The sequence below is a fragment of the Hemiscyllium ocellatum genome, chromosome 32 (assembly GCF_020745735.1).
Source record: "Hemiscyllium ocellatum isolate sHemOce1 chromosome 32, sHemOce1.pat.X.cur, whole genome shotgun sequence".
Classification (NCBI taxonomy): domain Eukaryota; kingdom Metazoa; phylum Chordata; class Chondrichthyes; order Orectolobiformes; family Hemiscylliidae; genus Hemiscyllium; species Hemiscyllium ocellatum.
The window spans coordinates 30,895,682-30,947,515 of record NC_083432.1 but is presented as its reverse complement, the minus strand read 5'-3'; the positions used below and the strand labels follow the sequence as shown (position 1 = coordinate 30,947,515).

The 51,834-nt window shown below is 39.6% G+C and overlaps 2 protein-coding genes across 2 annotated transcripts; both read right to left on the bottom strand.

Moving 5' to 3' along the window:
- Positions 1-3,464: 3,464 nt before the first annotated feature.
- On the bottom strand, positions 3,465-14,888 carry tmem101 (transmembrane protein 101). The gene is made up of 4 exons (XM_060848890.1): positions 14,746-14,888; positions 12,389-12,569; positions 5,904-6,050; positions 3,465-5,417 (listed from the first exon to the last, which is right to left on the bottom strand). Exons 1-4 carry the CDS (start codon positions 14,874-14,876, stop codon positions 5,109-5,111), a joined length of 768 nt encoding a protein of 255 aa, XP_060704873.1. The 5' UTR covers positions 14,877-14,888; the 3' UTR covers positions 3,465-5,108.
- Positions 14,889-29,546: 14,658 nt separating this feature from the next.
- LOC132830760 (slit homolog 2 protein) lies at positions 29,547-30,614 on the bottom strand. Its single transcript, XM_060848598.1, has one exon. The coding sequence runs from the start codon at positions 30,612-30,614 to the stop codon at positions 29,547-29,549; it is 1,068 nt and encodes a 355-aa protein (XP_060704581.1).
- Positions 30,615-51,834: the final 21,220 nt, after the last annotated feature.

Below are 51,834 nucleotides of genomic sequence, written 5' to 3'. Positions count from 1 at the left end.
ATCCTGTGGTGGAAATGTAAATAGTTTTTTTTTACATATAATAACAGATTATGCAAGCTTATTTACCATAGGATTCCTTTACTGTATGTAGAGTCAAAAATTATGAGTGAAGACCCTTGGCAATGAATTGGAGATTGGGCATGCACAGAAGTATATTTCTGACGTAACTACAAAATACTATGACATTAACAAAGATGCTTATCCAGGTTGTGCAAACAGTGTACACAAAAAAACTTTACATTTACTGGCTCCAGTTTAAATTAGCAAATGTTAATCATAAATTAGATTAATCAAAAAGGAACATTAACCCATTTATAATTAATGAATTTTAATAAAAAACAAGCCTCACTGTTCTTGAGTCATTATCTTTGACAAATATGGTTTTTCACAACTATTATGGACAAAATTTACATCAGATTTAAACTTCTGGGTTTGCCTTATACACAACATAATTTGCTTAAAATCACCCAGTTTGTGAAATCAAACCAAAATGGATTCTTTAACCGGTCAGTGGAACACCGTAATTTTAAAAAGTCAGTTCTACAACTAAAAGTTGTGAATCTATCTTTTATGAAATCAACAAGCTAATAATGTGTTGCATTTGTATTGCACCCAACCCCACACTAACCCTCTTGAGTTTACAGTATTAGCTGTTCAGGCAGGAAGATGGTGGGAACTGGAAATTACCTCAACATGGGTCACCACACATTGCCAGGAGAGCACTGGCACAACCCTTCACTCCTAACAGTCCTGAATGTTAAAAAAGTGGACAGAATGAATGGAAAGATACATTTTAAATATTCATATAGTTTGAGAGGTGTGGAGAGAGAAATATACTCTAAATTGTCCATCTAATAGGATTTCTGTATAACGACAGACACGCATCCAGATATGGAAGGCACATAACAATTTAATAAAGCCAATCTTCCTGAGGAAGACCTACAAATGGAACAGATGCAGCTAAATACAAAGATTTAAAATTGGAACAGGATAGCTAAAACACACAGTAATAGTGAAACATTTTAAATTGGCTTGAAATTTCCCATTCCAGTACATACTAAAGCTTCATATGTGAAGTGGAATATTTGCAATGAGTGGAATGCATCTTATTGAATTTGACAAAGTGAAAACAGAACATGATTCATGAAATTCTAATTTACTTTTAAAGCTTTAAACTGTTTTGGTCTTGGAAGCATACTTACTTAATTGACTGCCACAAAAATCAAAGCATTGAAAAAGATTGATACATTACTGTACTAGAATAGTTATTAATTTCATAATGGAAAATCCTAGGATGAGTACTTCCTGCATGAGATATCCTCTACTCAGAATTGCTTTCAATTAAAAATTAAGCTTTTCTGCCTGTTTGAGGCATGCATTCTACCCTGTTACTTTACTTCTGTTTACTCATATGTGGAGCATTATTAATCAAAGAAACGTATCTTAAAACATTTGCAAAGTGTCTGATCTACACAGAGGAAATGTGAACGAGAAGAACATATTTCAACTAATATCCTTTCAATTTAATAAAATGATTTCATACTGAAGGGCGGTCCAATAGCCACTTACCTAAATTAAGACATTAGTGATAATCACAGTCATTCACATTTTCTATTTTAAACCAACTTTGTTTAAAGAGTGTAAATATATATAAATTACACGAGAGAGAGAGAGAGAGAGAGAGAATGTGTGCGTGTCAGATAGCGCAGAATTAAAATGTTAAAAAACTCCCAATTCTACAACTGGTACTCCCATTTTTGAAAGTTTACAGTGGAGTGCAGCATTCTACAAATTTGAATTGATATTCAATCACTACATAAAGTGACACCATTGCAATTTAAAGGAAGAAAGCTGCATTTAAACAATTTAAGGTCCAGGTTTAATAATAGATATTTATTCTATTTAGTCCATGTGACAGTTGGTTGACAATTTGGGTCTTCCTGAATAATATTAAGTTGAAAATCAATCATTTCTCAAAAACTATTATGACATATGCTTGCGATTGGTCAGTGAATATTTAAAGAGCTTTAAACAGAAAAGTTCAAGTTCACTTCAGATAGTTTCACTTCAACGGTTACCCAGGGGCCATTTAATTATTCACAAGATTGTAAAAATCAGTGCTGAAAGAAACTTAAATATTTTGCACTTTTTGCATTCAAAGTTAGCATAAGGTACTCAAGTCAAATACATAATAGATACTCATGAAATTAAACCTCTCAATTTCTTGCTTTGACACTTTGTCTTAATCCAAAATGCTACCATTTAATAAGGTGTTCCATTTTCTACCTCAGCCATCAAGATCCAAGTTAGTTAACAAATTAGTACCACGTTACTCTGGACAATGTGTGGTTGACATGCATTGCTTGTGATTTCATTTCATCTTTTGACTTTTATAATAGAGAAAAAGCATACTGCCGCCCAATGCAGCAAGTACAGATGGTATTTCTTTCCCACAACCTACCATTTGCAAGACTCACTTACGTTGTAAAATATAGATCAAAAAATTTCAGGGAGAAAGTAAGGACTGCAGATGCTGGAGATCAGAGCTGAAGATGAGTTGCTGGAAAAGCGCAGCAAGTCAGGCAGCATCCAAGGAGCAGGAGAATCAACGTTTCAGGCATGAGCCCTTCTTCAGGAATGGTTCCTGATGCAGCACTTGGATGCTGCCTGACCTGCTGAGCTTTTCCAGCAACACATTTTCAGATCAAAAAAATTCAAACAGGAGTAGCATAGTAATTCATTATTAATAGTTTCTAGATGAATTCTGATCAGGTATTAGTCTAAACCCTTTAAATGTACAATATAATTGCATTTAAAGCACAATACTGGCCCCTGCTGCATTAAACAGAAGTGTAGTCTTATACAATTCAGATCAAACAAAACAGATAGCAGGAAGTGAATTGCATCCTGCTCATCCAGATTCATATCCCTCCCCTAATATAAAACAGGCTAATCATGGAAAATATGTCATAATAATCTAGAGAAGGATAAATTATGTTTTATATACCTCAATTTCAAAAAGCACCAAGATTTTAAATCTTGAAATATTAAAACTTCATACATTTTAGAAACATGAGCTACAAGCCTGTAGTAGTCTTAATACGTACAATACAGTCCCTACTTTCCAAGCAAATTACCCAGTTGCTACCACTGACAGGTGTGATAAGTACCATAACATTGCACAAGCACTCTAACTCACAAAAATTATTTCAACATTTTTTCTTGCGAAATATGTTGCTTTTGGTTTTTGCCTTTGAGCAATCCCACTATTCCTGCACAGGTAACAAAGAAAAAGGACTTGAATAGCTTGATTTCCTCTTCAACTGCAAACAGATTATAAAGATGAAAAACTAAAATGGAACAATGGACAGAAGGCCTTCAGCTGTTTTGTGTTAAATTTCATTTGTTAAAGAATAAACTCCATTACTACTTATCTGCAAGCAGAAATAAAGAAAGAAAAAAAGCAATGCTAAATATAACTGCAATGGAAAAAGATAGAACTAAGAATTTTACTAACAAAAAAACTCAAAAGATTAACAGGAACAAACTATGACAAAATCCAGCACTCCGCAACTCATTTTAATAATTCTGAAATTCCTAATGGTAATATAGCTGAACACAAAATATCCCCTCCTTTCTCACTAAGGTACTACTGTTTTAATTCTAATTTGAATCTGTTTGGTCACTAAATGTTTTTGAAGAGCTATACAATCTCCACATTGATATGCTTGGTGGGAAACTAGGGATGCTAAAGGGAAAATAAAGAGAGCTTACAGTTAGTCTGAAAACTAATGAAAGTTCCCAATGATTTGTCATACTTCGGGAGGAATACTTTTCGATCTTATCAAAGCTTTTCCCATTACTGCTTCACTGAAAAAAAAAATGGAGACAAAGGATTTCATGGTTGCAGTCTCTTAAGAAACTTTTTAGATTAGGATATGCAGTTTTATATTTTAAAAATAAAAACTGATCTTCCTTCACAGGGAACTGTTTTATTATTTGTCAAAGGAAACAGATGCTGTAAAACCTAAAGGACTCAGAAATCTGAGATGAGTGTGAAAAAGTCATACAAATTAACTAAAAGATTAGCAAGAGCAAAAAACCTGGAACATTAGCTATGCACCACATCTAAAAACCAAAATTAATATTGCTGTGAAGAAGAATATGGACCTGCCCTGCAAAGCTGATTTTCTGGTAGCTTCACCATTGATCTGCCAACACAGCTACAAAACTAAAATGGGCCATTTTAAAAAAGAAATCCTTCTGGATCAGATAGAGTTTCAATTCTACTTAAGCTACTCCAGATCTGAAGAACCTGATGGATGCACTGCCTTGTTAAACTGTGCAGCTGGGGATACCAGTGACATTGTGGTGGAAAATAAACTTGACATTTAAAAGAACAATGTTCTCAAAATGTCCTGCTGGCTCTGTAGGAAACCCACTGACCTTACACAAAAGTAGTCTCGAAGTTGCCAGCTAGATCAGCTGGGACCTCAGTTGCACATTTCCAGTGTAGCTTGCCAGCATGAATAACTGAGACATGATGGGAAAGAAATAGGAAAAAGTGTTGGGAATTTTAAAGGTGGAAAGAAGTCAATTTACCGGTGCTAAGAGAAACCTTTCAAAATTATTTTGCTAGGAGAATAAATGAATACACAACAAATTTCACCACTCATAGGATATCACACTGTAACAAATTCTGGGTCTTTTATATCATTCATGATGCAGCACATAGATCTAATAATTTATTCAAATTGGAATTCAGTGAAAAAGGAGGAGATCAATAAAACAGTGGGCTACGTTTCCAAACATATACTCCTGGCATGAAAGCTGACCTGCCAAAAGCAGCTCTCGATTTCTCTGCATATGGACCTAGAGAGTGAGCACTGCCATAGAAGCATACATCCACCAAGTCGGCCCTCAGAGATTCACCAGCATCCAAACAATTGTTCATACACAAGTTTTGTTTTCTACAGAACTGTCCAAGAAAATGATCTATAGTGAAAATATATTTAAGAACCTATACATTTAAAAAAGTCAAATAAATAGCAGTACAAGGCAGTTGCTTCATTTGTGCCATGCATTAAAGAACCCCACGTTTAAAAGTATTAACAATCTGTTGCCAAAATTATAGCAGCACCAAAAATGCCCACATTCTGCCCAAGGAGCTTCATTTGATTCCAGAATTCAATCCGGCGGGAATGATGCCAATAGCCCACATTGCCATCGATAAAGAGAACTACAAGAGGCATAAGAACAGACAGTATCTGGGCTGCAGTCCGTACACAATAGCCAGAGAGGAAAGACAAGGCCAGTACAGCATATAGTACAAACAACAACTGGAGTGTAATTTCACCTCCTATGATGTGGTTCAGATAGGCCAGACGGTCCTCTTTACTGTGCTGCAGGGAGTAGGCCTGTAGATTAAACACCAAACAATTAGAATCTCAAGTTTTAGAAGGTATTGTGGAAACGGCACAAACTTAAACTTGCCGCCTAATACTCAAGATGTGCAATGGTTGTAACTTAAAACATTGTCATCGAAATTGATAACTCAGCCTCAGTTACCACCACAAACGCCAGGCTGCACTGCTGATAAGCTTTTTGGGACTAAGAAAAAAAATTGTACAGAACATTATAAACAATTTGCACTGGCTCCAAATTTGTACTCAGAAAAGAAAAGGGTTCTCACTCCGAAATGGACATGCCAAATTCAAAGACGTAACCTCCTACTGTGCAACTCTGGTGGTCAATGGATCCTAACCAACAGCATAAGATACAATACTGAAATACACAGAAACTAGTTATTAATGAAATTTCATTACAGTTTGACAATGTATACAGAAACATGTTTAACTTTACAATTAACTTTAAAGGTTGTGTCAGGATGATTAATCACTCACCACACAAATAAGGTTGATGCCAAGAAACACCTGCCCAGTAGACTGCAACGACCTGGTCCGTGGCTTTTGCCGATAAACTTCACCAGCACCACTTGCTAAAATCAAAAATCCTCCAATGACAGCTATAGTTCTGGAATACATTCTCACCTGCAACATTCAAAATGCTTATTTTATACAGTTTTACTACTTAACTGATCCATAAATTGTTTTTTACTTTGTCATCATTTATGTGATCAAATAGCAAAATGCTGCACAAGCTCAAAAATATATTTTCAAATCAAAATTTGATCACTATCTAGATGATGCAAATCAGTTACCATTCAAACATATTCTTCCAAAATAATTTTTTAAAAATGTGGCAACTTGTATAAGCAAATGTAGCTGAAATTCACCCTCCCACTAACATCTTACTTTAGAGTGAAACATGCCTGGTTTATTGGGTGACAGAAACAGAATAGTTACAGCAACAATTTTTGTCAAATTCAGATGATGCAAATAAAGTCAAGGTCTTATCTTTGCATTATTATATAAAAAGTAAACTTCAATTATTATTTGGTACAAAGTACAATTATCCTGAAAAACTTCATTGCTGGTAAGCAGCCTCTGAACCATCCACTTTTGCACACACAAGTGTGGTGATTGGGTTATCACTATTGGCTATTGACATCTATACTTGATTTTACCTGTTTCATCAGAGGATTAACAGAATGCATATAATGTACATGGCAATTGAACAAGTCTAAGTCTATCATGCAATGTACTTCAGCCTTGCCTTAAGCCTCTTCTCTCCTTCACTAACCCAGATGGTTAATTGTATGACAATAGTAAACATGAACTAACAATTTTAACTGCCATCATCTGACTGTTATATTTAACCACTTTCAGCAGCTAGAATTGTTTTTAAAAAAAACAAAAAGGACAAATACTGACCTAAAATGACTGATGTGATTAACTGGCCACAGGGTGAAACAAGTCAAAAAGAGACCAAGAGAGAATAAACAAAACCATTTGCATCGAAAGAACCTCTATCAAAATACACTGGAATGAGGCAACTGAGTCAGTGTCAAGAAAGTCTCATTTTATAATTTAATTCACACCTCTATGATAATTTCATAAATTGGGAGCTGAAAATTCCACCTGCCAGTTAGTTTGCTAGGAAACACAATCGATTTAGACTCAGGAACGTACACTGAACCATATTTCATTGCTTATTTGAGTAGTGTGAGAGAGACAGCGGAGTAGTTGTCATGTCATTGGGCTGGTAAATCCAGAGATTCAGAATAATGTTGAGGACGTGACTTTGAATCCCACCATGGCAGATGAATTCCTAATTTTAAAAAACTTAATTAAAAGCTAGTCTAATGGCAGGCATGTAACTAGTGACAATCATCAGAAACCCTGGGAGATAAACACTGGTTTAAATAAGAAGGGAAAGCCAGCACACAGTGCAAAGATGTGCATTCATCTTCAGCCAGATGTCGAGTAGATGATCCATCTAGGCCTTTCCCAAAGCCCTCAGCATCACAGATACCCAAACTTCAATTGACTCAACTTACTCCACATTACATAAAAGAAAAGGCTAATGACACTGGATACTGAAAAAGCTGTGGCCGATCAACATTCCAGCCAGTGCTGGAAATGTGTGCTCCAGAATTAGCTGCACCCTGTGTCCAACTGTTGCAGTACAGCTTAGAATGGTAATTACCAATTAAAACCCATCTGGTTCACTAATACCCTTCAAGGAAGGAAATCTGTTGGCCTTACCTGGTCAGGTCTACATGTGACTCCAGACCCATCAAGATGTGGTTGACTCTGACTAGCCCCCTGAAATGGCCATTTTAGTTAATTTTAGGTATAAATAAATGTGACAAATTCTCAAGTAAGCAAGTTAATTCATGGGAAAAGGTGGACAGGCTGAGCTTGTTTTCACTGTAGCTGAAAAGAAGGATGGGCGACTTGATTGAATATCCTCAAATGGTCCTGACAAGATGGACACAAAAATTATGCTTCCTCTTGTAGGTGAATTCAGAACTAGAGGGCCTTGTTTTAAAATTAAGGGCTGCCATTTTAGGTCAAAGATGAGGAGGATTTCCTTTCTCAGAGTATCTTGTGACTTCGGAAGGCAGTATTATTGAGTATCTTTAAGATGGACATCGCTAGATTCTTGCTGGACAAGGACATTAGGAGTGCGTTATTGGGGTACTTGGAATGTAAAACTTGAAATACTGGCAAATCAATGGTGATCGCACTGAATGTCAGAACAGGTTCAAAAAGCCAAATGGGCTCACAAATCGTATGAAAGGAACAAATCCAGGAGGACAGACTGTCACCAACTCAGTGCCAAGAGCATTAGTGGCAAACACAGCTCTGTGGAGCCTGTAAAGTCCTCTTGACTAATACCTGGGGTCTCTTCCAAAATTGGGAGAGCTGTCAAAAACTAACATTGCCTGTAATATACGATTGCTTAAGAATGATTATGCTCAAGATATCCCAATACCCATCCCTTGATAAATCCTGTGTTATCAGTAGGCAGATCCAGCTGTGGGAAAACAGTATTATACTATTAGGAGGGAGCTGCCCTGAGAGACCTCAAAAATGTTTCTGAGAAGGAATGTCTTTAGCTGTGGAAGGGGTAGTATCACAATGGAACCTGGAGCCGTCATCTCTTCAAAGGCCGAAGCCAGGAGGCAGAGATTAGAGCTGGGGGGTCTGAATGAATACCAAGAATTGCTGTCTGACAGTGGATCTCAGGAGGCGTTTTTTTCTTTTACGATCCTGATCAGCAAGTTTTAAATTCTAGGAGTTAAGTGATGAATTTAAAAATCTAAAACTGTGGGTCAGGGAAGGAGTGATTTTAAAAGATTGTATTTAGACCTGTTTCTTGCAGGTCTTATAACATAGAAGATAGGCATTAAGTTCTTCCAGCACCAAGCACGAGTAGCAAGAACATGCAAATGCTGGGATTTGAGGCAAGTTTACATTTGCAAACTGTTGAAAGGACAAAGAAGGCAGTCACTGGAGTGGTATGCTCTTCCTGTCATAGGAGAGAAATCAGGGAACAGTCACCTGCCCCAGAGACGATATATGGGTTTGGATGCTAGTCAAATCAGACCATTTGGACCGGCTGCAGAGCCAGTTAGAGTCACTGAGGAGCATACAGGAGGCACAGCGTGTGATGGATAGTAGCTTCAGAGAAGTGGTCAGACTACAGGTACACAGTCAGGTGACTGTCAGGTGACGTAGGAAGACTCAAATGCGCAATTGTGATAGGGGACTCTCCAATCAGGGGCATAGGCAGATGCATCTGCAACTGTGTGCAAAACTTCAGGACGGTGCGTTGTCTCCTTGGGGCGAGGGTCAAGGACATCTTGGAGCAGTTGCAGCAGTTGACAAAGACCCTTTCATCCCCACTCTCTGTTTTCTGCCAGACTGCCACGCTTCTATTCATGCTAGTACTTTGCCTCTAACACCATGGGTCCTTATCTTATTCAGGAGCCTCCTGTGCCACACCTTGTCAAAGGCATTACTGTAGTCCAGGTGGATAACATCCCATGGCTCTACTTGGTCTAACCTGCTCGTTACTTCCTAAAAAGAATTCTACTGGCAGATTTTCCAAGCACGACATCCGCCCCCCCACCCTAGATGAAACCATGCTGACTTTGCCCTAGTTTATCAAACACTTACAAGTATTCAGAAGTCTCATCCTTCACAATGGACTCAAATCTTACCCACAACCGAGGTTAGGCAGATCAGCCTGTAATTTTCTGCCTTTTCCCTTACTCCCTCTTTAAACAGGTGTGTCACGTTAACAATTTTCTAGTGTTCTGGGACCTTTCTTGACTCTAGTAATTCCTGAAAGATCACTACTAATGTCTCCACTATCTTTTCAGCTATCTTCTTTAGAACTCTGGGGTGTAATCCATCTGGTCCAGGTGATCCATCCACCTTCAGGTGGTTCAGTTTTACTAGCACCTTCTCCTTGGTGATGGCCACCACATTCAGCTCTGCTCCCGAAACTCTTGAATTTTTGGGATATCACCTGTTAATGCTTGCTATTGTTACTCAGGTAGCCTTACACTAGAATGGTTGGGGGTAGAATTCTAAGCAGTAGTGAAAGAGAGAGAATTTTGAGGTAAGTTAATGGGAGCAGGTTAAATAATTAAGACAGGCAAGAATACAGCAGAGAACGAGGTAAAAACAAGAAGAATTAAACTGTATTTATTTATTTCAATGCAAGAGGCTTGACAAGTAAGGCAGATGAACTCAGGGGATAGGCGGGAACATGGAACTGGGATATCACAGCTATTTCAGAACTATGGTTGAGGGAGTGACAGGACTGGCATCTCACCCTTCCAGGGTATAGATACTATAGGAAGAACAGAAAAGGAGGCAAGAGTGAAGGGGGAATTGGCATTTCTGATTAGTGAAAACATAACAGTCTCCACTGAGAGGGGATATTCCTGAGAGATCATCCAGTGAAGCTACACGGGTGGAACTGAGAAATAAGAAGGGAATGATCACCTTGATGGGATAGGCCCCCGGACAGTCGCTAGGAAACTGAGGAGTAAATATATAGGGAGGTCTCAGATATCTGTCAGAATAACAGGGCTGTAATAGTGGGTGATTTTAACTTTCCAAACATAGTCTGGATTCTGCCATAGTATTAAAGGCTTGATGGGGAAGAATTAGTGTTCATGAAAACGATCTTTATCAATATGTAGATATACCTACTGGTGAGGTAGCAAAACTCGACCTTCTCTTGGGAAATAAGACAGCGCAAGTGACTGAGGTGTTAGTGGCAGAGCGCTTTGGGACAAGTGACCATAATTCCACTAGTTTTAAAATAGTTATGGAAAAGGATATTCCGAGTATAAAAAGTTTAAGTTTTAAGCAGGGTATTAGACAGAAACTTTTAAAAGTTGATCAGAGTAGGTTGCTCGCAGGTAAAGAGATGACTGTAAGGTGGAGGTTTACAAAGGTGAGATAACAAAGTTCAGAGACAGTATGCTCCTGTTAGAATGAAGGGCAAGGCTGGAATAAGAAAGAGAACAGTGGATGACTAAACATTTTGAGGCTCTGGTCAAGAAACAAAAAGGGGGTATATGTCAGGTATAGACAGCTAAGATCAAGTGAATCTCTTGAGGAGTATAGAGATCCCACAGTCACTACCTCTCCACTATAGTTCAAGATGCAAGAGTCGGGTGGCTATGAAAGGAAACGGAGAATAAAATACAGAAATATTTGTACAAGTATCATAAAATCACAAGCCTATTGACAAGAACATAAAAAATCAACTTCAAGATCTTTTAAAACACAAATAAACGCCATTAATATAGAGTCATAGAGATATACAGCACAGAAACAGACTCTTTGGTCCAACTCATCCATGCTGACCAGATATCCTAACTTAATCTAGTCCCATTTACGAGCACTTGGCCCATATCCCTCTAAACCCTTCCTATTCACATATCCATCCAGATGCCTTTTAAATGTTTTAATTATACCAGTTTCCACCACTACCTCTGGCAGCTCATTCCATACACACAGCACCCCTTGTTTGAAAAAAATGTTTCCCCTTAGGTCCCTTTCAAATTCCACCCCCTCCCCCCCCCCCCCCCCAAACCTAGTCCCTCTGGTTCTGGACACACCCCACCCCAGGGCAAAGACCTTGTCTATTTGCCTTATCTATATTCACCAAAACAGAATCAGCTGCTTGCCATGCTCACGCATAAAATTTGAAATTAAAATAATTTCAATGTAAACCGCATTCTGATTTAAACAAATTGTTTCACAAAAGTGTATCACTTTGAGTGGATAGATTATCACCGAGTTCAGAATTGCACTGCTCTGTACAATAATGATATAGTAGCCAAATGTACTTTTAAGGCAAATGCACACTTTGGCATGTAATATATCCCTGTTACCCAGGTCTGTGAACATCAAAACCACCCTGGGCAAGGGTCACAATAAGGATACGATCCTTGTGTTGTGCTAAGTTAATGTAAGTAGCCCCTAGTTTGAACAGTCGCACAAATTACAGTCTTGAATCATCTTGCAAGTAAAGAGTCAAGGAGCAAAATGAAACTTTACAGCTATAAACTACAGATCATTATTCACACATTAAGATATGTGGCAGGATTAAATTAGAATGTAAAAACTGCTAAGCGCCAGCCACTATAAAGTGGTGCAAAAGCCAAAACGTACAGTTGGTTCTGCTATAACGCGCATTTCTTCAACTTAAATTGGCTATAACACGGTTGAAGAATATAGACCATTATTTGTAGAATGTCAGCATTTCTTATCAATATGTGGTATAATGGTTCCCAGACCATTAGTTTAAATGGCACCGCTATTACGCCATTTTCTTATAACACGGGATCACAAAGGAATAGAACTAACACGTTATATCAGAACTGACTGTACTTGGAGCAGGATTTTACATTTAACCAGATCCCACAGAACATCAACAATTTTGTTTCTCTTACCTTCAGCCAGTCCCCATAATGGACTTGTTCTCCAATGTATGACGCGTATGTGCTAACAGCCAATTGGAGGGCAGCCCCCAAAGCAAACCACCTTCTCTTCACTCCAAAAGACATGAAACTGGCACAAATCACTGCAGCACCCATATCAAAATAGAGGTATGGCACTGGAATATCTGGCTTCCTAAAGAGATGGCACAAGGCTATCAATTTCAGTGGAGAATCAGTAAACGTATACATAGATTAGTTGATTACAACGTAATTCTTGAAATCCTTAGCAGGAAATTTTTTAAAAAGCAATTACTTGAACATCCTTGGAAAAACATATTTATAGATTGAAATTTATTCTGGCAAATATCAAACTAGTACTAAGTATACTTGTTAAAAACTACAACTCTCTGAGACCTTAGGCAGCAAAGGAGTAATAAAACTCCTTGAAAGTGCAATGCAAACCAATCTCAGATGATGGCCAGGAATGAGGCAAAATAATCTTACTGTCAGAACCTGGCAGCCAGCTTCTCCATATTAAGTAGATGATATCAAAATTTCTGTGCTCCTGGAAGCCAGTTGTAAGCAATCTATTTCTAACTCAGTGTAATGAGAAAGTATTATCTCAGTCTTGTTCTTCTGAGGATTGAGCTGAAAATGTGTTGCTGGTTAAAGCACAGCAGGTTAGGCAGCATCCAAGGAACAGGAAATTCGACGTTTCGGGCCAGAGCCCTTCATCAGGATGAAGGGCTCTGGCCCGAAACGTCGAATTTCCTGTTCCTTGGATGCTGCCTAACCTGCTGTGCTTTAACCAGCAACACATTTTCAGCTCTGATCTCCAGCATCTACAGACCTCACTTTTTACTCTTCTGAGGATTGAGACAAGCTCTCCCCCAATGGAATTTGCTATTCTTGTGCAGGTGCTGCACAAGCTACTAATAGTTGACCTAAAAAAAAATGAAGAGGCATTTTACATTCAATAATTTAAGCTGTGGCCAATTTTTAGAAATCTATATTGCAAAATGTCAAGAACAATATTAAATTAATATCTTTCAGTTTGCTAACCTTATCCATTGCCCATTAAGAAATATGGTAGCTTCCCAATAAATCTCAAGTTTTCATAACTAGAGTATCTATTTTGCAGACTTTCATAATTTTGACTTCTGTCATAATTTCAACCTCTTTCACAATTGGCCTGAGTCATGAGGAGCTACAATTCCATAAATACTGACAGGTCCAATCAAACAAGTAGTAATTCTTTACACAAGTAAATATTCTTCACACAAGACTACTATAATAGGGTGTTAGCAGATAATAAATGGTATCTATTGTCAGAAAGCATTACCATAAAGAAACCTTCTAGTAAAAAGCCAATAAAAGACAAAAGAAAAGCAGGAACCTCAGTTAATCTTTCTCCTCCACAAACAAAAGGACATTTTCATCCTTTCTATCTCTCCACTCAAGGTAACTAATTCATTGTAAACTAGCAACACCATTCTGGTCATTTTAGTTAACATACACATACTTTCAAGTGAGTATTAATTTTCTTCAGCAAGATCCTGCATTTATTAAGCCTCTTGACACAAACATTGCCAGGCCTTTCACAGCTGTGTTATCCAAAACAATTTAGCAGCAAGCAACATTATATATTAGGACAGATCTTCATAGCTTCCAGTTGCCATGACTACAAAATATTTTGAAGCAAACTGATGGCATTTTTTTGGAAAAGTCTTTTAGGTTGAATGGAGGTTGTTGAACAAACAATCTCAACTTTTGCAGAAATTTCCTGTTCTTTGGTGTTGTTTGAAATAGAGAATGCCATGCTCCCCAAGCAATTTCTGGCACAGGGCCATCAAGCTGAGACATTACTTTAGTCCTGCTGCTGAGCATTTTCAGCATCCATAACATTTCGCTTTTGCCCCCAGTGGTTTGTTTCTCCAAGTCCGTTTATATGGCGCCATGCTGCTCCACTGGCTGTCTGAAAGGGTTTTAGAGGCAATGAAGTACTTGGGAGGTATAGGCACTGTTGTAAAGCAAGTAACAGGGCAAATAATGCACACAAACTTTATAAATATCCGGCGAAGTGATAACGACCAGATAACGCTTTGGGGATGTTGACGGACAAAATAGTGCCACGAAATGCTTTCCAGCGGGTGGGGCCCACAGTCAAATGGCATCTGCGACAGTGCAGCACTGCACCCGGAGGGCCAGCCTTTGATGGTACTTGCACCACAGGTACACCTCTTCTACCGCGCGTTAAAACAAGTGTGACCTCCCGCTGAAGAGTCTTAATGAAACGGGACTGGGTGATAGAGAAGTTGTTGTTTATTTTAGCCCCTTCCCCCCTCACTCCATTCCTCCCCCTCACTCACCTGCGCTGGTCGGCCCGCTCCGCGAACAGCATCAACATGCTGAAGCAGTTCCAGAACGGGAAGCGGGTCAGGATGATGGCGCCGAAGCGCATGAGGATTTTAAAGAGCCGCCTGCGAACCTCCAGCGCCATTACTTCCCGACCCGGCCCGACCACTAAACAGCTCCGGCTGGAAACCCGGCTACTGGAGACAGGTTCCCACTCCCTCCCAGACTCCACAGTCCCCTTGCTCCTGAGACTGAATCCTAAACTTTTAAATATTCTAGACTCACTGATTAAATCTTGCACAATTTATTTTTCAATATAACCCGTATATGTTACCATTTTAAAATAAATAAACCCAGGTTGTGATCAGTCTTTCTGGCTATTAGTTCCCTCATCACAGAAGCTTCAATTTGATTTAATGCTCTTTCAACCTACAAACTACTGAGATCACAAATTAAATAGGGACATTAGATTTCCAGAAAGTGTTCAACAATGTAACTCACAAAAGCTTGAATTATAAAATAAAGCCCCTTGTGTTAGAAGTTATATTATTGGCATGGATAAAGAATTAGCCCATGGGCAGGAAGCAGTAGGGATAAGTGGTTCTTTGTCAGGTTGACAAACTGTAACCAGTTAGATTCCAAAGGGATCAATGCTGGGACTGCAAATTTGAAATATATTAAAGATTTAGAAGAAGAAAGCAAATGTGTAGCACAAAATCACATGAGAGAACTCACTGGAGATCATGGAGTGAAACACTCCATGGAATTCCCTCAAATAGTCACTTGCCTAATTTTTGGTCAAATTCAATCCTGTATTTTCTACAAAACAAAATCTCCCTTTTCCAGGCTTACCTTCAAAACAAACCATGTCTGAACTCACCTTAAGGACGTACAAAGCCTATTTATTTCCTGATTTTGGAGATGCCGGTGTTGGACTGGGGCGTACAAAGTTAAAAAATCACACAACACCAGGTTATAATCCAACAGGTTTAATTGGAAGCACATTAGATTTCGGACCGACGCTCACCTGACGAAGGAGCGTCGCTCTGAAAGCTAGTGCTTCCAATTAAACCTGTTGGACTATAACCTGGTGTTGTGTGATTTTTAACTATTTATTTCCTTTTTGGATGAAATAATTTGAAGAGATGGTTGAAATAACAGAGATCATGCAAATACAATAGTAGAATCATAGAAATGTATAGCAAGGAAACAGACCCTTCAGTCCAACTCGTCTATGTTGACCAGATATCCTAACCTAATCTAGTCCCATTTGCCAGCACTTAGCCCATATCCATCTAAACCCTTCCTATTCATATATCCATTCAGATGCCTTTTAAATGTTAAAAATTACACAACACCAGGTTATAGTCCAACAGGTTTATTTGGAAGCATTAGCTTTCGAAGTGCTGTTCCTTCATCAGGTGGTTGTCCTAATGAACCAAAAGCCAGTGCTTCCAAATAAACCTGTCGGACTATAACCTGGTGTTGTGTGATTTTTAACTTTATACACCTCTGTCCAATACAGGCATCTCCAAATCATGACTTTTAAATGTTGTAATTGTACCAGCCTCCACCATTTCCACTGGCAGCACACTCCATACTTGCACCACTCTCAGTGAAAAAGTTGCCCCTTAGGTCCCTTCTATATGTTTCCCCTCTCAGACTAAACCTATGCCCTCTAGTTCTGGACTCCCGCACCCCAGGGAAAAGACCTTGTCCATTTAGTCTATCCATGCCCCACATGATTTTATAAACCTCTATAAGTCAGCCTCCAATGCTTCAGTGAAAACAGCCTCAGACTATTCAGTCTCTCCCAATAATTCAAACCGTCCAACCCTGGCAACATCCTTGTAAATCTTTTCTAATCCCTTTCAGGTTTCACAACGTCCTTCCTGGAGCAGGGAGACCAGAATTGCCCATGTTATTCGAAAAGTGGTCGAACCAATGTCCTGTACAGCCGCAACATGACCTCCCAATTCCTATACTCAATGCTCGGACCAATAAAGGAAGGCGTACCAAACACCTTCTACACTATCCTATCTACCGGTGACCCCACCTTCAAGTAACTATGAACCTGCACTCCAAGGTCTCTTTGGTCAGCAACACTCCCTCGGACCTTGCCATTAAGTGTAGAAGTCCTGCCCTGATTTGCCAAATCAGACTTAAATTAACCTCTGGTCCAATTTAGCGCAATTCCTTCTTTTCATAGAATATTAGGGTCACAAGCAAGGCCAGCATGAGATATCTTTGAGAAGATGGTGAGTGCCTTCTTGAATTTCTGCAATCCACCGGCTGTAGTTACACCCACAGTATTGTTAGAACGAGAATTCCAGATTTTTGACCCAGCAACATGGAGCAATAATGCTATATCATTCCTTCAAAGTCAGAAACATGTGTGGTAAAAACAATGACTGCAGATGCTGGAGACCAGCTTCTGGATTAGTGGTGCTAGAATAGCACAGTTCAGGCAGCATCGAAGGAGCAGTAAAATCGATATTTCAGGCAAAAGCCCTTTATCAGGAATACAGCAGAGAGCCTGAAGGATGGAGAAATAAGTGGGAGGAGGGTGGGAGTGGGGAGAAAGTAGCATAGAGTACAGTAGGTGAGTGGGGGAGGGGATGAAGGTGATAGGTCAGGGGGATGGTGGAGTGGATAAGTGGAAAAGAAGATAGGCAGGTAGGACAAGTCATGGGGACAGTGCTGAGCTGGAAGTTTGGAACTGGGGTGAGGTGGGGAAGGGGAATGAAGGAACTGTTGAAGTACACATTGATGTCCTGGGGTTGAAGTGTTCTGAGGCGGAAGATGAGGTGTTCTTCCTCCAGGCGTCTGGTGAGGGAACGGCGGTGAAGGAGGCCCAGTACCTCCATGTCCTCGGCCGAGTGGGAGGGGGAGTTGAAATGTCGGGCCACAGGGCGGTGTGGTTGATTGGTGCGGGTGTTCCGGAGATGTTCCCTAAAGCGCTCTGCTAGGAGGCATCCATTCTCCCCAATGTAGAGGAGATTACAGCGGGAGCAACGGATACAACAAATGATATTGGTGGATGTGCAGGTAAAACTTTGATGGATGTGGAAGGCTCCTTTAGGGCCTTGGATGGAGGTGAGGGAGGAGGTGTGGGCACAGGTTTTGCAATTCCTACGGTGGTAGGGGAAGGTGCCAGGATGGGAGGCTGGGTTGTTGGGGTGGGGGGGAAAGGGGCGTGGACCTGACCAGGTAGTCACAGAGGAAACAGAAGGAAGGTGGAAAGGAGTGGGGTGGGAAATATATCCCTGGTGGTGGGGTCTGTTTGGAGGTGGCAAAAATGTTGGCAGATGATTTGGTTTATGTAAAGGATGGTAGGGTGGAAGGTGAGCACCAGGAGTGTTCTGTCCTTGTTACGGTTGAAGGGGTGAGGTCTGAGGTGCGGGATGTGGACGAGATGCGTTGGAGGGCATCTTTAACCACTTGGGAAGGGAAATTGCGGTCTCTAAAGAAGGAGGCCGTCTGGTGTGTTCTGTGGTGGAACTGGTCCTCCTGGGAGCAGGTACGGCGGAGGCAGAGGAATTGGGAATACGGGATGGCATTTTTGCAGGAGGTAAGGTGGGAGTCGGTGGGTTTGTAAAAAATGTCGGTATCAAGTCGGTCGTCATTAATGGAGATGGAGATGTCCAGGAAGGGGAGGAAGGTGTCAGAGATGGACAAGGTAAATTTAAGGTCAGGGTGGAATGTGTTGGTGAAGTTGATGAATTGCTCAACCTCCTCGCGACAGCACAAGGTTGCGCCAATGCAGTCATCCGTATGGGCCCCAGCTATGCCTGTCTCTTTGTTGGCTACATAGAACAGTCAATCTTCTGTAATTACACCGGCACCACTCCCCACCTCTTCCTCCACTACATTGATCGACTGCATTGGTGCTACCTCATGCTCTCGTGAGGAGATTGAGCAATTCATCAATTTTACCAACACATTCCACCCTGACCTTAAATTTACCTGGACCATCTCTGACACCTCCCTCCCCTTCCTGGACATCTCCATCTCCATTAATGATGACCGACTTGACACTGACATTTTTACAAACCCACAGCTACCTGGATTACACCTCTTCCCATCCTACCTCCTGCAAAACTGCCATCCCGTATTCCCAATTCCTCCGCCTTCGCCGTATCTGATCCCAGGAGGACCAGTTCCACCACAGAACACACCAAATGACCTCCTTCTTTAGAGACCGCAATTTCCCTTCCCACGTGGTGAAAGATGCCCTCCAACGCATCTCGGCCACATCCCGCACCTCCGCCCTCAGACCTCACCCCTTCAACCGTAAGAAGGACAGAACATCCCTGGTGCTTACCTTCCACCCTACCAACCTTCACATAAACCAAATCATCCGCCGACATTTCTGCCATCTCCAAAAAGACCCCACCATCAGGGATATATTTCCCTCCCCACCCCTTTTCACCTTCCGCAAAGACCGTTCCCTCCGTGACTACCTGGTCAAGTCCACGCCCCCCTTCAACCCACCCTCCCGTCCTGGCACCTTCCCCTGCCACCGCAGGAATTGTAAACCTTCACCCACACCTCCTCCCTCACCTCCATCCAAGGCCCTAAAGGAGCCTTCCACATCCAAAGTTTTACCTGTATATCCACCAATATCATTTATTGTATCCGTTGCTCCCGATGCGGTCTGCTCTACATTGGGGAGACTGGACACCTCCTAGCAGAGCGCTTTAGGGAACATCTCCGAGACACCCCCACCAATCAAGGACACCACCCTGTGGCCCAACATTTCAACGCTCCCTCCAACTCTGCCGAGGACATTGAGGTCCTGGGCCTCCTTCACCTTCACTCCCTCACCAGACGCCTGGAGGAAGAACACCTCATCTTCTGCCTTGGAACACTTCAACCCCAGGGCATCAATGTGAACTTCGACAGTTTCCTCATTTCCCCTTCCCCCACCTCACCCCAGTTCCAAACTTCCAGCTCAGCACTCTCCCCATGACTTGTCCTACCTGCCTATCTTCTTTTCCACCTATCCACTCCACCCTCCCCCCCCGACCTATCACTTTCACCCCCTCCCCCACTCAACTATTGTACTCTATGCTACTTTCTCCCCCCTCCCACCCTCCTCTCACTTATCTCTCCACCTTTCAGACTCTCCGCCTGTACTCTTGTTGAAGGGCTTTTGCCCGAAACGTCGATTTTACTGCTCCTCGGATACTGCCTGAATGCTGTGCTCTTCCAGCACCACTAATCCAGAAACATGTGTGGCCTAGAGAGGAACTTGTGGGTACTGTCAATTCAATGCATCTGCTGATCTTATCATTTAGTTGTGGTTTTAGATCGTGCTGTTTAAGGAGGTCTGCAATGATTGACAAGGAATACCTTACTTAAAAGAAAGCAGGCTGATAAAAGTATTTAATCATCAGAACTTTGCACCAAACCTCAGATTACCAGTGAGTAACATCTTGGGGATCAATTAGACTTCAAAATTTGTAAGGAATCTAAAATGAGAGAAGGAAGACAGCAGGGATTTTGAAACACCATACTTTATTCATCAGATTTGGTGGAGTTTGAAATGATATCATTTTCAAGGAAAATATTATGTGCTAGATTTTGAAATTACAAATAAAGGATACAAATTTGCTATTATGGTGTCTGATATTTATTCACCTGCCCTTACACACTGTTTTAACACCTTCATAGTCAGCTTCTGCTTTCAGGAACTTGGCTCATTTTTGTCACTGCAACATAAGCATGTGTGAAATGAGTGACTAGGGGAAGCAACTGACTTCCACTTTTGTCAGATTGAAGTTCAAATTAGTGGGGTTAAAAATCACACAACACCAGGTTATAGTCCAACAGGTTTAATTGGAAACACACTAGCTTTCGGAGCGACGCTCCTTCATTAGGTGATTGTGAAGGAGCATCGCTCCGAAAGCTAGTGTGTTTCCAATTAAACCTGTTGGACTATAACCTGGTGTTGTGCAATTTTTAAACTTTGTACACCCCAGTCCAACACCGGCATCTCCAAATCAAATTAATGGGGACTGACAAAAAAAAAATTATAATGGTGAATTAGGCTAGATTTTGCAGTCAGTTGTGAAGGAATAGCCATTCATTATACAGATAACTGTCAGAGATAAATCACAAACTTCTAAGCAGCAACTTAGTGCCTGGAAATCATGTGTCGTCAGGGCAAACAACAGTGTGTCTTTTTAACCAATCAGATTGAAGAATCTTCACCGTGACCCAAAATGTGTAAATCTAGAAGTATTTATGAGAATATTCAATTCATTGTAAAATATGCACATAAATATATTTAAAAAACAGAAGGCAAGAAAGATGGCATAAGGAGAGAGAAAAAAAATTAGAGACAGTGGGGGGAAAAAAAATCTTTTTAAAAACTGTCCATTAATGTTTAAATTCTGAAAGGCTGAGACTCCATGTTTGTAATAGTTAATATTCACTGCTAAAGAGCTTAACCTACAGTAATTAAAACTTATGATATGCCTCAAAGGGCACTTAGTCCAAAATGTGCAAGACTTAAGCTTACCACATAAAAGTTATTTTATATGAACTGTGCAAATTCACACCATTTCATCTGATTCCATTGTAGGCTAAATAGCAAGATACCATTTTCATAATGGTAGTAAAAAATTATATTTTGATAACTTTCAGATTTTTGCATTTAAACTCATGATTACCCTACTACTGTGAAATTGTTGTGATATTTGCACATCATAGCGCAAGGTATATTTTATTGTTACCATTATTTAGTTGGACCGAAAGGTCTGTTTCCATGCTGTACATCTCTATGACTCTATTATGGGCCATGATGTTTACATCAGATTCGTTTCTTCACCATAATACTTTAGAGAAACAGTGATGCCTTTTAAATATCAACAGTTAATTTTGAAACTCATGAATTGAGGGCAAACTATTGATCTGATTAAGAAATTGACTGAATGACAGGAGACAAAATAGGAAAACTAAATTGGTATTCTAATTCATAGCATGTGACTAAAGTAGTGACCAACAGGGTTTGTTTTGAGGCATTAGCTAGTCACCACAGTTATTAATAGTTTAGCTGATGGGATAGAAAGCCACATTATCCAAATTTGCTGATAAAACCCCATTGCCTACTTGTTTGGTCATTCCTGGAAAAAGTTAAATCTGATCTGTCAGGCTTGATTTACCCTTTTGAAAGCCAAGCTACATCTCTTTGATCAGCTGACAAAAATCAACTTGTTTAGTTACACTATCCTTACATCATCAGTTCCATCAATTTACTGACTATACATGTTAGGGTAACTGGTCTATAACATGATGGTTCTCTCTGTTACATTTCTTAACTAGTGGAATGATGTGCCCAATTTTCCATTCTAAAGGAAGTTTCCAAATTGAACAAACTTTTCAAGAGTGGATCTGTGATCTTCTTGCATAACAATGTTCTTTAAAACATTGGGACACAAATCTAGTCCTAAGGATGTCATTTTTTAAAATCGCCTTTTTCTTCATTATGGTTATTTTTGTTAATTTTGGTGGATCCCTGTTCTTAAGTCAATGTTAATTTCCTTGAAATATCTGGCACATTGACTTGCTCTGTTATAAATACTGATACAAAATTATTAGCATTACATTCATTTTCTAATTTTTATTGAAAGCTCATCATGGTGATATTGTCAACGTGTCCACAGTGCTCCTGACCAGCATCATGTTGATTTCGATATTACCACCAAGTTTCTTGTGGTACCCCTTGCCATTCTTTGCTCTCATCATCTTTCCCATGCTCCAGGACCGTGCTATTTTTATGCTGTTTTATCTGCTTTTCCTTTTGGCTTATGATGGTCCTTTTGACATAAATATTAGAAATATAAAGCAAAAAAAAGTGCAGAAAAAGAATACTCTGAACAATGTTGATTATAAAATATGCTAATTGTAATGAAATTAAACTGACTTTTACAGCACAGAAGGAGACGTTCAGCTCATGGTGTCCACATCTGTTAAAGATGTAACAATAACTCAATCTTCCAGCTCTTGCTAATAGCTCTGGAGACACAGTCAACAATGAATATCTAAATACTGCACTGCTAAAATGTTCAGAGTTTCTGACTCATCCACCCTTTCAGGCAGTGGATTCCAGATTCCCATCATCCTCTGGGTGAAAAAGAATCTTCTCAACTCTCCTGGTAGCCTTCCACTTCTTACCTTAAATCTATGCCCCTTAGTTATTCAACACATAACTAATGGGAAAAGTGCCTTCCGTTCAGTCTATATCCCTCAAAATATAATGTACACTCTATTGCAATCACATCTATCCTATAATGTGGTGGCCTGACATATTTCATATGGTTACAGCATCAGCACACTGCTGTTGTGGATTCTTTTTAAATCAGTTCAGAGAGGTTATTAATAACCTCTGGAGTCATCAACAATTTAAAAAGAATTTTAATGCTGCATTTTTTTTTAATATGAAGTCTATAAATATTTCCAAGGATAAATCAAAACATTCTGATGTTTTTCTTAAACCTCTGGAGCAGATGGGATTTGAACCCAGGCATTCTGGTTCATTCTAGTGTGCAATAAGACCCCTCTCTTTACTGGTGTCTTCTATGCCTCGGCTAATAGAGGCAAGTATCCCTACTGCTTTCTGAACCATCTTATCTACCTTCCCTGCTACCGTCAGAGATTTGTGGATATGCATACCAAGATCCCTTTGATCTTCAAAACTTTCTAACAACCCCCCGTTCTTGGGGGTCATTTCTTTCCTTGCTAGCATTCCCAAAATGCTTCTCTCTCAATTCCAGGTTAAATCCCATTTCCATTGCTTTGACCATCTGAGCAATCTGCTGTTATTCTCCTGCAGTTTATGGCCATCTTCCTCACTATTTACCACCTTCCCAAATTTTGAGTCATCCACAAACTTCTTGATCATAGTCCCTACCTTTAACTCCAAATCATCAATGTGCACCACGATTAGCAAGGGCACCAGCTCGGAGCCCTGTAGAACATCACTGGAATGAGACATGCAGTCATAGAAAAATCTCCCCTACTATCACCCTCTGCATCCTGCCCCTCAGCCAGTTCTGAAATGCCATTGTGCATTGGATCCCACGAGTTGCTAATTCCTTGACCAATCTGCCATCATGGACTTTACAAAATTCTATTTTAATATTACTCTTTCTCATGAGCCACGAGAAAAATAAAAACTGTTCTTACTCACCTGTTCACTGGTACCCAAAGCTGTATATCAATTGAGATTTTAAAAAGCAGTTTTTCCAGAAAATAACAATTTCCCTTTTCTTTTGCTACCCTGTGAATTTATAGCAGAGAGAACTCATCTAAAAATTTTTTTAAAACATTCATCAACATTGCTCTAAACTGGCTTGAAAGTGATGTTCAATTGAAAATGGAAACTTCTAATGAATATTAATTACCCTTGTTCCCCAAGGTAGGTTTCATTTTCAGCCAACGTTCGGATAGGCTTTATCCAAGGATTCTCTGGGAAGTGACAGAGGAGATGGGGGAGTCTTTAGTCTTGAACTTTGAGGCATTATTGTCTACAGGCTTTGTACCAGAGGACTGGAGGATTGCAAATGTTGTTCAAGCAGGGCAGCGGAGATGACCCAAATAATTATTGGAAAGGATTATAAAAGATAGGATTTATAATCATCTAGCAAGCAACAATTTGATTGGAGATAGTCAACATGGTTGTGTCAAGGGCAGTTAGTGTCTCACAAACCTCTGAGTTTTTTGAGAAGGTGACCAAGCATGTAGATGAGGGTAGGGCAGTTGGCATGGTGTATACATGGACTTCAGTAAAGCCTTTGATAAGGTTCCACATGGTAGGTTGTTGGAGAAAATGCAGAGGCATGGGATTGAGGGTGATTTAGCAGTTTGGATTAGAAACTGGCTTTCTGTAAGAAGGCAACAAATGGTGGTTGATAGCAAATATTCAGCCTGGAATCCAGTTACTAGCGGTGTGCCACAAGGATATATTTTGGGACCACTGCGGTTTTATTAATGACTTGGAGGCAGGCATAGATGGATGGGTTAGTAAGTTTGCAGATGACACTATAGTCAGTGGAGTGGTGAACAGTGTGGAAGAATGCTGCAGGTTGCAGGGGGACTTGGATAAACTGCAGAATTGGGGCTAAGAGGTGGCAAATGGAATCCAATGCAGATAAATGGGAGGTGATTCACTTTAGGAAGAATAACAGGAAGGCATTAATTGGGTCAATGGAAAGATTCTTGAAAGTGTTATCTTGGTGTCCACGCACATAGATCTGTGAAAGTTGCAACAGAGTTTGATAGTGCTGTTAAGGCAACATATGGTGTGTTAGGTTTTATTGGTAGAGGGATTGAGTTCCGGAGCCATGATGTCATGCTGCAACTGTACAAAACACTAGTGCAGCCGCACTTGGAATATTGTGTACAGTTCTGGTTGCCCCATTACAGGAAGGATGTGGAAGCATTGGAAAAGATGCAGAGGAGATTTACGAGGATGTTGCCAGGTCTGCAGTGAAGTTTTTATGAGGAAAGGCTGAGGGACTTGGGTCTGTTCCCATTGGTGAGAAGGCGGCTAATGGGATTTAATAGAGACACACAAGATGATCAGAGGATTAGATAGAGTGAACAGTGAAAGTCTTTTTCCTAGGATGATTACATCGGCTTGTATGAGGGGCATAACTGAGAGGTGATAGATTTAAGACAGATATTTGAGGCAGATTTTTTACGCAGAGAGTAGTAAGGGTGTGAAATTCCCTGCCTGCCAACATAGTTAACCCAGCCACATTAGGAGTATTTAAACAGTCCTTCGATTAGCATACGGATGATGATGGCATTATGTAGGTGGATGGGATTAGATTAGTTCAGAGGTCAGTGCAACATAGAGGGGCAAAGGGCCTGTTGTACGCTGTATTGTTCTATGTTCTATTCCAATAATCCAACTGACATTGGTACATTATACAAAGTCTGTCATTATAATACATAATCCCAGTTTTTAAAATCAATTTATCTTTGTTTTATTAGTTTTGACTGTTCTCTTCAAAATTAAATTATACCAAACACCATCAATTCAACAAACATGATTTTCGAAAGTAGAATCAAATCACTTGACAGGAATGGTTCAATACAGATCTTGGTCAATCAGTATCCCGAGTAAATTGATGTTATTCTTTTAAGTAAAAAGACAGCCTGTTTTTAAATCTGTGCAGAGTAAATTTTATGCTTTAGTTTGTGACATCTAAACTTCACTCAATTCATGACTTGCAATAGTCACTAACTAAATATGACCCGTAACAGTTAGAGAAGACAGATAACATTAAAATTATGCATTTGTAAATAACTGGTAGAGAAGCTGTAGGAATATTTCCTCCAAGTACTATCCATCTACTGTTTGTTGTTTGTATACATCTCATTTACACTATCAATTATATTACCTAATCTAGCTACACATTCACAGACATTTTATAAAACTGATTTGGGTAGAAATGTACATTCAAAGACTCTTTTCATAAAAGAAACAATACAAGTATAAATTCATGCATGTGTTTTGTGAAGCAGTTAGGTATATAACATGCATACATTCACACATTTAATGAATACATTATATGATTAAGGAAAAACTTATGAATATTTAATTAGGTCATTGTATACTCAGGTGCTCATTCACAGACATTTCATGTATCATTTCCCATACGTCTTAAATACATCAATCAAGCTGCCACACCAGGAGCAAATTAGGTCAAGGGAACGATGCAGGGATTAGTTATGATCATAGGGTGGTGGCGGGAGAGGGTGTTTAATATTGGTGATAGTGCTATTTCCAATTGGATAGTAATGTTCCTGTTATATGTTTAAGTATATTCTTGCATTTTGCAATAAATCAAATAGTAAGTTGCAGTGAGATTTTGTACACACATTCTACATTTTGGATACATTCTTTTGCGGGTACACTAGCAGCTTGGTTAGTCTATTGAGATAAAAAGTGAGGTCTGCAGATGCTGGAGATCAGAGCTGAAAATGTGCCGCTGGTTAATGCATAGCAGGCCAGGCAGCATCCAAGGAACAGGAAATTCGACGTTTCGGGCCAGAGCCCTTCATCAAGGGCTCTGGCCTGAAACGTCGAATTTCCTGTTCCTTGGATGCTGCCTGGCCTGCTGTAGTCTATTGAGATGAATGGACTATTCGTGTTTGAGATGGGACCTGCAGTGATTACTTTTTTTTCCATAGAACATGTTAAGATAATTTACTCACTAAGTACAAAATCAGAAATACAAATTTGAAATGTTAATTGACAACAAAATAATGAAGAAAAAGATTAAATAATATGAAGGTATTCGTGATTATTTAAAAGGAAAATACTGAAATTAATCCTGTTGATTAGGTCAAAGGAACTGGATAAAGTTACAAAATAAGTGTTTTATCATAAAAAATAATAATTGAACCTACAATAAATGAATAAATTGTGTGTGGGGGTGTGAGGCATGTTTATTTGTGGAGCCTTGCTGGAGCTCTCTGATGTGGAGTGCGATATACCAACGTGGTCATCATGACCTCCTGAGTTGATTAGGCTGATTAGAATTCAACAATCATAATCCAAGTGAAGGGGCAGCAAAAACATTTTGGTACAGGGATTTTCAAAGGGGATGCGCCAAACTGACCATAATTTGTTTAATCAATATAGGAAATCAACATTTAGTCCAATTATAGAGAATTATATTTGCATCAATTTCTTAGCACTACCTTAGCTATTACTGAACTGCACTTGGAACGGTGCCAAGTGCAGGAATAGTTTAGGGGAACAAAAAAAAAATTGAACAATTTTGAAATTATTGAAACGCATAAAGCTGGGAAAGAGTGCATCATTTGCTTCTCCCAAATGAGGGCTCTTTTCAGTTAACACTTGAAGAAAGTGGAGCATACTTGAAGTCTTCTTTGAGATGGCCATGGAGAAAGAAGAACATGGAGGGATATCTGTGACAACAACCTGGGATTGTGCAGCAATCTTGCTGCTTCTGCTGGAACAGGTCTGATCATTTGACATTTTTAAAATGGAACTCCACTTTGCTGTAGCCATCATGAGAAAATCAGCATCACTGGATATTGATCCTAGTAAATAATTAATCCCACTCAGCAATCCCTAACACCCATTTGATCAACAATGCTAATATTTCTCATTCAATTTAAAATCAAAACAACCATTTTGGTCCAATGGACCAAGAAGCCATGTGGTATTATGAAAACTATTTGCATACTGCAATTTAATAGTGTTGATTTTCATCATTGTTTTCTTTATATTAAACTCACTTCTAAATAATGTACAAAGATTAGTTTTATGATTTTAGTAGTATTGATGGTAAAAGTTTGTGAACAAGTAAAAATACACCAAAACATGTCCGATTTTTAAAATTGGTATATTTTCAGGTGGCCACTGGTACAACAGATATGCAAAGCAGTTTCAATTTTGAATTTAAGAAAAAACATACAATTTCAGGTGAATTGGTGATGCTTCCAATGTTAATAATGGGTATGTATAAATCAAGACAGCACTCATTGCTTGAACTTCACACCAAGAGTAAAAAGTAAAACTGAAACTTTATAAAATAAAAACAATTAATGGAAACTTGCTAAACTTCATTTGCAACCATTTTGCATTAGCAGAGAGCTAATTCTTTGCTAAAATTAGAATTAATAAGTTGTAGAACAAAACTCCCCGTGTCTGCGTGGGTTTCCTCCGGGTGCTCCGGTTTCCTCCCACAGTCCAAAGATGTGCGGGTCAGGTGAATTGGCCAAGCTAAATTGCCCATAGTGTTAGGTAAGGGGTAAATGTAGGGGTATGGGTGGTTTGCGCTTCGGCGGGTCGGTGTGGACTTGTTGGGCCGAAGGGCCTGTTTCCACACTGTAAGTCTAATCTAAAAAAAACTCTGCATGTGCTTATACCTAGAACAATGACTCCATATGCAATGCGGAAGGGCACTTGACGGAAATGAATTCTGATGATAGAGTAATGGGTTGGGAGTGGCTGGATTGTTCTATAGCGAATCAGTGGAATTCAGTAGGCAGAGTGCAGTAGATGCCAGAATACTGAGTACGTTTAAAGGAGAGCAGACAGATTTTTCATTAGTAACAGGTTAAGGGGTTAGAGAGCGTGGGCACGAAGTTGGAGTTGAGGCCGCGAGATCAGCTTTGAAGGTGGCTCAGGTAGAGGGGCTGAATGGCCTGCACTTTCGAGCCTCACAGGCAAAATGGCCTTCTTCTGTACTCTCTCTACGATCGAACAAAATAGCCCCTTCACTCCAAGTGTATCCCCTTGAATGAGATCTCATTCCCGATGAAGGACTTAAGCCCCAAACATCGATTCTCCTGCTCCTCGCTTGCTGCCTGACCCGCTGTGCTTTTCCAGCACCACACTCCCGACTCTGATCTCAAGCATCTGAAGTCCTCACGTTCTCCTCATTTCCAAAAGGCCCATTATGATTTGGAGAAACTGTGGACTACAGATACTAGAGATCAGAGTTGGGAGGAGCAGGAGAATCGACGTTTGGGGCTTAAGGTGAAGGGCTTATTCCCGGATCGTCCACTCTCCTGCTCCTCGGATGCTATCTTGGACGCTGTGCTTACCCCAGCGCTACACTTTTAACCCATTATTATATGGCCTCGTGTCAACAGATAAAACAACCACGTGAGCAATTGCTGAGAGGGGTTGGGGAAGTTTGCTCAGAAAGTGATGATTTCAGCAAGTCATAAGCACATTAGTGAAAGGTTTTGCGTTATTAATGTCTGGCAGGTAGTAGAAACTGCCTTCTAAATTAGACGATTTGTGCTTTTATTTGTTTCATCATTTGTCCTGGGAATCCAAGGGCCCCTCGCTGTCATTCCAGGTCTTGTTACTGTTTTTCTTGCGGTTTCTCTCGGCCATGACAATGGCAGCTATGACCGTCACCAGCACCGTCCCGGTTATCACCAGCACAGTGGCAGTCTCGGCGATACAGAGCTGCGAATCTACATCCACCAGCAGGTCACCCCGGAGCTGCCCGGGCTCTGAACAACTGATGTTGCCATAATCATCCACGCGCAGGTGTCGGATGCTGGAGATCTTCCCGAACTCCCTCTGAAGGTCGCAGTCACAAACCCAGCGATTATCCGCGAGCTGCAGGTGAGTGCCCTGGGTCTGGATGTTCAAGAAGGTTTTGAACTCGATGTGCTTGAGATGGTTCCCATTGAGACACAGGAGGCTCAGGCTGCGCAGAGAAGCGAAGGCCTCCCCCTCGATGCTTGTAATGTTGTTGTTTTCCAAGTGCAGAGCTTCCAGGCTGTGAAGCATGAAGAAGAATCCTCCCTCAATGACATGCAGCCTGTTGTTTTTCAACAACAGGTGGCTGAGTTTATATAAACCTCTGAAAACCCCTGTTGCCATGGAATGGATTCTGTTCCCGCTCAAGTCTAATTTCTCCAAATTCTCAAAAGCCCTCATGCTGTTGTAGTGGATGTACTCAAGCCAGTTATTGGACAGGCGCAATTCCAGCAGACGCTGTAAGCTGTCCGAGAAGTCCCCAGGCAAGTGCTGTATGTGGTTCGCGTTCAGATCCAACATTTCCAGAAAGGACAGAGATTCAAAGGCTTCCTGGTGGATGCTCTCGATTCGGTTGTGAGGCAGCAGGAGGATCCGGAGTCCCCAGTGGCCGCTGAAAGCACTGCTGGGGACCTCCCGCAAGCTGTTGGCCCCGAAATCCAACATCCAGGTGCTGTGGGGGATGTCCCCGGGAATGTGGCTCAGAGAACGCCCTTTGCAGTCCACCAGATGCGAGGAGTCGTAACAGGAGCAACGGCGGGGACACGCTTTGAACCCATCGATTTGCAGGAAGCTCACCAATATCCCGAGGCAACTGATAACCACTGGATGCATCCTGTCTCCAACTTTCGGCGGCCCAGTCGCTTTGTGACAATAAGGCTTTTGGGGGGAGAATGAGAAACAAGTTCCAAAGCGTGGGGAGCTAACGGTTTAGGAAGTCTCCCTCAGATATAAATGCGTGATCCCATTCAATTGCATGTGCCATCTCCATCTTCGTGCTGGTCGTTATCCAACTCATCCGGTAAGAACATCAACTTTTTTCCATTCGCCCGCCTTTTAAACTTAATGATGGAGACAGGGAGTCAGTGTATCACTTCAGCCTTGCCGTCTCCGGATTTTGATCGTTTCATCTGCAAAAGATATCGGCTCCCAGTGTGTCCCCGCTCCCTGTATCAGTGGATAAAATATACTTCTTAAGCGGTTAACAATGACAAATTACAAAAACAAGCACAAAACTGCGGATGCTGGAAATCATAAACAAAAACAAATTGCTGGAAAAACTCAGCAGGCCTGGCAGCATCTGTGGAGAGAAAGCAGAGTTAACGGGGTTCTGAAGGTGGTCACTGGACCCCGAAACGTTATCTGAATGCTTGTCTAACGATCAAAGGGCAGTGGCTGCTGATTGAGTTTAAAATTCAACTAATTAATACGAGACTCCAAACCCGCAACAATGTGGTGGACACTTAAATTCCCTCTGAAACTTTGCCCTCTTAACTCAGGCCAAGGGCAACAAGTGTTGGCCAAAAAGGGGCAAACTTCATCCATTCCTTGAACGCACAGAAAGCTGCCACCAAATAAACAGCCCATGTCTGATCATTTCCCACCACCGCCCGTTGTTCATCAGATCCATGAAGGCAATTTTCATTTTTTTCAAAATTAATTCACAGGATTTGATTAACTGCTGGTTTACCCAGTGACATTGTCCAACTGAAAGTCAGATTGGTGTGGGTCTGGAGTCAGATGTAGGCTGAACCAGATAAGGATGGCAGTTTCCCTCCCTAAAAGGCTATCAGTGAACCAGATGGGCTTTTCTGACAATTGACAATGATTTTGTAGTCATCGTTTGAATTTAATTATAAAAATCTGGAATTAAGAGTCTAAGTCAATTGAACTCATCATCACCCAAGACGGCATTCGAAAGCTCGTCTCCAGAACATTACCTGGGTCTCTGGTTTAATAGTCTAACTATAATACTACACGGCCTTCACTTCCCCGAAACATGACAAATCAAAAAGTGCAATAGACAGCAAGAGGTAATATCAATAGTACAGGAATCATTAGGCTAGACTGGTATGGTGTCTATTTTGGGTCACTGTAACTTTGGGAATTGGCCACATTGTAAATACCAGGAGGTCATTCACAAGATGATAATAGCGATAGGAAACAACTAAAGAAACCGATATTCTCTTCAAATAGAACAAAAATCCTTTGAGATTCAGTTTACATGTTCAAAATCGAGCATTAGTTTGATAAACCAAAGAGGGAAAAACAAATTTTCGTTAGTTCCTGAATACATTAGCTGGAACAAAGATATTTAAAATCATGAAAAAAAAGGAAAGAGATTTTTGATGCAGAGAGCTATTGGACATTAAATACTCCTATAGAAAGTGGTGGAAGCATATTCTAAGGGAATTTGATAAGTATTTGAAAAAAAATGTAATATTTGATGAAAGGATACATGAATGGATAGATAGGTAACCCTCTCAGAGCAACTCACGGGTGCAACAAACCCAAAAGCTTTGTGCTATACAAAGATGTAATTCTAGTATGGGTGTTCTTTCGTATGTATCTTTAATCAATAAGATGTGATAGGAATGTACAATTTAAAATTTGTTTTTGTGACTTAAGTGTTTTGAACTAAAGAACAAGAAAATTGATTTGTGCAGTTGTACACCAGTATAGCGTTACAGTTTGTGAATAAGCTTCCAAATATAACACAAAAATGGTTTCCGGAAATAAAATGATACGGATATGGCAAATCTCAGTAACATGCACTTTTGACTTGCTTGCATGCCATTTTCTGCAACCAACATTAATATCAAAGAAAGGGCAGTTTAAAATATTGATCATTTATATGCTTTTTAAAAGCTTCATCTCAATATGTACTCTGCAAGTTAGTTATATTTTGCACTTACATATTTTTGTAAAAGCTGAAGGCATTAATGCAATTGTCTTTGTTTGGCAGTGCCTGTGACTGTTGAACAGACAAACGCTGAATTGTAAAACCTAATAGGCATTTTGATCTGTATTGACATTTTTCTTTCATCCTCAGTGAGATGTCCAAGTTGTTGGCAGCATCCTTCAGGATTGGTCTAGAACAGCATATTAAAATGATCAAGAAACGATTGCTGAGAAAAGTATTGAAATGTAAGCAGGTGATCCAACCAAAATAATTCCAGAGACATACAGCAGATTAATTATATAATCGCAAACAGAAGATTAAATGAATATACCAATCATCTGTTTCTTATTTTCTGTGTCTCAATGCAAATCTTCAGTTCTCTCCACTGACCTGGACAGTCCGTTTCTCCAGTTATTTCAGATTTACAGCATCTTTAGTACTTTTTACTTCATAATACTGCAAGGTTAGATTGGTAACAATTAATTAGAACTGCCTATCTTAATTTAGATGCTACACAATCAGTTGAATTTATCACTTACCCCACTCTGTATGACGAAAGCTGCTTCCAATCTGATGGTTCTGCTTTACTGCTGATCGCTTTATACTGCTTAGGCTGTCACATGTGAAATTCCTTCCAATGAACTTCTATTTTCACCTAATATACCTTTCTGAAGTGATCACATAAGATGCTATACCTGGAGACTATCCTCACATTGACATCTAATTTTATATTAAGATTACTTTCAATTGAGATTAATTACTTAAAGGTCAGGTACGTTACAGCTATTATTATGCAACATTTGTTCTGGTCATATCAAATATACTAATCTGTAAGACAATTTACCAATGCACAGGTGTAGGAAAGATTTGAAAATCAACAAGAAATTCTAATCCAGTTGTTTCGGCATACAATCCAGTTATCACAGGAATCAACAATGAACTGGTGTATGCAAACATTCACAAATAAAACTGACCTCAGCTAAATGTTAATTTCCTTCCACGACTTTCTTCTGTGGTTGGTACTGTAAATGTCATGCTCTCTCTCCACTTGGAGTTTAATGTATAGTTGAGTAGAAAGTTTTTTTAAGTTTGTTCTTATAAAGATCAGTGCATTTATTTGTAGATGCCAGTTTTGTTAATACCAATTAAAATAAAGAGAGCAGGGCTTTTTATACTCTAGTTTTATTAAAAATGTAAAAGAAAATTTTGTTAAAATTAATTCACATTCAACTTGCATCTCTTTGCTAATAAGAATGAGAGAAGATCGTTTTAAGCTTGGAATCTCTCACCTATTAAGAAGTGAGGTACATATTGATGAGGTGTAGGGTGAGAGTGTTCCATAATTGTCAAAATTTCAGTTTTCTCCCCATTCTCACTTTTCCAGTGCCCAAAAGTGGAAATACAATTTATCAATGGCATCATGTCCATGCCAGATTATTTCCACCTTATCTTTGAAAGTGACAATGTGAATTACATTTAATCTGCTGTAGTTGATTTAATCCAGTTTCAGGTTTGAATAGGCTTTTGATATTGTGACACTGAATAGGATTTTTGAGGAAAGTAATTGCAAAGCTTTCAGCACAGAAATATCTTGCATTGTATTGCTACTGATCTTCTCAAACCAATTCAGAGCCAATGAATATTTTTGGAATGTAGTCACTAATACGGAAAATACTGCAGCCAAATTGCACACAGTGAAATTAATGACCAGATAATTCATTCTAGGGACAGAAAGTTGGCCAGGGAGTGAAAGAAATTCCACTGCTGCTCCTAGAATATTTTAATGGAGCCACTTACATCCATTTTAGATAGCAGGTGAGGCCTCAGTTGAACGCCTAATCCAAAACATGGGTACCATATTGTTGGTGGTACTAAGTACTACACTGAAGAGTCAGTCTAGATTATTTTAGGTCTCTGAATGGGGATTGAACACACTTCAGTCAGTTTAGATAGTATCATCACTGAAGCAGTGCTAGAATCAGGAGTTTATTTATATAATGGAATGTTCTCAAAATGTAATGTGAAGATACATAAAAGCAGCTTGTATATTCTTTGAATGGCCTCCAGTTTCCTCCAAAAACTACAGATACATACAAGCAGAGATAGTGAGGCACACATTCTGTCCACTTGTATCTGAAGTGCAAATCTGGGTACAGGTCTCCTGTCTGAAATGATAGTCAATTAAAATATGAGAAAGTAAAGATTTGAGGCCAGATGAGAATGAGCTTGTCTGTATAACGATTGTTCTGGGAAGTGTAGAAAAAAAGACTTACCCCATCAGATTTGAAACATAACTATGGCCAATGAAAGGCTGATAACCAATACATAAAGTATTGTGTGAAGTGCGTGAATTCCTAGAGGGTGCATCTGAATCATTTTTGCACCATTAAGGGCAAGAGGAAATACCAAATAATTATCTTTGGACATACAAGGAGGGAGAAGAATATCAACATTACAATGGACCTGAGGTCAGGTAACCCATGTGTCATCTGCTAATCTAAAAATTCAAGTCATACAGAGCATTTTAAGTGGGATAAAAGGATGAAAATTATGAGCTAACTTGATCATTTGCAGCAATAATATGGAGTCAAAATTTACACAAGATATCTTTGATAAATATTGTGTCAGTATCTTCAGAGAAATAGATTTAATTGCAAATCAATTAGAAAGCAAACTCCGCTGCACATTGCAACCACTTTACATTTGGAGAGATTATGATTACACTGGCTATGATCCGGGCAAAACACTCAATGTCAACTTCACAACATTGACAGCAAATAGAACATCTGTGAAACAAAAAGGCAGCATGCACCAAATGTCAAATAAGGAAGTTATGTAATCAAGTTGAAACCCAGAGAGAAGAATTTGGATTAAGAAGTGACAAAATTTGCAAGAGTGCCATACATGAGATCTAGTATGAATAATTTCTGCTAACAGTTCAGCAAGATCCTTAACCTTGGCTCTTAGTCAATGACAAAAATAATTGCAAAAAATTTCTTTCCTACTGATCTGTTTTTATATTCAGCAGAGCAAGACACTGAATATCAATTGAATCTCAGCACAGCAGGGAATGAGACCATTTACTCTTTATGCACGATCACAAGGTTTCCCAAGATATCTATAAACAGATTGTTTTCCCACTTGCATCAAATTGAAACATAATCTGTATATATCCTTGCTAATACCAACCTAATGCATTCATCCTCCAAATCTCAATATTGAATTATTTCTAAAAGTTGCATAACGCAGTTAGAGTTGAGCTTAATCACCCATCTACACTTACTTTTTCTAAATTCAAAACGTATCAATTTTAAAAAGCATCAGTAAAGTAATAAGTATTCCAGGAACCAGCCTATCTTAAAACAAAAGTCAGAATGGTTGGCAATGTCATAAGAGTGTACTACATTTTATCATTTCTAGTTTTAACAAAAGGTGTTAACTCATTTAAGATATAAACAATTAACACTTTTCAAAATAACAAAAATTGTTCAAATGTGTTTTAAAATAGGTAATTTCCATCATATGTAGGTCATTAAGTTGCCATCTAAACTAATGTAGGTTTTACTTAAGTAAAAGCTACTTTAATTTAAATTCAAAATTAAATTAAATCAGAGTACTGGAGAAACTCAACAGTCAGGCAGTATCTGTGGCGAGTGTTAATAATCTGAGTCTGATATGACCGCTTCAGAACTAAATTCTACTTTACGGTTGATTGTATAGTTTAAGACAGCAAGTCACACCACCACCTGCACAAGGATAATTACTGCTGGGTAATAAATGCCAGCCCAGTCAGTGATGCCCACAACTCATGAATGAATAGAGTTGGTATTTCTTGTTTAGCATGTCATTCTCATTGATTAAATGGCTAATATTTCAATTGCTCCAAATTTTAGCATCCATTTTCTGTCATGTTACAATGGTCATCCAGTTATCTAAATGGCTCTATTGTTTACACATTCTGGAAATGCTGGAATGAGGCTATGCAAACTAGAAACATGACTGGACTTCATCTCCCAGTTTTCAAACTACACTTCTCCAGTAAATAGAAAAATCACAATGGCACACCATGACAATATTTCATCAGGGATCTCTTGAACATTATGCTCAATAGTCCATCTGTCAGGGGTTGGTTTGCGATGGAGAATGACACCATTAGTGTGGATTCAATTACCACACTGGCTGAGGATACCATGAAGGACTCTCCTTCTCAATATCTCGCCTCAGGTTAAACCACCACTATTCATGTCAATGGGAGAGTTGCCATAGTCTTATGGCATCTTTACCTTCATCCATCTCAGGTTTTTTTTAAAATTCAATTCCCTACAGTCTGGAAACAGGCCCTTTGGCCCAACAAGTCCACACAGACATTCCAATCAGGGGACTTTCCCCTACCCTATATATTTACCCCTGACTATTGCACCCAACATTAAGGGCAATTTAACATGGCTAATCTACTTAACCTGCACATCTTTGGACTGTAGGAGGAAACCCACAGACATGGAAGAATGTATAAACTCCAACACAAACCGTAGCCCAAGGTGGGAATTGAATGTGGGTCCCTAGTTTTCTGAGGCAGTGCTGCTAACCACTGAGTCACTGTGCCACTTTAAGGAACGCAAATGCAGTGAGAACAAAGATTACTCTGCCCCTGGGCAGTTTCGAACACCAACCTTTTGATTAATAGCTGAACGCACTGACCAATTGCAGCATAGAGACTTGTGAGCCAGTTTAATAAATTTAATGGTAAAGCAAAATACAGAGGGAAAGATCAAGGATACACTGCAAATTGAAATCAGATTAGACCCAGAGAATAAAGAGAAAGGAACAGAATGGATTGGGCTTGGGGGTTAAGGGGAAAGAGAGCAAGAGCAAAGGTGTAAGAAATAGAAAAGAAGTAAACATTGTAATCTTGTAGTGTTTGGGAGTTGTTTTGCCTCGAGAAGCACATTATGAGGGGTAGATTATACACAAACAGATGTTCAAACATTGTTACCTGTACACCACATTCAAAACTTGATGTCTGAAATCAGTTGACTGCTTTGTTGAACAGTTTCACATCTAGCAAACATGGCTGCCTGACGTGCAAGAGCAGTCTAGATGGCAAGAAGGGCATAAAAATATTTAAGTGCTCATCAACTAATTTACTGATCACATAATTCCAATAAGTTAATACAAAGGTTTGTTGTTTTAACTCCATTCTGAGCATGACTTATGAATACTACACTGAAATTTATAAAGTCCCCAGCAACTGTGTAGGGAAATATCCAAAGCGGTCTCCCTAGACCCAGATTACACTCCATCCAGTAAATTATCTGCATCATTCTGAGCAACTTTCCTACCTCACCACCTGGTGGCCCAAGCTCAAGTCCCACCTGTTCCAGAGGTGCGTAAAAACATCTCTGAACAATTTATTTGAAAATATTTATACTCCAAAATTAAAATTCTTAGTGACATCATAAGTAGTAAACAGGTTGAAACAGTTGAGTTTTTGAGAGATTTTGAAGTAAATAAACACTATATTGAAGACATGATTGAGATATTGCAATACTTCAGATAGGAATATTCCAAATTTCTTAGCCTAGTTTCAGTAAGCGTGAACATCGTTTTTACATTTTTGAAGTCTGCCTTCCCAGCTCTGCGTACAGCAGGATTGGAGGTTTTGAATGAGACTGCTGGATTAGTAGGAAAATAGCAGGGACCACCTGTTCTGGGTTTGTCCCTTCAATGTTCCTGTGAGGTGGACAGAATGAGAGTTGACTGTCCATGCAGTCAGCCGGTGTAGATACAGACCTAATTAAAGGCTATTTAGAACACTTGCTGGCATTTGACTGACTGCAGTGACATATTGTTCTCCCAAGCAGGAAGCCATCAGAGGGCTTTCCACTCCAAATGCACTCCAGCATGCATTCTTGGCTGCTCTAAAAAGTAATTTCTTCTCATTCTCAACCTAAGTAGCTCCCACCTGTCCCCACATTTGGCATGGCTGCAATAAGAACATGCCCAAATCAAACAGTAAGATTGAAGGTGGTCAATTTATAGATCAATGCCAGAAAATTGGCCTCTTGTTCTAGCTCCAAACAATGGAGAGCACAGAACCCCAATTTAGTCCTGATATCAAGTCATGAAGCCCACAGGAAATCCTGGTATATCACTACACACATCTGCAAATAAAAATAAAAAGGACCTTCAATGGTCTTGAGACCCAGAATCATGAAGAAACTAGAACAAGAGAGAATTATCCATTATTTATGTCACTGTGTGTTGAATAAGTATCTACCAGTATCCATTACATTCATTCAGCTTACATGATCCATCAAGAACAATGTAACATTAATTTAAACAATTAATTATTCATGGCCTCGATATGCAACTTCGTAATGACACTTTTGGTTATTACAAACAAAGGTGAATATTTGTTAGAAAAAGGTAAGAAACTACTTGGTCCAACAGGAGTTTTATTTGAACTTAGAATATTTAGTCCAAATGTATTTAAGTGTATGACTGAGCTAGCAGCATACTTCAACATTTTGACAGCAAAAGAGATTCTTAATAAAACTCAAAATTTCAAATCCACACCAGACATTTTATTGGTCTCCACAGCCAGATAATAAAATGAGTTAAATGAATGGTATGAGCATTTAATATCCAAAGGACAAGCATTGTATCCAAAGGAGTGACGGGTAAATCTCAACGCTTTCCAATGTTAATTATGAAAATTATTGCAATTAACTTTAGAACTGACTTCAAGCTGTGGGCTGATTTGTAACGTTGTGTCAATTATGCTATATGGAATAGTTTCGATTGCATTTTCAAAAATAAAAATCTGCAACTGGGTCACAACTTGCTTTATACTGAGCTTGTTGCAAATACGAAATGCATTCTTACATACCATGCTAATGCCCTAACAAACATTTCAGGAAGTGAAGTTAGCAGAATTAATCAGTGTTAATAATTTTATGTCTTCTCCTGCTTCTAAAAACTCCTATATTGAGTTCCACAATTATTTGCAAACTATAATTGCAATTTTAAAAGCAATTGTCCATATCTTGATTACACGTAAAAAGAGTTTTGCGAATGACAAATAAATTTTCAAAGTTGCTCCCCATGGAGAATCCACTACAACAGCAACCTTGCTGTTTCTTTATTACACATCCATGCTTGTTTTAAAACAGCACTGCAAATGAGTTAAGTGGATGCTGTTCATGAGAGCACCAATTTCTAAGAAACCTACTGGCGGCAGCAGAACTGCAGGTTTGAGATAATGAACAAATACCTGCTGTGGTTCTCAGCAGTAATTTACAGGCATGTTGCTTTCAACAACACAGCTCTGCTGCCCCTCAGTTGAGAATTGCTGAGCCTGTGTGCTTCAGGGAATATAATCTAGACTACAGCTATCGATAGGCCTTGTAGAAATTTAAGGTAACAAACTTGTCAAACAGGGAAGTGCAATGATGACTCCTGCTCAAAAACTTTGTTGGTGGAACACAATTGTTGACACACAAATAATTAGTAAAAAATGACAAATGACAGACTAAACAATGGTCCTCTATTTTATCAATTACTATTATAGTTCATTCTAAAATTACCCTAGACTCTTAGTTCCATCAGAAAGCTCATGTGTCAAATGCTATCCAGCAGACATGCATGCAGGAGTTCAGCATCACAGGGTCATCCATGTACTTCGTAGGGAGGATCCCACATAGGAAAGACAGTGTTCCCTATTCCACCAAACACAAATCACCAGCAATGGATATCTTGAAACATAGATACAAAGACAGCTGAAAGCTAATCTCAGAACCTGCAAGTTAGGCTTTACTATACAGAGAAAACCAGTTCTGGAAATATCCAAATGGAGATATTTCCATCTAGCAATCTCAACATTCAAAGAGGGCCCTAAGAGACAAGTGAGAATGTCAGAAAGCCAGTGCTTATAGCTACCCACCCACGAATGACCAACTTAGATCTACAATTCAAGATTTGTAGTAACGTTGCACTGTACCACCACCAACACAGATGGTGAATGTTCAATTTTTGAAAATGAACGGGGAGAATTCAATCCAAGTTGACATGCCACAGTAACCTTGATGCTTCTCAGTAAGTAGGAAGGATACACAATCTGCTCAAACGGTTTCAAAAGAAATGCAGTATCTGCAAAGGATCAAAGAAACATCCATTACAGGAAAATAAATAGCCAATACAACCAGTATGAATTTAATCACAGTTGCTGAATTTTAGAGGAAAAGCTTCTGAAGAAGTTTACACATCTTTTTGTATTAGAGGGGCACGAGACTGGGCTACCACCCTAAGTACACTGCCAGCTATTTGTTTCCTGTGCAATATATGAAATGATTTACTGAGGGCCAATGTGTACATAGAGCTCAGTTACATGGTAGAGATCAATTGACATTGGTAAATGAATAATAGCTACTTAAGAGCATTGTGTTTAATTTGGATCCAGTGTCCCTCCTCTTGGGTTTGCCAAATCTTCCCTCTTTGGACATGCATGGGAAGAAATGATTTAATATTCTTTCATTCTGTGCAAAGAACAACATTCTAATGAGCTGGTGTTGGAGAATCTGGACTCTCAGGATGGTGTAGATTAGTTATGGAGCACATCCATAACTGCACGTTCTCCCCGTGTCTGCATGGGTTTCCTCCGGGTGCTCCGGTTTCCTCCCACAGTCCAAAAGATGTGCGGGTCAGGTGAATTGGCCATGCTAAATTGCCCGTAGTGTTAGGTAAGGGGTATATGTAGGGGTTTGGGTGGGTTGCACTTCGGCGGGTCGGTGTGGACTTGTTGGGCCGAATGGCCTGTTTCCACACTGTAAGTAATCTAGTAATCTAATCTAATTCCCTCTCGATGTCCTAACGAGTATGATGCATCAGAAAACTGAACTGTTTTATGGAACATGATAGCCCTTTCTGAATTATATAGGTGCAGACTTGTCAGCTATATTGGTCATGGCCTTTGTGTGGTCAGGTCTTCTACTTTAAACAGGATTTGAAGTAGCTAGAATACTCAAAAATAGTTTCCAAGTTTCATTAGGAGAAAGTGAGGACTGCAGATGCTGGAGATCAGAGCTGAAAATATGTTGCTGGAAAAGCGCAGGTCAGGCCGCATCCAAGGAGCAGGAGAGTCGACGTTTCGGGCATGAGCCCTTCTTCAGGAATGAGGAAAGTGTGTCCAGCAGGCTAAGATAAAAGGTAGGGAGGAGGGACTTGGGGGAGGGGCGTTGGAAATGCAATAGGTGGGAGGAGGTCACGGTGAAGGTGATAGCCCCGTGGCTCAACACTTCAACTCCCCCTTCCACTCCACCAAGGACATGCAGATCCTTGGACTTCTCCATCACCAGACCATAGCAACACGACGGCTGGAGGAAGAGCGCCTCATCTTCCGCCTAGGAACTCTCCAATCACAAGGGATGAACTTAGATTTCTCCAGTTTCCTCCTTTCCCCTCCCCCCACCTTGTCTCAGTCAAATCCCTCGAACTCAGCACCGCCTTCCTAACCTGCAATCTTCCTCCTGACCTCTCCACCTCCACCCCCATTCTGGCCTATCACCCTCACCTTGACCTCCTTCCACCTATTGCATTTCCAACGCCCCTCCCCCAAGTCCCTCCTCCCTACCTTTTATCTCCGCCTGCTGGACACACTTTCCTCATTCCCGAAGGGCTCATGCCCGAAACGTCGACTGTCCTGCTCCTTGGATGCTGCCTGACCTGCTGCGCTTTTCCAGCAACACATTTTCAGCTCCAAGTTTCATTAGTCTATTTACCATCTGACGACAATAAATAAAAGTCTGTTAAAGGACATCATTTGCTGCTTTATTAGCAGTCTTTTGTTTTGCATTACATTTTTTCCTGTGGGCAACAAATCACAAATTGGGTTAGGTCCACAATATTGATCCTTCTACTTGGAGGCATGGATAATGACCACAACAACCACCAGCAATCATCATGTATAAGTTGCCAGTTCTTAACTAACAAAGTAAGGGAAATAAATATAACATTGCTTATAATAAGCTAATGGGGAACTGCTACTTCTGTTCCAAAGGTTTGGCTTAACAATTGGCATAATAACTAGCTATTTTGTTCAGGATTTTAATTTTCAGTATGTACTCTTCCAATGACTGTTAGCAAATGCAATGATCAATACAGAAATACCAAATCTGAATCATATTCTAACACGAACTGGTTATTACAGCAGAATGTTGATGAGGAATTGGTAACTGGCTTCAGTAACTCAAATGGTATCAAAAGGTGGAGAGTTGCTTTCAGGTTCACAGCCAAAGATAATTAACCATAAAGACAGTAGCTAAATATTTCTTTTTAAAGATGACAAGCCAAAAAAGACCATGGGCCCACTGATGGCTTGTTAACAACTACATAAATGCATTCTCCCAGTTGTGTCTGCATCCCTTTCCTTTGCGGAGACCTGAGACACTTTAGGTTGAACAAAGAAGGTTATTAAATATACCAAGATGCCTGTTCAAGGTGAAGTCCTTCCACAGTAATGAGTTTGAGCTCTCACTTTGGTAAATAGAATTGAACTTTGTAAATTACAGATCTGTAAGATGGCATTTTGACAACTCCTAGTTTACTCAAGTCTTGTTTAGTTGTTCTTCTACTTTCTAGTAGAAAGCTTCTTATACTAGGTCATTATTTTGCACAATTAAAAGGGTGACTGTGAATTTGAAGTCTACATCCAACAGAAAAGCTACAAGATTGTATGATTATACCCATGAGATCTAGAAGTGCATTACTATGAAATACAAGATTCCATGAGGTCAAAGATGAGAGATTTAAGGCAGCTAGCCCAGATCAGTCACTAACATGGAAGGTGAGTGAATGCAGGAGTAAAGGATTCTGAAGGAATAGATAGCACATTTACAGAGATCCCAATTTCTGTACAGTGATATTGTCATTCCAATCCATTTTAATATAAGTAACTTACCTTTAATGATTTAAATGTGCATGTGCAGCTTAGAGAACTTGACTCACCAAGGTAACATGCAAAAAGCAGTACATAATAAAGTAAGAGATACTTCTATCCAGTCTTATGAAAGAGCTGTTTTACAGCTAGGATCTCTATGCTGTTTAAATCACTCTCAGCAAATATACTAAAAAGTGGTTGATTTCAAGCCAAGACTTTGAAAGTGATAAGGTCAAATGGTACTGTGGAAACTGTAACCTAAGAAGTTGGAAAGAAACAGACTGAAGGCACTGGAAACCAGAAACTCTATATCAAATGGTGTTCAATGATAGTTAATCAAGAGGGGCCGATCACACTGACTGACCACGCCATATTGACAAAAGGTGCTCAAAACCAAAGCCACAGAATTCGAATTAGCAGTTATAATTTGGAGCTAAACCTTATTACTTCAAGCATTTGGCTAAATTGGATTCTAGTCCCAATTTCTCTGATACTAACACTAATATATTCCTTAACAAACTGGATCATTAATGTTAATCTGGCAAAGAAAGTATTAAAAATGCACACCTGGTGCACTTGTCAGTGTGTTCCACAAAATTTGAATATTCACACTGAAGGTCAAAACATAGCACATTGTAACTGTATTGTCCTTACTGTGGGGTTTGTAGCAGTATTGTTGGCAGGAAAGAACAAATTTGCATAAGAAATTTCAAATATAAATGTCAATGCTGACATTTATAAAAGTATTAAAATAAAATGGAATATTTAACATTAAAATGGATTGAATATTGTTGTATGCAATGGTCTAATCTTGCAATAATAATTGATTCCAGATTTGACCTGAATCTTTCAGTTCCTCCTCCCCATGTGCATTGCTTTGGGACATCCATTTACTTATAATATTCCATTATAACAATTGAATAATTTCAGTATATGCATGTTACATTGGTAATGTTCATAAAAATATTTTTCACTGTGATACCAACTATTAATTTGCTTAAGCTTTGAAAATTTATCTCTAATGGATCTCGAAAATAGCAAAATATATACGATGACTGGTGAGAACAAAACTGATAGCTTACAAGAATATATTTGGTAACTAGCCATTAAGAATTTAGTTCAGGCTCACGTTTTTGTAAGTAATGTGTCCTGTACTAATTGCAAAGTCTATAAAGGCCTTTTGAAACAGTTCATAAATATTGTGTCCATGAAGGATGGCATTGCCATTGATCACCAGTCGCCAAGTGCCACAGATTTTGAGTGCACATACAGAGGGATACAAAAATGGCTTACATTGCATCGGTTCTTATTTGTCAATGTTTTTACAGCGCAAGTTACATTTCTACCTTCACCCTGAACTTTTGATCAGCACTCCAATATGCACAGTGACTAAGGAAGGTATTGCAAATATTGTTCAGGAACACATAACCGCTAATGTTAGTCAGAGTTTGAGCAAAAAGCTAGTGGGAAGGTGTTAGTTTTCAGTCAACGAATTGAGAGAAGGTCTAGGTGAAAGTTTTAAAAACATTTTTCTGCAAGTTAAAAAGTAGTAGTAAAAGAGTTTGAGGGGCAAGGCTGGGGGTTGCGTGACAATTCAGTTTTGTGGATATCATTAAGATAACTGTCTTACTTAAATCTAGAAGATCAAAGATTTACAAATGTGGAGCTGAATGCAAATGTGATAGCCCTGCTGTCTAAAAGATAAATCAAACTAGGTCTCAAGGATTCTGTTTCTCTGCAATACATCTAAAAAGGAGAAAATTGAATTTAAAAAAAAGAGTGGTTCTTTTATCTATGGATCTTGCATGGTGTTATTCATTTCCTTGTGATTTTGAAACATTATCCAAAAAAAGTTTGTCAAAAATGTTATAATCCTTAAACTTTGCCAGCACCATTTCTCCTTTACAACACTTAACCATCATAATTGTTCAAACACTGCAGAACTTGAAAACAAATAGAAAGAACATCATAGTTTGCCATTATTTTAACGCTAATAATGAGCTCCTGACACCTCAATTTCAGAATGATAGGGAACCATGCAGCTATTATCTGAAGGTAGAAGACATGTTGAGAGAAGTAATGCCAGAACTACCCCTGCCCCTCCCCCACGTCTAGGAACAGTATTGCTGCCTTACTTCATTCCAGAAAAATCAATCATTCTACTTCATCTTTAAAGATATTAATAGAAACCACTCAAAAGATCAATAGTTAGGCCACTCAACACCTAGTACAAATAGGTTGAAGCACTGCCTCTCTGGCTTTTGACTAATTTTAAATGTAAAATCAAAGAAGCGTCCACAAACTCTACGCCAGCTGGTCAGTGCAGTACTGAGGAAACATGGCGTGGAAAAATAATACTTCTGACAATGCAACTTTAAACAAAGATGACAACCGGCCTGTGTGTGTGTAATATGAATAATCTGGGTACTGCTTGAAGAGAACAAGTTCTTCTGGCCAACATTCATGGCACAATCAACAGACTTAAATAGACGACCCTACCATTCTCTCAATGGATGCATTTACAGCCTTAGCAAAGGCAGATACACTTCCTCTTCTTGATCTGCTGACTCACTACCAGCAGATCCAGGTACTCAAGGTCATCCCTAGACCCTATATTTTTCTTATTGTCTCATCTGGTCTGATCACAGCATCCTCACAGAGGACGAAGGTCTCCTTTCTTTCGTTTTCCACAGGGAGCTTATGCCCCTATTCCCAACAGATAACAGATTTGGCATAACTCTTTTTGCAACTATTGCAGCCACTGAAAACATCTCAAAACAATTTATTAGCTCTGAAGTACTTCAAGTGATCTTCATGATAAAATTAATCAATTCAATCTTTTCAATCCAATTACAGATAAAGTGTAGAACAGGAACTCACCAAAACAGCAAGGCTGCATGGTTAGAGACACTTAACACAGAAATTCACTGAGCAAAAAAGAAACCAGAGCACCAAGACATAGCTCGGCTGATTGTGAAGAAAGTTCTCCAAGTCCTTCTCGTACATTGTCAAAGTAGCAGCAATGGGGAAGATACCATTGTTCACCTTCTGAGAGGTGTCTTTGCTAAAGCAGCTCTAGAAAGAAATGCAGTGGATTTTTTCAAAAACACACAGGGTCTTGGGTCCTAGCTTAAGAATCTCGTTAGGTTAACATGTAGATTCAATTAGCAGTTAGAAAAGCAAAACGCAATGTTAGCATTCATTTCAAGAAAGCGAGAAGACAAGAGCAGAAATGTACAGCTGAGGCAGTATGAAGCTCTTGTCTGACTGCATTTGGAATATTGAGTGTAATTTTAGGCCTCATATCTCAGGAAAGATGCACTGGTGTTTAGGGTGGAGGGAGGTGTCCAGGAGGGTTGTAAGGGGCCGAAGGGCTTGTCATATGAGTAGCAGCTAAGGACTCTGGGTCTGTACTGTGTCGAAGGATGAGATGGTGTCTGATTGCAAACTTACAGAATATGAAGAGGCTTGGATAGAGTGGTTGTGGAGATGTTTCTACTAGTAGGAGAGACTAGGACCAAAGGGCACAGCCTCAGAGTAAAGGGATGACCCTTTAGAACAGAGATGAGGAAGAATTTCTTCAAAAGGTGGTGAATCTGTGGAACGAGTTATCGCAGAGGGTGGTCGAGTCAAGGCATTGATTGTATTTAAGACAGAAACAAATGTTTTTGATTGAGTCAACGGTTACAGGAAGGCGGCAGGAAATGGGGTTAAGAACATATCAGCCATGACTGAATGGCAGAGCTGACTCAGGAGCAGCAGAATTAGGCCATTTGGCACACATCTTATGGGGAGCAACCTCAATTTCATATTTTTAGATGACAAAAAGATTGACAAAAATGAGACATTTATAATAGCATCTTCAACACAACATGCTTCAGAGAAGCATAAGCTGAACTAATAATGAAATAGGATGCTTAAGAATGTTAGGGAGGTGGGAAGCAGTGGAAGAATTTTTCCAGAATTATTTGCAAATAAAGTTGAAGACACAATGTCAAAAGCTGCAGCTGATGTTAAGCCACAGAAAAGCAGGATGTGCAGAGGATAAAACTCAAGACATTATGTATAAAAGCTTAGCAATTGAACAGATGGTCAATACTGTGATGAGCACTAATGCTGAAATGGAACGTAACAAAAACAAAAGTGAGAGCATTTAGTGGCTTGTGTACCTGCAATGTCCTCTCCCACTGAAGGGAGAGTGTACCCTAAATTTAGGTTAGAATCATGTTAGCAGTAAAGATGACAGATTTCTACATATTCTATCAATGTTACACCTAATCCACATACAGATATTTTCATTGGTTACAACTAAGAAAAAGTACATCCTGATGAAAGGTTCCAACTTGAAATGTTGACTCCCCTGCTCCTCTGATGCTACGTGACCGGCTGTGATTTTTCCAACTCTACACTTCATTGATTCTGATTTTCCAATATCTGCAGACCTCACTAACTCCACAACCATGAAAACACAGGTTAAGCTGGTCTCAAGTCCTACATTTCTGCTGTCCTGACATGGTGACATTTTTCTTAGCAACTGAATCTTGGAAACAGAAAACAAAAGGATGGGGGAAGGTTTTTTTTAAAAAAAAATTATGTTTTGCACATGCTCATTACAGCCCTGAAAGGGAAACAATGAAATGGAAAATGTCTCAGACAAGTTATTTTTGATGGAAATGGTCATCCTTTGACAACATTAAACCCCACTAACCTCCATTCCCCTCAAAAGTAATTTTTTTAATGTTAGGAAAACTTCAGAAAAGAAACAAGCCAAATCCTTTTCATATTAAAAAAAAAGGAGAGGGAGTGGGGTTGTGGTGGTGGTTGTGATTGGACTAACCTTAGATCAAATGTATTTGAAAAGAATCACTTAGCAAAATGCTGTAACGTTTACACAGTAAGTGACTTTTCTCCGGCAGTTGCTGACATCTTCATAATTTCTATGGCCAGATTTGTACTGAATGCTGAAAAAAACAGTGCCACATTTCACTATCCATTTCACAACAGCCTTGATAAACAAAAACAAATTGTGGAAAAACTCAGATCTGACAGCGTTTGTGGAGATAAATCAGAATTAAACCTTTTGGGTCCTGTGATCTTACCTCAGAACCTTGATAAACAGCTCTGCAAACAATTTTTTAAATGGATATTTAATAGAACAAACCAGCTTCTACAGCAAATAAATAGTCATACTATTATAGACATTCAAATCACAGTATTTTCAAATATTACCTAGGCATTGGGGAGACAGGATGCCAGCTTACGGGACAGTTCAGAGAACGTCTCAGGGACGCACGCACCCAATAACTCCACCACCCTGTGGCCAACCACTAACTCCCCATGCCTCTCCACCAAGGACATGCAAGTTCTGGGCCTCCTCCAGTGCCAAATCCAAGCCACCCCTTCCAGGAGGAAGGGCGCGTCATCTTCTGCCTTGGGACGCCCCAACTACATGGCAATATTGATTTCACTGGTTTCCTCATCTCCCCTCCCCACACCTTAACCCAGATCCAAGCCTCCAACTCAGCACTGTCCTCTTTATCTACCTGTCCTACCTGTCCATCTTCCTTCCCACCTATCTGTTCTAGCCTCTCCTCCGAACTAACGCCATTACACCCACCTTCATCTTCCCATTGCATTCCAAGGTACCTTACGCAGCACCACCCCCTTTTGTATAACTCTCAGCCCCCAAAACGTGGAGGCGGCTTAGCTGTCTCTATTGGAGTACTCGGAGATGTGGCAGACAACTTGCATGTTGCAGCATTCCATAACCAGAGCAGAGCAGCAGCATGGCTGGGAGGTTGGAGTTATAAAGGAGAGGCTGCATAGACTGGGAGTTTTTCTTACTGAAGCGGAGGTTGAGGGGTGACCTTATAGAGGTTTAAAAAGCACGAGGGGTATAGATAAGATGCACAGCAGTGCTTTTTTCCCTAGGATGGGCAGGAATTTAAATAAGAAGGGACGTGAGGAGAAACTTTCTCACACCAGAGGATGGTTTGCATTTAGAATGAACTGTAAGAGGAAGTGGCAGATGCAGTTACAACATCTGAAAGATATCTGGACAGGTACATGAATAAGAAAAGTTGAGGGATATGGGCCAAGCACAGACAAGCAGGACTAGTTTAGTTTGGTATGGACAAGTTGGTTTCACGGGTCTGTCTCCATGCTGTATGACTCTATTAAACTTGCGACATTTTGATAATTTATTCCAATGGTTGATGATTCATTGCAAAAAGGAATACTGCACAGCATCATATCCAAGTCTGTTCAAAGAATTCCATGGACATCAACACCTTCATTTTGCACGAGTTTCATCGAGAGCAGCACTGAATTGAAACCATTTGTAGGGTTAGTGGGTAGACATTTACTCTGTTACATTAAATAAGATACATCTTTCGTGTCTGCCTGCTGGTACTAGTGAGAGTCTAGCTAGCTCCTTATCCCAGCATTAGAGCAGCCCAATCAGGGTGTCAATTTATGACTTATTTCCTTCAGTCCTGTGAATTGGGTTCAGTAGCAGATTGCAGATAATGAACTCCCAACCCAGCCTATCCATTTTCTAGCAGTTGCTTCTTCCTCAGAGTTCTGCCTGTTTCTGGGAGTACTGTAACAGAGATAAAAACAGAGTGCTTGGAATGCTCTACAAGTCAGACAGTACTTAGACAGAGACAAATGTGCAGAGAAGATGACTTCTTCAGGCCTGCAGTTCTGAAATCAAACTATTTAAAATGTAATATCTCTCTCCATAGAATGCTGTCAGATCCAAGTATTTTCCACAACTTTGTTCTTGTTTTAGGTTTCCAGCATTCATGGTTTTTTGCTTTTATTTTAGTCACCTCCAGGATAATGGCCAACAGTACTTTCAGGGAATTTCAGGATTTTGACTCAGTGACAATAAAAAGGTATACAACTCCAAGTCTTGATGTGTGACTTGGATGGGAAATCTTCAGGTGGTGTTGTTTCCCATTTACCTGCTGCTCTTGTCCTTTTACATGGTAATGTCACAAGTTTGGATGTTGTCGGAGGAACCCTAGTGAGTAACTGTACTGCATTGTGGATGACACAGCCCGTTGCACTTGAAGGGAATGAATGTTGGCACACCATTTATCATCTTCAATCAAGCAGTTGCTTTGCTTTGGATGGTGAAAAGCTGGAGTGTTATTGGAACTGCACCCATCTACGCACATTGAGTGTACTCCACCACGTTCCTTACTTGTGCCTTGTAGATGGCAGATAAGCACTGGGCAGAAAGATCACAGTATTTATATGGCTAGTCCAGTTCAATTTCTGGACCCAGATGTCAATTCTGGATGATAGTTTTTTGCCTAGCACCTTGTAGGACATGGAAGTTACTGGTCACGTGTCAGCCCAAACCTGAATGTTGTCTTGATCTTGCTGCTGATTATGATAGCTTCCATAGCTGAACTGTCACAAATGGTGAATATTGTGCAATTGGCAAAATTCCCTACGTCTCACCATCTGACGGTAGGGTGGTGTTGAATTGCAATTACAGAAATTGGTAGTTTTAAGTGCTTGGAAAAATACACAACAAATTAAGTTCAATGCCAAGTCATCCAAAAATGGTGAGGAACTGTAGAAGGGCAAAAACATTTGTAAGTCCAAATACTTGCATAGTTATGATTAATCAAAATGGCTAATGGAATACTTGCCGTTATCTCAAGGAGCTGGATCACAAAAGGTCAGTAATGGTTCAGTTACTAAAGCCTTTGGCCAGACTATTAGTGGAGTACATTCAGTTTAAACCCTGCCTTCACAAAGGGTACTAAAGCTCGGCGATTCAGTGCAGACTCACATCTCAAACATTGTAATTTAAAATATCAAGATTATATAAATTTAGCGGATATTAAAAATGGTATGATTGATTGAAGGATGATCTGATCCAGATGTTTAAAATGTTGAAAGGATTTGATAGCACACAGATAAATTATTTATGATTGGGAGCAAGAATAGGAGGACTATCTTAAATCTTGAACAACTATTAGGAAGCATCTTTCCAAAGAATAATAGAAACACAGGCTTTCATCACCTCTCAAAAACACATCAAGGAATTTGAAGTAAAGGAGAAACAGATAATGGAATGGCAAGACTGGCTTTGGAATAGTATAATCCAGACCCAAACCTAAACAATAAAGAACTGGAGATCTGAAACACAAGCCAAAATTGCTGGAGAAACTCAGCAGGTCTGGCAGCATCTGTGGAGA

Excerpts from the sequence above, each read along its gene's own strand:
- tmem101 (XM_060848890.1), bottom strand. The coding sequence starts at position 14,876 with ATGGCGCTGGAGGTTCGCAGGCGGCTCTTTAAAATCCTCATGCGCTTC. Across the intron at positions 12,570-14,745 it reads GAGCGGGCCGACCAGCGCAG|GAAGCCAGATATTCCAGTGC; the intron begins GTGAGTGAGGGG and ends CCATCTCTTTAG. Across the intron at positions 5,418-5,903 it reads GCATCAACCTTATTTGTGTG|GCCTACTCCCTGCAGCACAG; the intron begins GTGAGTGATTAA and ends TTTAATCTACAG.
- LOC132830760 (XM_060848598.1), bottom strand. The coding sequence starts at position 30,614 with ATGCATCCAGTGGTTATCAGTTGCCTCGGGATATTGGTGAGCTTCCTG.